Source organism: Nyctereutes procyonoides, unplaced genomic scaffold (genome assembly GCF_905146905.1).
Source record: "Nyctereutes procyonoides isolate TBG_1078 unplaced genomic scaffold, NYPRO_anot_genome, whole genome shotgun sequence".
NCBI lineage: Eukaryota > Metazoa > Chordata > Mammalia > Carnivora > Canidae > Nyctereutes > Nyctereutes procyonoides.
Window position 1 is genome coordinate 9606569 of NW_026575139.1, and position 60948 is coordinate 9667516.

A 60948-nucleotide genomic window follows, 5' to 3' on the forward strand; every position below is an offset into this window, starting at 1 on the left:
TGTTTTCCTTTTTCGTGCATTATTTATTTCGCCTCCGCCCGCAGCCCTGCTGCCCCAGCGGGCGCCCCGGGGCAGCGCCTCTCGCGGGCCGGCGCGGCCGGAGAGGGGAGCTCGGGCACCCCCGCGCCCCGGGCAGCCGCGCGGCGCCACCGGGAAGGGCGGGGATCCGGGGAGGCTCGCGCCGCCCGCTCCAGGCGGCTCTGAGGAGACTTTCCCCGCCCCCCCGGCCCCCCCTCCGGCTCGGCCGCCCCCCCCCCGCCCCGGCCCCGGGCGCGGCCGGGAGCCTCCGCGAGCCGCCGCGCCCTGCGCCCTGCTCCTGCGCCCCGTGCGGGCGCACAGCTCCCGGCCCCCGCTCGGCAGCCCGCGAGGCCCCAGCCGCGCGCAAACTTTTGCTCCGGTGCCCGGCGCTCCTCCCCGGCGTGTGAAGCCCCCGGGCGCCCGCGCAGCCGCCAGGGTGAGGACCGAGGCCCCGCCTAGAGGGCGGGGGACCGGGGAGGCGGCTGGCTTTAAATGGGGGCCGTCCGGCGGCTCGGGAGCAGTCCGCCGCGGGGGGAGCGTGGACCTCCCTTCCCCGCGCCGAGGAGCGGCGGGGCCGCCGCCAGGCAAGGTGGCGTGAGGCCCTGGAGCGGCGCGGGCGGGGACGGAGACGGGGGGAGGCTCGCGCCCCGGAGCGGGAGGCCGGGGAGAGCGCGCGAGGGCAACCGGGGTGCGCACGGAGGTGCCCATGTTGCAGTGTGCGCAGTGAGGGCCGGCGGGGCAGAGAGGGTGCACGCAGCGTGTGGTTTCCCGGTGCCGTGCATGCAGGGTCCGCGAGCGCGCGGGCGGGAGCCGGTGGGTGTGCAGGCAGGGTGAGAGGTGCCCGCCCCGGGTTTGAAGTGTGCTCACCGTAGGAGTGAGTTGTGCATGACTGGGGAGGTTTCTGGGAGAAATGCACCGGGCTCGGTGAAGAGTGCCTGGCTGTTTCTGGAGGTGTGCACGGAACCAAAATGTGCACGCAGGATTCTGGGGGTGTGCACGGGGCCGAGGTATACACATAAGGTTCTGGGGGGTGTGCACCAGGGTTGAGTGTTCTGGGATGCATGGCTTCTGTGAATGTGCCCGAAGGGTCAGCCAATGTGCAAGCTGGGTTGAAGGGGCCGCTGGATTTACGAGGGTGCCCCAGGGTGCGGGGCGTGCCGGCCCACGTCCGACTGCTGCGTGCGCGGGTGCTCGCGCCGGCGATGGTGCCCGCGCGGCGCCCGCCTCACCCGGGCTTTGCTCCCCTGACAGTTCGCCCCGGGAGCGCTGGTGCCACGGGCCGAGATGCTTCTCCGGGACTTGGTGCTGCGCCGTGGCTGCTGCTGGCCTTCACTGCTGCTGCACTGCGCGCTCCACCCGCTCTGGGGCTTCGTGCAGGTGAGCGGCGGCGGCGGGGCGGTGTGGGCTGACTTCACGGCTGGAGGATCTCCTCCCGGGCAGGACCTGGGGGAGGGGTGGCCTTCACTCCCACGACCCTGGCTTCCCGCAGCCGCCCCTCTGATTGCTCCTGGGGAGAGTTTACAAAAGAAAAGGTGCATGCCCTCCCACTCTCCCTACGCACCCCCCTCCCCCAATACTCGGGCCCTGAAAAGATGCGGGGAAAACTCCAAGGTAAAGCTCAGCCCTGGCCTGCTAGGCCTACAGGACAGGGCCTTGGAACAGTGCCGTCTTGATAATAACATTCTGTTGCAGAAATGGGGGGAAAGAAACCTTGGAGCTTTTACAAACTTAAAAAGAAAATGATCCCAAGAAGGATAACATTCTTTATTTGCCACCAGCATCACTAGTAAACTCCCACTTGGCGTTCTCAGACTGGACTTACCATACCTAGGGCTGTGCTTCCTGCAGGCAGTGGAGTTGGGGACGTGGACAGATGGTGCATGGTGGCTACTCGTGGGGATGTAGAAAGAAATCGTCCGTCTGTAAGGACTGCCTGGGGCTGGAGCCCGGGAGACCCCTGGGCACAGGCCAGGTGGCCACCAATTGGGGTTACTTCTGTTAGGGTCAGAGAGGGTCAGACAGCATGGCCCCTGGCACCTCCCAGAATGTCCATGATCAGTGATGCCATGGAGTGGTGAAGTGGACTTTGGTGTCAGCTTTGCATCTTGAGCCCCAGCTCTACCCCTCACCGGCTCAGGGCTTCAGGCAATGCCTCTCTGGGCCCTGGTATCTCGGTCCTCACAGTGCTGTCGTTAAGCCCCCCAAGGGAGTAAAGATTGCTTAGTGTAGCGCCTGGACCATTATGAATACTAGTGGTGGCTGTGGCTGCCATTATCTATGGAGTAATCGTCACGCTGCTCTTCCATCTGGGTGGCCAGGTACTCTCCTGATCACTGCACAGTCTGTTGGACATTTTTGAATTTTCAGCGGTTCCGCAGGCACTGGAGGACATTTTTACTGTTTTGAGCATTGAAATCCCCAACTCTGGGGTTTTTTGCGGCTTTGCGTTCTTCTGGTGGCATTTGTCAAGGGGGTAGGCATTGGGGATCTTTCGCATGGTTGCCCTGAGTAGGGAGTGATACACCAAAGAAGGGGTGGTAGGATGAGACCACTTGCCGGTCTGCTGAATCCTTGAGCTGCCCCAGACGATGGGGCCCCGCTGGGAACCAGCTGTCCGTCCTGCGTCCTGCTCTGATGTTCCTCTGATGTTCCGATGGTGACTGGGGTGACCATCTGGGAGCACCGGGAGCTCTCATGCTGGAAGCAGGATGTCGGTTGAGTGGGTGGGTCAGCCAGGAGCCCCCACTCCCAGCTCCAGCCCCAGCTTCATCCTCAGCTCTCATCCCTGGCTTGCCTCTGTCTCTCTCACGATTGTTTTCCTTCCGTAATTTGTTAATGTTGAACGTACAGTTTTGTTTAATGTGTGAAACGGCAGTTATTAAACTCAGCTGTGCCTCCTCAGGATTCCAGATTTTGTCACTTCTAAACACTTGGGCGGCTTGGGACCAGCTTTCCTTGTGCAAGTTTTTGTTGAACCTCAAATGTTAAGTTCACTTCATTTTTCGTATATGTGCTGCTGAAGCGAGCACAAGTTCACTTCATTTTTATATTCATCTGTTTACAGTTTTCCCTAACACTCTTAGGGAGCAGCGTGATGCTGTTGTCAGCCTCCAAGGCTGAAATTCTGTGGTATGGACTAGCAGGATTCAAACAGCAGACCCCCTACCTCCCCACCTTCACCACCAAAAGAAATAATGTCATGAAAGCAGCTCAGTTTTTTAACAATGTCCTTCAACCAGGCAGTGCTTACCCAAGTGTGTGTGTGTGTGTGTGTGTGTGTGTGTGTGTGTGCGTGCGTGTGCGTGTATGTGTTTCAGATGCTGTTACTCAATACAAATCAATTTTCGTAAAAATCAATTAGAAAAGGAGTCCTCCAGACAAGTAAAATGGGCAAAATGTTGGCAGGAGGCTCTGGAAAAATTAATCTACAAATGATAAGAGACTGAGAAAGCCAAGGGCAGAGGGGCTCTCGAATGGATGGATCTGGTTTTTTAAGCAAAAGAGCTGAATCCAGTGGAACCAACGTGAGTAGAGAAAGCTACAAGTGCATGAAGCCATGTATTTCCCTCTAAGCAGAGAGACTGAAATCTGTCACATCCTAGGAATTTCTTGAATATAGAGAAAGAACTCAGAGCTCTCTGTGCTTTCATAAGCATTTTGCCAGAAGACTCCCCCAAGTTGTAAACATTTGCAAGAGTGAGACCAACATTTTCAAAGAGCTGTAATTAATAGCATAATTGGTGAAGCAAGAGACCTGTGGTCAGGTGCCCCCTGCCTCCCTCCCCCCCTCCCCCAGCAAAGCACCAGGTTCCTACCTTGGAATCAGCCTGGAGCCCCTGGCTGCTGCCCAGAGGATAAGAAACGTAATCATTAAAGTCAGATGACATTTAAATTGCCGCAAGGTTGGTGGGGGCATTCCTTAGCCTTTCCCCTTTCTTCTTTAATATGTCTAGAATTGAGATTCTAAGCTTTTGTGATTTGGGGTTCTTGTAAGTTCACTTCCAGATGATTCCTTTTTTTGCAAGCAAAGAGGATGACAGGCTGGCAAATTTATTAGGTGTGACAGGAGTGTGTCTCATCAAGTTACTGTGGTGCTGGCCTGTCTCCATAAAAGATACCAGGAGCCATCATCTTTGTGGACTTTCTCTAGGGAGACAAGCTCTGACCCCGGCCTATAGGTCTCTGTGCTGAAGAGGAGCCACAAGCAATGCTGAACTCCTCCTATGATCAGTCACTACAGCTTGGGTTATCTTGTCAGTGGCATTTATTGGTCACCTGCTGTTTGCCAGGCCCTGTGTTAAGTGCAGAGGACCTAGTGGTCCCTGCCTTCATGGCAGTGACAGTCTGATGCTGGAGAGATAATTAAGTAATTATAGGTAAGAGAACTCAACAGGAGCAGATGGCTTGGGGATGAGATCTTGTGGAAGAGTCCGAGAAGCCTCACAGATGTAGTGCTTTGGCTGAAGCATAGACAAGGACAAGACAGGAGTATGGTCAGCATAAATGAAGTGTCCACAGGAGAGAATGGGGCATTGGAAGAACCCTGGGGGCGGAAAGTCCCAGATAAGGCCACTGTTGTAAACCACTAACATAGTGCCTTACATCCTGGACTTGATCCTGAGGCCTGTGGGAGCCATGGAAGGTTTTAAGCAAGAAATGACTCAGTCTCAGGCTGGCATTTTCGAAATCTCGGTCTAGGCCCAGGGAAAAGACGGACTGGGGGAGGTGGGAGTGAGGCAAGGGGCAAAGACTCTAGGGAGGGGAAGGTTGCCAGATCTAGCAGGTAAAAATATAGGGCATCCAGTTAAATTTGACTCTCAAACAGCAGCTCATGCTTTAGTGTAAGTATAGCCCATCCAATATTTGGGATATACTTACACTAAAATTTGTTGTTCAGTCTAAAATTTAACAAGGTGTCCTATATTTTATCTCGTGGTTCTGTGTGAGAGGCTGCTGCTGCCCAGTGGGAGAAAGGATGGCATCCTGGTTTAGGATGGTGGTGGTGGGAATGGGGAGAAATTGATGATAGATGCGGGGAGGTAACATCCCCTGAACCAGAAAGTTGGGTGGACTGGCCAGGAGTGAGTGGGAACTGATGGCCATGGAGCAGCAGGGCCACCAGGCCATGGTGGCAAGTACCAAATCCAGGTGACTGTGAGACTTACCTGTGCCTCAGCCCCCTCTCCATGATTGCAGCATTGACAAGATCCTGGCGCCAGGGAGATGCTACAGAGCAGGGGCAGGAAGGCAGGGGACAGCAGGACTAGACCAAAAGTGGTCACGGGAAGTAATGATGCCACCTTTGCTTCTGTGGGCCTTCGGCAAGTCATCGACCTCTCTGAGCCTCTGCTCCTTCTTAGCCACGTCCAGCCAAGAGCTGGTGGCTTCAGGGAAAGTTCCTTCTCCTTGTGGGACTCCCCAAGATGCAAACCAAGCAAGCCAGGTGTTGAGACAAGCTTTCAATGCTGAGGTCTCCCCTCTACTGGTCTAAATACAACACCACCCATCCACAGGACCCCCAAGTGGACCCAGAGTTGGGGAGCAGAATAGATCCTGTGTTTCTCCACGGATGGGCAGACCATCCCCCAACACATCTTTTCATTATGTACCAACTGAATGCAGGGCCCTGTGAAATCTTGGTACATGACTTAGCCTCGCGGGGCCTGGCCTCCCTCTGCCCCCCTGTAAGCCTCCATGATACCACTTGCCTCTCTCAGTTATCCTTGCCAGGAAACCAGAACCCGGTTCCCATGGCTGACGCCTAGCAGGGCTCAGGAAGGCACACCTGCTAGGACTAAGGAAACACAGGCCTACCCACCTGCCTGCCCCAAGAGGCTCCCTGGCTCAGTGTGGGGAACAGACATTACGAAACAGTGAGCAGAGCGCCACCCAGAGATTACAAGGTGAAGCAGCAGCCCTGGGCAGGTGGATCTAATGGGAAGGATGGGAGTGGGGAACATGGGGTTCGGGAAGTTGGCAAGTAGATAAAGGTCAGTGTAACCTACTGTCAGTTAAGAGCGGCTCAGTGGCCACAGGCTTGCGCTGGACCAAACTCTGGTGAACAGCCCCAAGTGGGGCCTGCCCCTCAGAGAGAAGTTCAGACACCCCAAACTGGACACTTTTGTGGGGGCCATTGGCTAAGCAGTTGTGTTTGCTCCCATTTCACTGGGGCCATCTTCCGAGAGACCAAGGAACCATCGATTGGTTTAAATGCCATGTGCTCCTTTGTTGCCATGCCTCCCCCTTCAGCCTTGAAACTTGGCCCCGGCTTCCCTGCAGCTAATTTTGTCACATTAAACTCTTGTACACATCTGCGCCCTTGTACCCTCTCACAAAAATGGGTCATCGTGTTGGGCCAGGTTAAGCAGATGTGTTCCTCATGAACTCTCGCATAAATTGCCCCTCGGAGAGTGGAGGACTCCTTGTTTTGGTGGTGGCATTGCACGATGTTTGCATACTGGTAGAGTCCAGCAGAGAAGAGACTTAGAGGCCGGCATTGGCAGAATGGAGCCTTCGAGCAACCCCCAAGGTCTCAGAAGGTCGGAACCAAGAGGAGGGAGGTTGGATGAGCACGGGAGAGCTGACAGGTGCATTGGTGAGAAGCCAGTGGGGGTGCCTCTGCCATGTAGGGAGTTAGGCATCCCCGGGAACTAACTAGAAGAGGCTCACCATCCAAGGATCTGCTCTTCCCAATGGGAGATGAGATCACCTTTGGAGTTTGAAACACAGTCAAAGGCCCTCTAAGAACACTAAAAGGTGGTGAGCAGCAGCTTCTTGGTCTCCTAGATATTAAGATTGGGCTGTAAATCAGCCCACCTCCAGCTGCCATCACCCAGTGGTCATCACCCAGCCTATTTGCATCGGAGCCCCAGGGGCAATCTCTGCCAGCCCAGGACACTTGAGGTGGAAGGGCTGCCTTGACCTCCAAAGGCAGTCTATGGAATGCCCTTCCCGGCAGGCCACAGGTAGCTGGTTGCGGAGAAACTGGCATTCTGGGTTTCTACTCCCCGGAGATGAGCCAGAGAAGTTACTAGGGACTTCACTGAGGTTGGTGATGCCCACCAACTCTTTCCTTCATGCCTTTAAATCCGCTTGGTCCCTGGGACAGGCACACAACCCTAGGCTCATGGGTTAGGGCGCTCTGCCCTCGGGAGGGGTGCTGGTGGTTCATCTAAACCAGCAGTGCTCACACTGGCTATACAGCAGAAGTCTAACCTGGGAAAATGAAACAAAATAGCCATGCCCAGCTCCACCTGCAGAAATTCTGATTTAATTGGTCTTGGGAAAGGATCAAGCATGAGTATTTTTTAAAGTTGCCTGGGAGATTCTCATGTGTGGTCAGGGTTGGGAACTGCTGGTCAAGCATAGCCCCAGCCTTATTTACAGGTGAAGGACTAAAGACTGGTGTCGAAAAAAAACATCAGATCGGGAGTCAAGAGGCATGGATTCTGGGCCAGGTTTTAATATTCATTCATTCACCAAATATTTATTGGATGCCAGGCATTCTCTTAGTGAGAGAAAAAAAAAAAAGGCGGGGCCCCTCCCTCCATAGAGCTTCTTATCCAATGGTGAAGACAGGTAGGAAAGAGATAATCACCCAAATGTCGATTTTTGCCCCACAGAGTACACACCGGTGCCAGGAGAGCCTATAAAGGGAGATCTGAGCTGCTCAGAGATGCTTCCCTGAGGAGCTTGTAGCCAGTAATGGAAGAAGTCAGAGAAGGGTGTGAGGAGAATGTTGTGGGATACTGGAGAAGCATATGCAAAGGAGGGGGTGCTGTGGCCGGGGTCCAGGGCCTGGAAGGAGGGCATTGAGGGCAGAGCAGAAGCTGAGAGCATGGCCTCCGGGTGGCTCAGTCAGCTAAGCGTCTGCCTTTGGCTCAGGACATGATCTCAGGGTTCTGGGATCCAGTCCTGAATCAAGCTCCCCGCTCAGCAGGGAGCCTGCTTCTCCCTCTCCCTCTGCGCCCAACTTGTGCGCGCTCTCTCTCTCTCTCAAATAAATAAATAAATAAATAAATAAATAAATAAATAAATAAAATCTTAAAAAAAAAAAAAAGAAGCTAAGAGCATGGGTGAGGTGGGGCTGGAAACGTTGCCAGGGGCCTCTCAAGCACGGCCTCATGGCTACGTGAGCTCCGGAGCTGTGGACAAGCGCCCAGGGATTATTGGGAGGATGTGGACAGTGCGGTCGGGTGTGTTTCCCACGAGACCACTTGGGCCACCTTTGCTCACTTAGCCTGGCTGGGCAAGCTTCCTCCCTCAGGATGGGGGTGCCTTGGCCCTGTGTGGACACAGGAAGGCTTTCGGGAGCTGTGGGTGGAGAGGAGGGGCATGCTTGGCCTTGCGCTGTAGCCATGAGGCCTGCAGGAATGGCTGGTTCAGGTTACAGAGGAGTCAGAATAGGCATCCTGTCACCGCCTGGGCGTGGGAACCTCGGGCAGCCACTCCTCTTGCCCAGTCTCCCTCTTAAAAGCCAAGTCACTTGCCGCCGTCTCATAGCAGGTCCCTGGCAGAGCTGGGGATAAGACGTGGGTCTCTAAACCTGCTAGGCCAGCCTCACACACCATTATTCTCCTTTGAACCCCCCCAACTCCTGCCTTCCTCCCGCAAGGGTCTGGGGGGCAGGACCCACAGTTGCAGCCTGGCTGGGTGTGGAGGGGTGGGCGGGCCTGTTTCTGCTCCAGTGGCCTCACTGTCCTCTCTTGGGCACCTGCGCCCATTTCTGCAGGTGACGCACGGTGAGCCGCAGAAGTCCTGCTCCAAGGTGGCTGACAGCTGTCCACACATCTGCCAGTGCCGACCCCCTCCCTTGCTGCCCCCGCCGCCGCCACCCCCACCGCCTCCCAGACTCCTCTCGGCCCCAGGTAAGGAAAGGCTCGCTCCGTCTCTGGGGTTTGCTCTGTCGCCGGGGTTCTTTTTGTGTTTTCCGGGCCCGGGAAGGACCTGGGAGCAGAGCAGAGGACAGCCTCGCTTCCTTTGTATTTTTCCACTGGCCGAGCAGGAGGGAAGCCAAGGCCCAACTTTCCCTGCAGACTGCAAAACGCCTTTCCCACAGAATGTTCCTGCGAGATGGAGGAGGATGTTTCTCCATCGGTTAATCAGATAAAAGTCAATCTCCATTTGATGAGTGACTCGGCCTGGATGGTTCTGAAGGCCAGAGCTTGGAAGGGGAGGGGGAGCAGCCAGCGGACTGGTCTTAAAGACCCCACACGTGCACATGCTTTCACTTCTCTATTTTAACTCACGCGTGAGGAAGGCGGTTGGTAACGACCTGACCCAACTTGGAGGCTCTGCGAGTGAACTCATGCAGATGCCTCACATCCATTTGCAGCGAGTTCTGCTCGAAACCTCCCTCTCACTGGTCTGCCTTGATTTCATCTATGAGCAATTTGATTGCCTGGTCATTCGAACAAAGGAGGGTTTCTTTGGCCAGAAATGGCCTCCTCCTGACTCCTGACTCGGAGGGGTTAAGTTGCCGCATGCTGACAATTGCGAGTTGAGAAGGTCTCTCTGAACAAGAGATCCTGTATCTTGGATGGGTCCCTCCGGGTTCAGCCTGTACGCTGCCTGTGGTAGTGCATGGATCTATCTCATTAAACACGTCTCCTTTGAATTATTTTGGGCATATTTTAAATAACGCTGACAATGCTCATTCTCTGGTAGACTGTGTCTTCAGCCTCTCGGGGTCCAGACAGTGATGCAATGTTCTGAAGGATCTTTGCCATTCAGATGCATTTCTGCACTTTGTCTGTAGGGCCCTTACCTGTCTCCATTTGTCGCTGACACCTGTGGCCCTGTGCTTCTCCGAGTGTGGCCCTCAGTGTCACATGAGCCATTTCTTTTAAAGTGTGGCTTAGGAATTGGCATGATAAGTTCAAAGATGATCCAAAGGCAAGTTAAAGTCAAGAAGCTTGGCCTACCTGGCCCTCTGCTCCTGGCCTCTGCAGGACCCTGTAGATGCTCACCTCCTCCTCTCTCCTGAGGGAATCCCCGGGCCATGCTATGGGGCCCAGCCCCAGGCACCTGCCTCTAGAGATCACTCCCTTCCTTTAGAAATCTTCCCCTTCCCTCTGTTTGGCCTCTGGGCTTGTGCTGTCTGCAGGTGTGCTTGCATCTGATGGGCCCATATCCCCCCAGTGGGAGTCCCTTCTACAACCTGTGCTAACTGGGCTTCTGCACCAGACGCGGAGGGGAAAGACCATTCTGGTCTTCTGGGATCTTTCTGTCTCGAAGGGAAGGCCTTAGTGTCCGCAACTGGCAAAAAAGTGGCCTGAGAGAGCACAGGTGGTCTCAAGACCTTTGAGTACTTGGGCCACAGAAAACAGTACCATTCATCTGGCCCAGAAGGAATAAGTAGGATTATTTTAGGTTGATAAGAAGGGTATGAGAAAAGGACATCAGGCAGAAGGAACGGCATGGGCGGAGGCTCGGAGGTATGACTTTGTGAGACTCATCATGGGAGTCACAAGCCCCTTGGTGGGTTTTAAGGAGTGATCCAGGGGCGGACTGTGAGGGGCCTCGTGTGCCGAGCTATCACCTTTCATCCTGTGAATCACTGTTTGCCAAACGTGATTCACCCATATCCAAACACGTCCTGTTCTTTGCCTTGGTTTTTCCTTAAATAGACTCACCTTTGTGTTTATACAAATTCATTTCCAAAGAAAACTTTATAGAACTTCCGTCAGTGAAGAACGGGTATCATTTGCATAGTAGAAGGTGACCATAAAAACAAATGCAGCAAACACCAAACAATGTCTCAGAGCTCTAGCTTGTTGTAGAGGGTTCCAGGCTCAAGGCTTCCCCTCTTTTTGTTAAAAGGGATAGAAGCCAGTGGTAGACCGTTGTCAGAGCCCTCGTGGGACCACGTGGAGATTTTCTCTATAAAGAAATCAGAAGGCTTGTGAGAGAACCCACGGGGGCCCAAGTTTCTTGTTCTGTCTCAGTGTGTTAGTGTGCAGAGTCCATGTGCCATCTGCAATCAGCTCACTTGACTGCAGGGACAAGCACCCCACGCTTTAGGAATCTGCTACGGATAGCTGCAAGCCCGCAGAGGCGTTAAGCGGGGGAACTGGCATGATTCTGTGTTGTCTTCTTCAGAAAGATCAACTTCCCTGACAATGTGGAGAATGGGCTTGGGCTGAGCTGCCAGACTGTGGAGCTGAGCGGGGAACTCAGTGTCAGACCACCCACGAGGGCCTGGCGCCAGGCTGGGTGCTACAGAGAAGGGGAAGCGGGCAGGGAGTGCCTCTGGTGAGGGGACAGAGGCCTCCTGTTGGGCTTTGGGACTGAGGGCTTCTGGGGCTTGACCCTATGGCAGGGCTTCTTCAGTTACACGGAGCAGAAACGCCTCTTGAAGTGGCTGAAGCCATGCTAAAACCAGGGCGAGAGATGTTAGTTCCTTGGCTCATGTGTCAGGATTTCCCAGCAGCAGACCTCGTATGATGGTGATACTGGATTTCTGTCTCTGCCTCTCTGTCTTCTGGTTTCTCCTGGGTTGCTTCTTCTCCCAGGCTGGTGCGGTCCCTGGGGCTCCAGGCTCCGGGACTCCATCACCCTTACTGTCAGTAATCTTCCCACAAAGGGAGCTTCCCTTTCTGGATCTCTCAGCCAAAGTCCTGGGGCTGACTTTCACTGGACCAGCTTGGGTCACACGTCTGTCCTTGATCAGTGGTGGTGGCGGCCTACGGGAGGGAAGAAGCCGATTTGTCAGACCTGGGCCACATGACCCCCCTTGGCCTTGGCCGACATGGAGGGAGGTCAGAGGAGGAGAGGTGGCTCTCCAAGGGAAGAGCCAGGTGGAGCAGCGATAGCTCAAGGATGAGGACGTGGACAGTGGGCAGGGATAGGACAGAGGATGCCGCCCTCAGCTGTGACCTACCTGCAGACATGGGAGGCAGATTAGACCATTGGCAGAGAAAAGATTTTGTATATCCTTTCCATCCTGCTTGAGCTCAGCCTCACCCCTGCACACGAGCAGTACCCAATAAATGTCAGAAAGAGATAGAGCCACATCCACAACCTCAGAGTGTTCTACAGTCCCCAAAGAAGTAGCCCCCACCCCCCACCTCAGCGGGCGCTGGGCTTTGGTGCAGTGAAGCCCCCCTGTGGTCATTTCATTCAGAAGGTGTGCACAGAGCTGGGCAGGTGCCGTGCACTGTGCCAAGGGCTAGGAATCAGCAGTGAGCAAGAGAGGGGCAGCCCCTGCCCTCATGAACTTCAGTTTGCAGAGGGAGTTCGCAAGAGTGTCCTTTCCTGCCATCTTTCCGGAGATGCTGTTTCTAGGTGCGTGTCAGCCTTTTGCCCATTTGTTCCATGGATGTGCTTTGCACCCCTTCTGCTCACAAGGGCCTCTCCTTTGCTGGCCAGTGTGTGCCCAGCGTTTGCCTCGGGCACGCTGGAGGCACAAAAAGGTGCACAGGGACGTGTCCTCCCCAGCGGGGGCTGGAGGGGAGGACCTGGGAAGGCGTGAAAGAACTCTCCAGTAGATGCTGGACGGGCTGGAGCAGAGGGAGGCTGGCCGGCTAGTGGAAGAGAGGGAGCGGCTGAAGCAAAGCTTCAAGGATCAAGCGGAAGTCTCTCTGCTGAAGGAGTGTCCGTCTGCCGGAGTGTGGGCTTATAGACTCACCTCTGGGTGTGTACAAATTTATTTCCAAAGAAAACTTTATAGAACTACTGTCAGTCAAGAACCGGTATCATTTGCCTAGTAGACGGTGACCATAAAAACAAATGCAGCAAACACCAATGTTTCGAAGTTCTAGCCTGTTGTGGAAGGTTCCAGGCTCAAGGCTTTCCCTCTTGGGTCTAGGCTAGAGGAAGAAAAGAGAAGAGAGAAAGCTCTGTGCATCCTTATGCAGACCTGTATGGCCTCCCATAAAAGTGACCCTTAGAAATTGTTGGGTGTTCTCCACTTGGCCAGGCGGGCAGGCCTCCCTCCGCCTCCAAACAGCACGCTGCTGCTTCTGGTACCCAACTTGTCGTGTTTTGCCCAGGACTGTCCTGGTTTGAGTGCTGAGCGTCCTGCAGCCTCACCAGGACAGTGGGTCTCCTTTTGGGCACTCTTCTGGCAAAGGCGAGGGTGGTTTTGGGGTGTTGATTTATTTGGTTTTGGTGTGTTTGTTTTGTTTTGTTGTATCATGAGACTTTCAGGGACACTGGCACCCCAGTTTCCAGCTGGAACTCATGGCTCACAGGGACAGCTCCGCGATGTGTTCCTGGGGGGTGGGGGTGGGTCCGGGCCGTTCCTCCCGGCCCCCCTGGGAAGTGTACAGCCGTGCCTGAGTCCCATCTGCCCCTGGGAGGGAGCACGGAAGAGCATCTCCACTCTCCGCTCTTTGTTTCTCAAGCTCTGCCCACAACCCTTGGCACTTAAAATGAAGTGTCCTCTGCACTTTGTAAACCTGTGCAAGCTGTGGGTCGTTGGGAGACACATGACCAGGGGTTCTCAAATGTGAGCGCAGTCACAATCCCGTGGAGGGCTTGTTTCAACACAGGTTGCTGGACCCGATCCCCTGAATTCTTGCTTCAGTAGGTCTGGGTGGAGCCTGACGTTTTGCATTTCTCACATATTCTCAACTGCTGCTGCTGGCGAGGGGTACACACTTTGAGAACCAGTGTCCTAGCGAATGACAGTCAGGTCAGGGGACTCTAGAGGCAGACCCGGCCCTTCCACTCCTAGCTCTGTGACGCTGGGCACATCACATTCCCTTTTAGGGCCTCAGTTCTCTCATCTGTATAGTGGGGCTTGTGGTACCCACTGGAGAAGGGATTGCTGGGAAGACTGGAGATGACACAGGCTGCATGTGGCAGAAACGACATGTTTGCAAAACCCTGTAGCACCCCAGTGCCTCCCAGCTGGGCTCTCCTGCCCTCCTGAGCTGGTGGCAAATCTTGCTCACTAGCTAAGTGATTTGGGCAAGGTATCCTTAACTGCTTGGGAACCTCAATTTCTGCATCTGTAAAAATGGGGCTAATGATAACACCGGCTGCATGTATGAGGGATCCGGGGGGATTCAGTGCCACAGAGTTAACACAGTGCAGAACCCAGAGCCCAAGCCACACACAATAAATGGCCGCTAATAAATAATATTCACAATCCACAATAACAGTAGTGATAATAAAAGGTCCCTGGCCTCTAGTTTGGGAGTGACTTAAACACGGTGCTGGCCCCTGTCTGCTGACAAAGGAGCATCAGGTTAGAAACTTGAGGATCAAGTTGGCTTTTTAAGGATTTGTAGGCTCTCCTAGGTTTTTAGCAGAAACGGGAGGTTTCCAGAGAGTACCCCATCACCACCCCGGGGCCCTTCTGGGGTCTCCCTCGCCAGGCTTACAGTCAAACCGGGGTCCCCCAGGCCCAGGTATTTCTGGCAGGTGTGGGCAGGGGTGAATCCTGGCAAAGGCAAAGCAAAGGCACCCTCAAAGGCCCCAGGAGAAAGCCCACGACAGCCTGCAGCGCTCAGGACCTGGGCTCACTTGATAAATGTCAGAGATGCCCACTCGTCCCCGCGTGTGACTCAGACACGGCTCCTTCTCCGTGGAAGGAGACATGTACCAGCCCTCCAGGAAAAGCACGCACACCCCTCCATGAGACCTGCTTCTGAGGCTGATTGGTCCCAAAATAGCTGTAGGAGAACAGAGGCGTGAGCCTGCATTTCCATAGTGCCTGTCTTTACAGTCAAGTCACTGATAGAGATTTTATTTTTGCATTTGTTTTATTCTTAGAAAAGCCAGGAAAGGGGTTAAGTGACTTCCCAAAGGTCACACAGCAGTGGTGGAGCTCGCGTGGGGTCACCTGGCTCCCCATCCCATGTACCAAGGGCCAAGTTTTAACACAGAAACAAATGGGGCTGTGGAAGTTCTAGAATGCTTTTTTTTTTTTTTTCACTCACCCAGAATGCTGGAAGGAAAATGATATTAGCTCCCAGTACTGAGGTGGAAGTTTTGCTTTCCTCAGCTCATTTAATCCTTAAACACACCTCTGTAGTAAGTGGTATGATCTGCAATTTCTATGGGGAGCCTGGGGCTCAGAGAGGGTGAGTTACTTGGCCCAGGCTACCCAGCTGGTAAGAAGGGGGGGTCATTCCTGCTTCCTGCTGCATCCTTTGCCTGCCTCTGCCCCTCCACTGCGGACAGACAGCGTCAGGACTCTCCCCTCCTTTCCCTGAATGGCCTGTGCTCCTTCCCATCTCAGAGCCTTCACACTTATGAGCCCTTCTGGGTGCCAGGCTCCCCCTCAAAATAGTTGACTTTAACTCATGCATCGAATATCCTCCAGGAAAACCCTCCCTGACTCCCACAGAGGTCACACCATTCCTAGTTCTATCTACGGGTAAGGAATGAATCACTGCAAAAGTTAGTGGTTGGCACAACAGTGCACGCATGGGTGCACTCGTGGGTGTGGGCTTGACAGGTTCCATCAGGAGGCTCTCCCTTGCAGTCTTTCCCGCCGTTGCAATCAGTTGGCTGGGCCAGGATCCACCTTGAAGTCTTCCCTGCTCGCCTCTGATGGTTGTTGGTTGCTGGCTGTTGGTTGGGTCCCCAGCCGACTGTGTCCACCAAGCACAGGAGATGACTCCCTGTGGCTTGGGCTTCCCCGCAGTGTAAGCATGGTGGCTGCGTGCCAAGCCCAAGAAGCAGGTGGAACATAGCTGAGGGCATCATGTAACACCGCTTCTACTGCATTTGTTCCTTGGAATCAAGTGACCAAAGCTGCTCACATTTAGGGAGTGGGGCCCAGCTCCCACCTCTTGATAGAGGAGTGTCAGAGAATTTGCCTACATTTTAAAAGCACACCACCCCCGAGCTTCACGCACACACTCTTTGCACTATCTTTACTATCTTTTTCCCTTATAGCAATCATCCAACCCTTCAAATATCAAATCTGATCATTAGCAATTCATTAATTAACTGATTGACTAATGCCTGGATCCTTTGCTAGATATAGCAAAGTCCCTTATTCCGTGCCTGGCATATCACAGGTCCTCAGTAGCTTCTAATCCGTGTCTTTTGCAAATAATTTTGACTATCTGCTATGGGCAGGCCCTGTGCTAGGTTCTGGGAATGCAGTGGTGAACTTGACAGAAGGACCCCTGCAATCATGGAGTTTACATTTTACTGCGTGTGTGCTCCAGCGGGGCAGGGGGCGCTGGGAGAGAAAATAAATCAAAAACATCAAAGATAGAAACGCGTTACTACAGAGGTCGTTAGAATCCTGTGATCTCGGTGATCACTTAGATTGCGTGGTCTGGGGACAGGAGGTGATATTGCAGTGAAAGCTGATAGAAGTGAAGTAGTCAGGGCAGGAGAACCCAGGCGAGGAGGATTCTCAGGCAAGGGAATGCAAGTCCCTCATGCAGGGCGGCACTTGGGGTGTGTGAAGAGCCAGGGTGGCTTCTGGCTGCTGGGTAAAGGAAGGCAGGAGGAGGCGAGGCCCAGAGGGAGGCAGCACCCAGACCATGCAGAATCCCTGAGGCTAGGGAGGGGGTTGGTTTGATCTCAAGTGCACCTAGAAGCCTCTGGACAGTTTGGAGCAGAGGTGTGGTGTGGCTTCATTTACACATTACAGGACCAGTTCCCGGGTCAAGAGGCTGTCACTTCAGTCCAGGCCACAGATGGTGGTAGAGGAGCCAATGGTGTGGCCTGGTTGGGGACAAGGGAGAGGTGATGGTGTCAGACTCCTGTCCGATTTAAGATGGTTTTGGAGGCAGAGTGATGGGTCGGGAGGCAGGGATGCCACTGGGTTTTGGGGGATAAAGGAGCAGAGAATCCATGAGATGTCACCCACACTGCTCTCCTCCTTGGTCCTCAGGATGCTGGTGATCTCACCAGTGGGGTGGTCAGGCCGCCTCCGATGGCGCCGTGAGGGGGGTCTGCAGACGCTCTGATGTCCAGCAGTTTGAGCAGCTGCTGTTTTAAGGACACAACCTCTGGGGCTTTAGAAATCCAAAGTTTAGCAACACTTCATTGCATCACCGAAGCCAACTAGATTTTCTTCCAGATTGTGAGGAGTTTGGGACCAGCAGAGGAGGAGGCCCTTACAGGCCTCTAAAGCTGAGGATGAGTGCAGGGGGTAAGGCCGACGCCGGGACTGGCCTTCTCCGCAGGGCATCGGGCTCCTTAGGGAAGTGCGTGACTGCCATGGCACTGTCCTGGCGAAGGTGAGACCCGAGGAGGGACTCTAGGCATCAAACAGGAGCCGTGTCGCTTTGCCCGTTCCCCGCTTCATAGGCTGCATTGGTGTAGCTGGTCTTCACTGTCACTATGGTTTGGACCTTGGGGTAGTAGACGTTCATCATTTGTAGGACACAGTTTCCATCCTGTCATCTTTGAGCTCCTTGCAGGAGAACCTGAGGTCTGGGCCCGGCTCTGGCCCTTGGCAGCTGTGCACCGGTCACTGCACCTGTCTGAACTTCCGATTGCTCGTCTGCCAAAGGTGAAGGATGATGCTGTCCTCTGAAGGGGGTGTGTGGGAGTAGAAAGAGTACGTGAGGGCTTGCCTAGCACGTGGTACACTCCCCACTCTCAGTACCCAGGGTCTCTCGTCCACGTAATCCTGGCTCGAGCAAATTCTTATCCAAATTGGCCTCAGCTCCCCCATCCACAAAATGGGCTGGCTCTGCCTTGCCTTGTACTCCGTACCGAGCACAGTGCGTGCGTGAGCGTAACTTTTGTCTCTGGACTTGAACGCTTTAGCAGTTGTTGACTCTTTCTTTTAAGTGATTTTATTTATTTTTTTAAGTACTGAATTTTCTTTTCCCAATTGAATAAATGGAATTGTTTGTCTGCCATTTATTTGCTTGTATCTGGCAAATAAAAGATTACACATTTATGTAGACTCTAATTTGCTCAACCAACCTTTATTTGTTGATTTACTGAGCAAACATGTGCCAAGAGGTTGTGCTTTGGCAGGTTCCGGGGCTGCAGAGATGAATGGTACACAGCCCCAGGCCTCTACGTGGATGCCTGAGCTCTGGCTGCTGGGAAGTGTTGGCATCACCTGCGACTTTTAAAGATGACCCATACTCAGGCCTACCCTGCAGGAAGATGATTCTTGCCGAATCAAGGTTGAGACGCTCGGGTGTCACTAGAGGCGCGAGGCAGGAAGGGGTCTGTGCCGCAAGAAGATGAACAGTTGTGTGCACTTGAGGCCAAAAGGCCACTGAGACTTGCACACCAGTGAGTGACATCCCGGTGCCACCACGAGCACAGGGAAGTACCCAGAGTCAGGACCCTGACCCTCCAAGAATCCAGAATCTGGGGAGGCGTCTGGACTCAGCCCAGAGTTGGAGACGGGGAAACATGCATGTTGGCCAGAGCACACATCCAGCCCTGACGTCTACTTCCTGGGTGCTCTAAATCCATATAGTATAAAGTTCACCTTTTTGGAGTATACAGTTCAGTGCTGGTTCTAGTACCTTCACAATGTCACACAACTGTCACTCCCTGACCTAATCGCAGAGCATTTTTCATCATCCCAAAAGGAAACCCCATACGTCCTAAAATACCCTCGTGGTCCCTATTTGGGACATTTCACATAAACCTGGGTGTTCTTAGGCAGTGCGAGCCTCAGTTTCCACCTAGCGGGGATGAAGCCTCTTCCCTCAGTGTGGCTATGTGGAGGAATCCGGACATCGCGTGCAGGCTCAGCCTGCTGCCCAGGGCAGGTGCTCGGAGAAGGTGGCTCCCATAGCGGAAAGGGACGGTGCAGGGTGGGGGACACGATCCTGGCTGAAAGGCCCCTGCCTATTGCATTGGGATCAAGAGCTGGTTCTGGCACCCCATAACTCTGGACCTCATTTCCCTCCTGGAGCTGTAGAGTGGGTTAGACAGGCTTGTGCTTAGAACAGTGCCCGCCCAGGGTGATCAGCCTGTCAATGTTAGCAATTTCACATTATTGCCGAATTCATACAGGATGCCCTGCTTGTGCCTGGGACGAAGCAGCTGGTCTGTCCTATTAAGTTTCTGATCTGATCCCTAAGGACTAGGACTACTGATTGATCTTTGTCCCCAGAGACAGCTTGGAGACACGCAGAAGGTGCATGCTGAGTGTTTGAATAAATGCATGACTTACAGGGAAGACAGGCTATAAGCTCTCCACGAGCAAGGGGGCGAGGAAGGTCTAATAGTTTTGAGCCTGCCATTTCCCAGGGGGCATCTGGGCCCATGACTGTTTGGGCTCCAGAAATGGATACTGAGATAAGACTTCAGGTACAGGTGGCTATTTGGGAGTTGACCTCAGAAAACACCAACAAGAAGTGGGTGTGGGAGACAGGGCAAGGCATGACGTCAAGCCAGTAATGCCTGTGGGGAGCTCTGGGAAATGGTGGAGGACAGCACCCAAGAGTCACCCAACCTGCAGGCCAAAGGGGCTGGGGTCACAGTGCTGGTCCCAGGGGGAGTGGGGCATCCACTTCCCCAGCAGTTGGCAGCCGAGCCAGTGAGCCCTGACAGGACACCAGCTATAGGCCACGGGCGCTGTCCCCTTATTCTACTGGGATTGCCGTGAGTGACCTCACACACCTGGTCAGACCCAGATGGATCGACACCTTCCGAGAGTCCCCACCCCTCTTTCCCACTCAAGGAAGCACATCAGCTCTCATGCGAGTGTTCTCCTATCATTGGGATTCCTGGTTTATATATTTAAAGAGCCGTAAACCATTCACAGACATTTACTCATTCAAAAATATGTGTGGATCTCTCCACTGGGGTCAGAGGCCAAGGACTTCACAGTGGGTAGGGCGGGGACAACCCACAGGGAAGGCTCACGGGGGAAGGTCGGGGTTCTGGTTTTTCTCATGTGGAGTTTGGGATGCGTGTGGACAGCTGGGGGAGGCAGGACACAGGAACAGCGGACTAAACAGCACCAGGAGTCCCCAGACAGTCAGCTGAGTGGAGAGTGTCTGACCCAGGGCAGGTGCCCTGCAGGAGGCGATGGGGAGCTGAGGGGGAAAGATTCTCTGGGTGAGGGCTGGGAGTGGAAGTGGGGAGGGGAGGGCATGCTCCTGGCAGGAAGTACGGCAGGGGCTAAGGGCTGGAGGCCACAGAGTTAAGGGCTGGAGGCCACAGAGCGTCTGTCCTTCCCAGGACTGCAAGTGCACGAGCGGCACGAGAGCTGAGCCAGAGGAGCATGGGCGAGGCACAGCATGCACGAGTCCTGGACTTGAACCCCAGGCAGGGCAGAGCGTTGGAGGGTCTGCGTGGAGAGCTACCAGCTACGTTGTGATCAGACAGCCCTGGTTAGGGGCTACGTGGCAGGAGGTGGAAGGCAGACAGCAGGAGAGGGTGGTGGACCAGGGAAGAGAATGGTGGTCTGGGCCAGGTGGTGGGTGTGAGCAAGGGGGTCGTGGGCTAGAGAACCTTCTGGACTCAGTGACCAACGCCTGTCAGGGGAGAGCACCAAGGAGGACTCCCAGACAACTGTGTCTGATCTGATCAGATGCTCTTGTGGAAACAGGACACACAGGGAGAGTGCCACAAGCGCTCAGAAGTTCCAGGTTTTGTCACATGGTGTTGGACGTGACATGCGATGAGGGGGTGGTCAGCTGGTGGGTCTGGAGTTGAGGGCAGAGGCCTGAGCTGGATGTAAGCCGGGGGTGGGGTGGGTAGTCGGCAGTGATAGCGATGATGCCGAAGCCACCAGAGATCACCCAGGGAGAGGGTGGGGAGGACAGAACCCCAGGTTCCAGAGGAAGAGGATCCTGAGAAAGAGGGAAAGAGGACAACCAGAGACCTGACCTGGGAGGAGGGAGGCAGCTAAGGGCTGGCGAGAGTTCAGAGGGTTAGTAACCAGGCACTGTCCACCCTCCTGATCCACTCACCTGTGCCTCCAGAGTGGAGAGTGAAGGAGGATAGGTACTTAGAGCTGGGACGGGTGGGTGGCTCCCGCTTAGGGACCGTGGGAAGGCAGGCGGGGATATACACTGGTATCCTCGAGGGGGGCTCCAGGAGGGAGGCAGAGCTCACTGTGGGCCTGGAAGGCGGGGAGAGGTACAGCTGGCCTCCCAGGGTGGGGAAGCCCTGAGGAACGAAGGGGAGCTGGCTGCACGTGGCTGGGAGCAACCAAGGGCCCCCGGGGAGCGTGCATTGCACAGGCGTGTGTGCCACTGGAGGGTCAGAGGCAGAGTTCCCAGGACGCTGAGAGTGCAGCTGGGGGAGCCGTGGCAGGGCAGGCAGCCCTTGGTTCATTCAAACATCTCTGGAGCATCCCTCCGTTCTAGGAGTTTGGGATACACTGTGGAACAAAGGGATGCAGAGTGGACATCTCGGCAGGGGGGACATCAGAGAGAAGTGAGCGGGATGCTCCTGGGAGCTGTATCGTGTGCTAGGAACAGCAGGTGCTGGGGGCGTGGGGAGTGAAGTGGAGCAAGTGGGGTGGGCCGGGCGGCAGCCTGAAGGCAGCGCGGCGTTGGAGCAAAGGCTCGTGGTCGGTGAGGGAGCAAAGCTGGCTGGCACCTGGGAGACTGTTCCAGGTGGAGAGCAGAGCTGGGCTGGGGTCAGGGACATGCCGGGGGAGGTTGAGGAGCAGCCAGGGCCCGTGTGGCTGGAGCAGAATAAAAGGAAGCGGGTAGGAAATGGGGAGCAGCAGGGTGGATCCTGTGAGTGTGACACCATGAGCGTGTCATCTGCACTTGGTGTGAAGTGTGGGGCCAAGCAGGGTATAGAGGAGGGGGCATCAGGGGACTTGTTCCTAATGGGATCGCTCTGGCTGTCGTGTATACCAGCCCCTGGGGGTCATCGCAGAAGCAGGGAGACCGGTTGGGAGCCGATTGTGGCGAGCCAGGTGAGAGGCGATGGCCCCTGGAGCAGATGGCACCAACTGGGTGGTGAAACCGGCCAGACTCCAGGTGGGAGCCCAGGGCACGTCTGAATAAGCCAGGTTCCGAAGGGCAGTGTCGTGGGGTGCCAGGACGAGGAGCAGAGAGGGATGGTGGGACCCTGTGGTGGTTCCGAAACCAGCAGCAATGGTGGTGTCTTCCCTGGAGCGGCCCCAGGGATGGTGGGGCTGGGGTTGTCCCGGAGCTAGGACAGAGCCATTTGGTTCATGTCCCAGACCCTCTGTGACAACTCTGATTCCCACAGGGTTCTGATGAGGTGGCCTCGCAAGTGGCCTGGTGTTGTTCTAATTAAAAGGAGAAATGAGCTCTGCATCTGATGGGTTGGGGAGGGAAATCCGCCACCCGGTCCTTCCAGGTGGGAAGCCCAGAGTCCTTCGTCGCTGTCCTGAGTGCTGGGATCTGGCTGTGCAGCCTGGATCTGCTCCACATCTGCCCCCAGGCCCCCCAGTACTGGTGTTCCCAAAGCTGGCCTAGGGTAGAGGCCCATCGTGGAGGGACCGTCACGGGAGGATTTTTTCTGTGGCTACTGGAAGAGAGTCAAAGTCCGTAAGACACATAGGGAAGGTTTCTCTAAAGTAAGTCAATGCTGAAAAATGAACATAACAATAAAGAGGCTACATATGCTCAGAAGCAAGCAGCCATTCTTGGTTTCGGCTAAAAAAAAAAATTCACAACACAGGGGCACCTGGGTGGCTCAGTCGGTTCAGCGTTCAACTCTTGATCTCAGCTCAGGTCTTGATCTCAGGGTCGTGAGTTCAAGCCTGCATCAGGCTTCATGCTGGGTGTGGAGCCTACTAAAAAAAAAAAAAAGAAAGAAAGAAAAAAGAAAAAGTTCACAACACAAAACTCTTCTAACTTTGTTAGTTAAGAAGCAAATGAAGCTAAAATCAGGATGCCCAGAGGGAGGCCATTGCAGGTGTTCAAGAGGATCAACCTCTCACTCATGCACTCTTCATTCAGCAAACACCTACTGAACATTTCTTCTGGGCCAGATACTGTGGCAGGAGCTGGGATGTGAGCTGAACCAGTGGTTCTAGGCAGAAGTGGGGCCACAGGAGGGCTCCGCCTTGGACGGAGTGACCTTTCAGGCTGCCTGATACTTGAAGGAGGAGCCTTGTGCAGAAGGGGAACAGCATTCCGTGGAGAAGGTACAGCATGTACAAAGGCCCTGTGGTGGGACAGCTATGCTGGGCACAGCAATCAAGAAGCAGCATGAGGAGGGTAGTACCAAAATCATGCAGGGCCTTATAAATCATATCTGTACTGTGGAAAGTTGATATGATATATATCCCTAAAGCCACAGGAAACCATTGAAACCGTTTGAGTCATGGATTTTTTTTTTTAAGACAGTCATTGGGGCAGCCCCGGTGGCGCAGCAGTTTAGCGCCGCCTGCAGCCGGGGATGGGATCCTGGAGACCCGGGATCGAGTCCCACGTTGGGCTCCCTGCATGGAGCCTGCTTCTCCCTCTGCCTGTGTCTCTCCCCCCCACCCCCCGTGTCTCTATGAATAAATAAATAAAATCTTTAAAAAAAAAATAAGACAGTCGTTGCTGGCCAAGAGGAGGATGGGTTGGAGGAGCAAGAGGATTGTGGGGAAGACTAGTTAGGAAGCTACAGCAGTTGTCCAGGTGATAGAAGATAGGGGCCTGGGCTGGGACAGTGGAGAGCCAGCAGGGATGGAGGAGGATAGAGAAGGAAAGGAAGGAGTAGGTCCGAAGATGATGAGTTGATGCCAACCAATGTCTGCCAAGAGCTTTGTGGCCCTGGGATCATCTGCTGAGCAAGGACGCTGATTTACCCAGCTAGCGTGGACTGAGCACCTCCTCCGTCCTGGGCTCTGTCTGGCTCGTGTAACCCAGAGATGAGTAAGAACTCCTCCAGGCCCTGGCTGAGCTCACCCGCCAGGGGAGGGGGAATGAGACGTTCTCATCCAGCACAGAGTGCATTGGAGGCAAAGTGCTGCAAGAGCATAGAGACAGCGAGCCCTGAGCCATCAGGGATGACTGCTTGGAGGAGGTGGCATTGAACTGTCTCAGAGAGCAGTTGGGATTTTGAAGAGCAAATGCAGGGAAGGATATAAAGGTGGATGAAAGAGGTGCTCCAGGGGAAAAGAATGGCCTGAGCAAAGGTGGGGCGTCGAGAAGGTCCAAGGCCTTTTGGGAAACTATTATTATCCCTTTTAGGAGTATAGGGTACCAGGGAGGGTAATGGGAGTGGAGGGGTCTCCGGGTGGGTGGCCCAAGGAGTTTGGATGTGAGTCTAGAATAGCTGAAGGTGAGCAGCTGAGTTAAGCAACCTAGGTGGGTTTTGAAGACTATAAACCCTACAGAGATGGGAAGGAGGCTGGTTCCACTGCACATTTGTGTGTCTCTTTGGGTCCTGGCTGTGGCAACCATCTCTAAGATGGCGCCAGGACATTGGCCTTGTTTTGTTTCCCTTCACAGATCAATTTATGGGGACTGATATAGGTTGCCTCTCTGTCCCATTTCTCTCTCTAAATATGGTTAGGTTGCAAATGGGAATGGGGTCTGTCCTCCAGCATGGGCCTTCCTGCAGTCTATCAAGACTGGCTGTGACCTGGCAGTGGCATCTCTGCTGCCCTTTGCCCTTCAGCCTCTGGAGAAGGAATTCAGTAGAAGCTCAAGGTGTCTTGGACCAGCCTGTGTGGGAAGCTGCCAGTGTGTTCATGCTGGGGCCTCCGCCCACCTCAGGGCAGGGTGATGACACCTAGCCCTTCTTGGTTGCTGTTCTTCCGGAAGGGTTCCCCTCCCTGCTGTGTGGACGTTGAGATTATGAATGGGGCTGCAGTTGGCGTGTTGGGCTGCTGGGGGTCAGAGCGGCTGCTTCCCTTCTTACTCCATCCACTTCCACCAGCAGAATGACTGAGTTTAGGAGGTTCTAAAGTCTGTGCTGGAAATGCAAAGCTACCTTGAATACACTGAGAGTGTTTTAACTCCTCCCCTTCCTCCCCTTCTGATGCCTTCTGTCATACTTCAGATTCACACTTTTCCAAAGTCAGATGAATCTCCTGCATCCAACACACATGCACACCACACACGCTGGCAGGGAAACAAAAGGAAGGGATGAGGGGGGTGCTGCACTCAAGAAGACTTCAGGTCGCAGAGCTGTCATCATGGTGGGCTTGTTGCACCAGTCTGGTCAAGATGGCGTCAGTCTGGTCCACACACTCTTTCCCTCTCTCACCTTGAGCTGACTTTTATCCTACCCGTGGTTCCAAATCAGGGTTAAAACAGTCCCTAGAGTACATTTGGAAATGTGGGGGTATTCATTTTTTGTTGCTGTAGTGACTGGGGTGGTGAGTGCTACCTACACTTTGTGGGCAAGGGCCGGGATGATGAATGTCCCGCAAGGGACCATTTTACACAGTGAAGTCCCTCCCCTTTATACAGATTGCAATCCTGCTGAGAATCTGCTTAGCCATTAAGCCTTGTTTCGAACCAGCCAGCTTGCAAACCCTGACCTGATATCTGGAGGAGAACAGATTCTTTCCATTTTTGGAAAACTCAGGGACCCACTTGGCTACTGTGGAAGACAGTTACTGTCTCTCTGGATGATTCTGTTTGACTCTCATATGATGTCGTTGGACTAGTCCACATTAATTTTTATTTATTTTTTTAAAGATTTTATTTGTTTATTCATGAGAGACACAGAGAAAGAGAGAGAGAGAGGCAGAGACACAGGCAGAGGGAGAAACAGGCTCCATGCAGGGAACCTGACATGGGACTCGATCCTGGGTCTCCAGGATCATGCCCTGGGCTGAAGGCGGCACTAAACCGCTGTGCCACCAGGGCTGCCCCCCACATTAATTTTTAAAGCATTTATGAAACACCTTGCCAACAACCAAGAAGCGAAATATCTAAGACCTGGGCCAGTCCTCAGAGGGCTTGTGCTTTGCCTCGCTGAATGGCGAGTCGTCTTTGAGGACCCACTAACTTGTAGGCCCCTGGGAGTCAGAAAATGGGTCCACTCCATCCCTGCATCCACCCCATTGGAGCCTACCATGCGGTAGTCTCACAGAATACTCAATAAATTTGGGTGTGTTAAACTGACCCAAGGTCTCCAGTCATGGCTGTTGACATTCAGGTTGGCTGGAGGACAGGGCTTTTTGTGTCTGTCACCAGGGCTCTTGTTCTACTCAATGCTTTTGAATGTTGGTACATGAAATTCAACTTTCACACGTAGTCTTATGAGATCAGGTACTTTGTTGGGCTACATCTCTACAGACTTCATGTTTTTCTTGATTTTCCTTAGTCATCCTGTCTTAGATCGGGTGCCCTGGAAGCAGAGCCTGAGGCAGGGATTCAGGTGTGTGTTATCACAGAAGGACTGCTTTCAGGAGGAAGTGGCAGGGAAGTGAGGGAAGCAGGCAGCAAAGGGGAAGGAGCCCAGTAAGGGTATGACTTCCGCTGGAAGCTAGCTTCAGGAGAACCCATAGGGAGTGCTGGATTGCGAACAGCTCCAATGAGGAAGCCTTGAGGTGTGGGGCAGCTGTTGATGCCTCCATATCAGTGAATCCTTGACCACTGACTGCGCCAGTGGCCTGCAGGGTTGGGGGGCCAACAAGCAACTACTGCACACCCCTCTTAGATGTGAGGAGAGCCTCCATCCAGCTCGATCCTGCACCAGGTGCTCTAAATTTCTTGGCTCTGCTGCGGCATCATCCATCACTATAAAGACCTACCAAATTTCATCTTCCTCCTTTTGAGATGTCAACTTCTCCCCCATCTCGTTCCTTTTATTCCTTCCTTGACCCATTGCTGCTGAACTCATGCTCCTCCCAAGCCACAGCCCAATGCCCCTGAAGTGCCCTGGAGAGCCAGAAAGGCACCCTGTGGAGGGGGAGGTTGGGTCTGCGGCGTGGCTGGTTTGCAGAGCCCAGCTGCTCCCTGCCCCTGCCCCTGCCCCCACCACCTCCGGGCTGGAACCCTGCATTCCGGCAGAAATACACAAAGGATTTCAGTCTCATCTCTGAGAACATTCTGGGCCTTATAACCAGCAAAGCAGTTTATCTCCTTACTCAACCCTAAGATGCTTTCTGCCGGGCCACTTAAAGCCTTGTGGGATTAGCTGGCTCTGACGTGTGCACCCAGCCGGCTCCTCTTTCCGGGACACCCAGCAGGAGTGAGAGCCCAGGCGCTGGCGGCTGATGTTTATCAAGTGCTGGGGCCTCCGAGGTCTAGCCACTAAGTGAGACAACTAATTCCTTTTCTTGCTTGCTTTTTTTTTTTTTTTTTTGCCTCTCTCTCTCTCTCTCTCTCTAACACACATCCCACAACTTATCCATCCTCCCTTTGGAAGTTATCCCACAGAGTGCTGGCCCCTGGCAGTTGTGTCACTGCCTGGAAAGTTTCTAGATTCTTCCCTACAAGGGTTTGAACTGGCCAAAATGGGGAGTGAAGTTTAGCAAAGACTGTGGTGAAAAGATGGGATTCTATTCTACATTTGGTAAGAAACTGGTGAAGGGGATCGAGCAGAAATATAATATGATCTGACTTACATTGTACAGAGAACCTTCTGGCAGTGGTGGTGCCGATGGTGCTGAGTGTGGGTTGGGGGCAGGGAGAGCACAGCCAGCATGCTCTTGCCAGGGGTGGGAGTGAAGGTGGTGGACAAAGGGACAGGGCCACGACCAAATCTGAAGGCCTAACGGACGAGACACGTTTGCTTGGACAGAGGGGTCCATGTGAGAGGTTGTCCCGAAGGACCCCTCATCTCTGAGTCAAGCCACGGGGTAAATGGGTGACTGGGAGGGAAAAGCAAGGAGTTCCGTTCGGGGCAGCCTGCGGACCGTCCAGGTGGAGACATTGAGTCACAGTTGAATCTACAAATCAGCAGCTCGGGGGAGGTGCTGGAGCTGACGCTCTAAATATGGGAGCTGTTGGCATCTGGCTGGTCTTTGAAGCCAGGGGACTGGAGAGATCTTCTGGAAAAAGAGTATAGACAGAGGTGGGGGCCCGGGGACTGCAGCTGCAGGACCTTTGCCCCCACCACCTTCCGGGAAGAAGCTAAGGTAGGCCAGGTCAAGGCCAACCACAATCTCAGGACCTAAGAACACTGCATGCGCTCTTCTTCCCATTTTTCTAGATGACAGCTTCCTTTTCCTCCTTTATTCCCCAAGAGATAGATTAAAGCTGATCCCTTACCCAGGTCACTGCCCCCAGCCCGCCCGAGACGTAGGGGAACGGCAGCCAGAGTGGATACCGCACCAGTGGGCCGGGACCGCAACCAGGGTTTGAAAAGAAAAAGAAAGAAACAATATTTAACCATCAAAGATACTCCACATTTTGAAAATCCTGACTTCTGTATTCTCTTTTAAAAAATCAGCATCTTGAAATGCTGTTGAGGGGGAAGGCTGAGCCAACTCAGAGGGGAGTTCCTCAAGGTGACAGGGAGAGTCTGGGGCAGTGTGGGGTCAGGGAGGGGAGGAGCGAGGAGGGTGGCCTTTGGGGGCAGGGGGGGAGGACAGGATGCCTGGAGACGGTTTCTGTTCTCTGGTTTGCTTGGTGGTCCTGTCCTTGCGTTGCCCCCAGGATACCTTCAGCAAATGCCTGGTTCTCATCACTACAGATTGGCTGTGGGGCAGGGGGGCGGGCGGGTAGGAGGGATGCTGAGTTGGTCCAAGGATACATTTGGTTCCAGGACCCCATCACCTCTGGTTTACCTCACCTCCATTCAACAGAAGTACTAGAAAAGCCCCATGCCCACCAGAAGCTTGGAGCTTGTGTTTGAGAAATCGGAATGCTTCAGAGTCTAGAAAAGCAGTGTCACATACATACTACGGATTAACACTGCCAGCAGCCCAGCACCCAGTGATGTTTCTGCAGCGACATGTGTGGGGGTCACATTGAGACCATCATCTCACATCAAGACCATAGAAAGCCTCCCTTCCTTGCAGCTCAGGTTTTGCTACCAAACTACTTTGGGCAACAGCAGACTACCTTTGGGGTTTAGAAGTGACAAATAAAAGGTTGAGCTCCTTGCATTTGAAAAACAGCGTCTCCTGAACTGGCTAGATAAATCATGGAACAGCCATACAGTGGCATTCCATTCAGCTCTTAAAAAAAAAAAAAAGAAAAAGAAAAAGAAAAGAAAGAAAAGGGGGGAAAAAAGCAGCTCAATTCATACCGGTGTGAAAGCTTTGCCAAAATATACTAAGTGGAATATATATTCTAGGTCAGTAATGACAGCCTCCCTGGTGTGGGGGTGTGTGTGGAGGGGTGGGGTGCTGGTCTTAGTCTAGGAGGGTTGCTATAACAAAATATCGTAGACTGGGGGGCTTCTAAACAACAGCAATTTAATTGTCACAGATCTGGAGGCCAGGAAGTCCACGATCAAGGCACAGGCAGGTTTGGTGTCTGGTGAGGGTGCCCCTCCTGGGTCATAGACGGTATCTTATTATGGCATCCTCCTACGGCAGAAGGGGCGAGATCGCTCGGAGGTCTCTTTGAGGTCACTAATCCCGTTTGTGGGAGCTCCACCCTCATGAACTCATCACCTCTCAAAGACCCCACATCCTCATCACCATAAGGGTTAGGTTTTGGGGATCCCTGGGTGGCGCAGCGGTTTGGTGCCTGCCTTTGGCCCAGGGCGCGATCCTGGAGACCTGGGATCGAATCCCACGTCAGGCTCCCGGTGTATGGAGCCTGCTTCTCCCTCTGCCTGTGTCTCTGCCTCTCTCTCTCTCTCTGTGACTATCATAAAAAAAAAAAAAAAAAAAAAAAGGGTTAGGTTTTAACATATGAATTTAGGGGTGGGGGGGCATTAGAGGGGCTCTCACTTGGAATATATAAAAAAAACACTCTCAAAGGATACATCAGCAATTGGTTAGGGTAGTGCTGGCCTCTCGGGAGGGGAACTGGGTACCTGAGCTAACCCCTGGGCCTCCTTTCCCTTCACTGACCAGTTTCTGGATGTCTTGAGAACCCTCGGGGTTATCGATCATATTTTACAGTTCAGAAGATTCCTCAGAATTGGGGAATGACTGCATCAGAAGAGCTTTTGAGGCTTCACCCTGTCTGTATGAGGCGGTCCTCACCCCCAAGGCCCCATTAATGTCCCTGTCAAAGGAAGATGATGGGACGGTGGATTATGGTGACCTGTCTGGCCAGCTGTCAGGAAAAATAAAGAGCAGGGAGCAGCAGCGGGGTTCTTAAGATGCTCCATGTCCATTGGATTTGAGAACAGTGTGTCCAGGGAGCTCGTGACTATAAGGAATCCAAGGAGGGGAGAATTCATCCTGTATGTGATACAGAAAAAATTACTCCCTAATTTCTCTCGTGTGGGGAATTTTACTCCCCTTTCTCATCACTCATGGGTCCAAAGTGGGCATGAAGCAAATTTTGTGCTCCTAGGTCTTCGCCTCAACTCTTTCATCAAGTCGTACCCTCTGCCCTCAAGAGGAGCGAGTAAAGGGCTGAAGGAGGCTGAGAGTTTGGCTAGGGACACCATCGTGGAGGTCAGAGGTCACAGCATCTGCAGGCAATGTGAGAATCTGTTCTTCCAGCTGGACCAAAAAAAAAATCTGGTCTTTATCAGATCAGTAATGGAATGTGGTAGAAAGATGGACTTTGGCATCAGATTGTCCTGGAATGCTGGGTTCTCTGTTGACTTTTCTGCTCACAGAGTCTGTCCCCACTTCTGTAAATGGGGACAGTGACACTCCCATCTCCCGATGGATCAGGAGACTTGACTCAGGTGGTATGCATGCATGCCGTGCGGCTGAACAAGCGCTCAGCAAGGGGGCTGCTGTCAAGACCATTATATTCTTACTAAGCTGCTTGAAATATTTTGAAAATATAAAGATATTCCTCCATAGAATTTTCTGAAACCTCAGGCAATGGCTTGTCTGCCAGCAGATGACAAATAGTAAATACTAGTTTAAAGGCCCAGAAGGAGCCTGGCATGGGGCACCTGGGTGGCTCAGTGGGTTAAGCTTCTGCCTTTGGCTCAGGCGCTGATTCCAGGGTCTGGGGATCAAGCCCTGTGTCAGATTCCCTGCTTAGCAGGAAGTCTGCTTCTCCCCCTCCCCCTGCCTGTGCTCTTGCTCTCTCTCTCAAATAAATAAATAAAGTCTTTAAAAGAAAGGAGGAGTCTGGCAGGCCCAGGCCAGAGGTTTGGCATTTTGCACGAACAAGGGTGACAGCGGCACAATTGTGTAGGTGGCAATCATAGCATCTTTTTACGACAGCAAGGTGTTCCAGGCTCGCATTATGGGACTTAATGCTTCATGACATTTGGTATCCCACGCTCGGATTTGGGCCGGGTCAGAGAAGCCATGCTCCAAAGTGCTTTCCATTTATCAAGGGAAAGGAGGAAAGAGGGTAGGACCATTCCTCCCGTTAGGCAGAGGTGGCTTCCAGTGGCCTTTGAGAAGGACCCCTATGGCTGGGCCCTCCCCCTGGGAAAGATGATGAAGTTCTGCGGGTCAGGGAGGAACAGCCTCTGGCGTATGGTCCCTTCTTCCACCAGAGCAAACAAGACAAAAGAGCAGCGCCTCTTCCCAGCTTGCAAGTTGCTGTGTCGCCCTTGCCAGCCACCCAGGCCAAAGGCCACCATTTCCTGGAAGAGATGATGGCCTGCCCCCTGCCCCTCCGCAGAGTAAATGGGCTCCTTGTTCTCAGATCTAGAATGAACTGGCCTGTGGGTGGCAAAGGCACATTGTCTCCTGTGTTGGCAGAGAGAATTATGGATGCCTTGGAAAATAAGGCGTTCGACTCTTTTGGACTCTGTTACGGGCAGTTCCGCTGTGGAGTCTCTGAGTAGCGGGAGGTCATCGTGGAGGCAACTGGCTCTGGATCCCAGGTTCCAGCTGGAAAGCCATCAAGTTCGACTCCTCGCATCGCTGCCTGGGCTCGGCGAGGTGCACCCTGGGAGGCTGAGTCAGGTCTGCGCTGCCGGCCATGGCCCCGTGGGAGGCATCCGGCTCTGCACCAAGAGTAGGAGCAGGAAGAGCCCTGGACACCTGCCAGGCCCCCAGTTTTCAACTGGGAGCTTTTGTTCCCTGGGGAACATTTGGGCGTCGCAGTAGGGATTGGGGAGCTACTGGCATCTAGTGGGTAGAAGCCAGGAATGCTGCTAAACCCCCCACGGTGCCCAGGGTGCCTGCCCACCCAGGAACCATCCAGCCCAGGAGGTCAGGAGTGCCTCTGGGCCGAGGCCGGCACTCGGGTTGGGCAGATGGCCATTTGAGGTCCAGACTGATGAAGCGCTTGCAAAAGTCCAAAGGGTTTCTGGGGACAGTGCCAGATGCCAGGTTGGGTGGCTCCTTGGAGTGAGCCGCTTGTGCAGAAAGACAAGGAAAAATTCCCGGGCAGGAGCTTGCTGTCAGTCGGGACCTTCAGGCCCGTCCCTTGGACAGGCCAGTGTCCCAGAAGTTGTCCAGGGATAGTGTGATCGTGGGGTGTCTGGGCTGCAGACTGGGCCTGTTTCACCGCAGCGCCGCACCACTCATCACAGAGGGGCGACCAGGCCCGGCCTCCTGCTCTGTTAGCACCTCAAGAAGTGTCCTCTACTCCCCAAGCTTTGGGACTATTAAACGAGTGAGCCTGCGTGCCAAGCATGGCCTTAGAATCTGCCCCCACACGCTTGGGGACCCTCCCAGCAGTGGCTTCGGAAGCTCCGACTGTCACTTTCTTAGCAGCTCCGCAACTTTGCCTCTTTGGCCCTTAGGAATCCTCAGCATTCTTACCTATGAAGTCGTATTAATAATCCCTGCTTAGCAGCCTATTTCTGCAGGAGAAGATATGAGAATAAAAGAATATAACAAGAGGGGCGCCTGGGTGGTGCAGTTGGTTGAGTGTCTGACACTTGGTCTTGGCTCAGGTCATGATCTTAGGGTCGTGAGATCGAGCCCTGTATCAGGCTCCGCACTCCGTGCTCGGTGCAGAACCTGCTTGAGAATCTCCCTCTCCTCCCTCCCCTCAACTAAATAAATCTTAAAGAGGATGTGAGAAGGAAGTGCTTTGGAAACAGCTGTGTCAGCACTTATGTGATTCTTCCTTCCCTTTCAGAGGGGCACGAAACTACTCTTGCTGCCCTTTTGGAAAGGGAAGGAGAGCATCTCACCTCTCATCACCCTGGACCAGCGCCATCCAAGAAACTTCCTGAGATCATGGAAATGATCTATGTCTGTGCTGTCCGGTGTGGTAGCCATTAGCCATGTGTGGCTATTGGATTTTTTAAAATTAATTTTGTTTTAATTCCTTTAAGTTTAAGTAGTCACATGTTATATATATATATTATATCAGAGTGCAGCCATTGGCATGGGTGGTTTTTTTTTTTTTTCCCTCTTTAATACTGTGGTTTTATCCCAAAGCCACAGACATTTCAGACATTTCCTTTTTTTTTTTTTTTTAACAAAGAGCAACTAAACAGTACTGGGTTTTCTCAGCTGTGTCACCGGCCCTTTGTAACACCTGGACCAAGATCATTCTTAGCTCATGCCAACAGGGACCTTTAAACAAGACTTAGGCTTTGTCTAGAGAACTAGCAAAGGGTGATTCTGGGAAGGAATCTGGAACATAGAAAGCTCACATGAATCTCATTGGGATGTGATGTCATCTGTCTGATGCTTGGGAAGGCAGGCCAGGACCTTTCGCATTTGGTGACCTGATGTCTGGGGTCACTGACATGGCACCTGTCCTCAGAGCCAGAGACAAGAATTCTTAAAGGAACTGTACCCAGGGGAGACTGGAAGGCAACAAAAGAGGTGGGACTGGGAAGAGGAGAAAGCCAAGTGAGCATCCAGGAGGCCTGGGCTCCATCCTGTGGGGGGATTCTGGAGGATTCCTTATGTCCTACTGGTCCCAGCTGGCAGCAGGGGGCTAGACTATCCAGCCTCGCTGCTGTCGGTCACTGGTCAAGGACTCTCCTAGGTGTAGGGGAATAAATTTCCAGGCTCCCCACTGCATGTGTATCCACTCCAGCAGCCTGAGGGCAGTCTTCCCACGAAGGGCTCTAGGTGCCTGAGAAGGTCGTAATGTAGCTTCATATCCCCTGTACCCCAGCACAGGTGGAAAGGACCCCACCTTCTAGTGCTCACCTCCATAGCCAAGACAGAGGCGGGTGGCTGCAGAAGCTGTTGTTTGAGTGCCAAACAAACAAAAAGACCCCAAGATGTACCGAGGGGGATCGGGAGGAGGGAGGAGGGGCCAGTGGCTCTCCCGTGTGCTTGAAACTGCAGGATGAGGGATGGGATGGAACTGCCTGTCCTTCCTCACAGCTAAGCCAAGGGTAAGCTTGTCATCAGATTGGGAGCCAGAAAGAGCCTTGGAGGCTGCCGCCAAAGTGGCGGGCTGTACCTGTCTTAGAAACCAGCCTGTTCCATTGTTGGACAGTTAAAGGGTGTAGACAGTTCTTAGGGATGTTAGTCCTAAATCTGCCCAAATGTTGTTGCTTCTGCTGTTGGGAGAACCACTGAACACATTGTTGTGGTGACCGCCAGGATGATACTTGACACGTTATCATGGCTGAGCCCCTCCATGGCTGAACCCCAATCTTCCAGGGAATGGTTGAGGAGCTTGTATCGTTTCAGTGCTCCATCCAGGGTCGCTTAGCACATGTGATACGCGCAAGGCAATATCCAAACTCCGGTCAGTCCTCTGTGCTTTCGCTGTGTCATCACACTGTCATTGTTAAAATTCTCAGGCCGGACAGAGCCTGAGCCCCATGCCTAGAGACCTGCCATCAAGGTCTTGGTGTGACATTTGGAGTGAAGCACCCTTCCAAGAAATAATATAGGAGTGGAATGGTTACTAGCAAAATGAAAATTGGGGGTATAATTTCAGGATGCTCTCGGATCACTCTCCTAATTTTGTCAAACAGTCTCAGGTTAAGACCACCCCAAGTTAGGTAGGGATAGACAAACCTTTTTTTTTTTTTTTAAGATTTTATTTATTTCTTCATGAGCCACACAAAAAAAGAGGAAGGGACACAGGCAGAGGGAGAAGCAGGCTCCCTGAGAGGAGCCTGTGCAGGACTCAATCCCGGGACCCCGGGATCACAACCCTGAGCCGAAGGCAGACCCTCAACCACTGAGCCGCCCGGGTGTCCCGGCAAATTTTTTCTGTCAAAGGCCAGATGGTAAACAGTTCAGGCCTTGCAGGGCCATACTGTCTCTGTTGCAGTTATTCAGCTTGGCTGATGCAGCCAGAAAGCAGTCACGACCATATGTGAACAAGTGGGTTTTCCAATAAAACTTTATTTCCAAAAACAGGTGGTGGGCCACATTTGGCCTAGGGATCAGGGTTTGTCAACCATTGGTCCAAGGTGATCGTGAACCCCTCTTCAACATGATTACAACTGTGTAGACGGAGCAGATTCTATCAGACGAGGCATTCATGAGACCCCATCATGTATTACTCGCTGGGTGGGAGGGAAGAAAGCAATTCAACATCTGTTCAGTATCAACTAGGTAACTGGGGCTCTGCTGAGCATTTAATATATTCTCTTGGGAGCATTTTCCCACCCCAAGGTCATGAGCGTCTCACAAGTAAAGACAAGCTCATTATTCTCGATCAACCATGTTCAGGGCATTATTGCTTTTTGCTTTTTGGTTTCCCGCTGTTTGAACCTAAGGCATGTGGGCAACCGAGTGTCTCGGGGAGACCGGAATCAGCAGGGATTGGTCTGGGGGTTCCTGAATTTGTGTCCATTCTCTAGTAGACCTGAGCATCATGAGGCAGGCCCCTTTCTGTTTCGCTGACCCTCCCATCCCCAGGACCTGGCACGGGGCGTGCACGGCACAGAGTAGCAGGCTCTTAGCAGACACGAGCAAGGGAATGGATTAGCACGGGAATGAGGAGTTGTCAGGGCCACGAGGGTGGGCTCAAGTGGTCACCCAGGGCCTTCCCCCTGTGGCATCATCTCATCATTTCTGTGCCATTCTGAAGCTGCCAAGTGGGGACCTTCTGGGCAGTGGGGCATCTGCAGCCCTGGGTGGCAACAGAAGGCTCAGGGCATCCGGGGAGGGTCCCCGGGGCAAGGAACAGAGAAAGGATGGATTGCAGCTACATAAAGCGAGGAGTGCTGTTGACTAACAAGTCCTGGCCTTCAGGAGCCTCACAAAGAGGGCTGTTTGGGCGAGGAACAAGGGGAGGCGTGTTCTGCAGTGGCCACCAGAAGCATAATTAATTGCACCAGGCAGCGGCCTGCTGTTCTCAGCTCCTGCCCGGGCCTCCGCCCAGATCTTTCCCTTGCATCAGGAAAAGCCGTGGCTGCCCCCACCATGGAGACTGAAACCCAATTCATAATTTTCCTTTCCTAATCAGGCACGGGGATGATGGAGACAATTATTAATAATGTATTGGGTTGTTTTTTTTTTTAATGCCCCCCTCAGGAGCTGGGCCTGAGAACAGTGTCCTTGATGATAAGCAGCCACACCGCCACCACGCTGGGCTCCGTGCCCAGGACGCCAGGCAGAAATAAATAAATCAGAGAAGTGAGTGTCCTGTGGAGTTCGGGCAACAGGCTGGGAGTCACAGATGGAAGGGCATGGAGCCCCTCCCTAGGGCTTCAGCAGGGAGGTCCCGGACACTGGGGTCCTGGGGGGGAGCAGAGAGGCTTGGGTACCCCCTGCCTGTGGCCCCACTCCTTCCCCTGCTGACCTAGACCAACCCACATAGGACCTTTCCATAGGGTGGCCCCCTCTCCCCCACCCTGTAGGGCTCAGCCTAAATACCACCTCCTCAAAGAGGCTTCCCTGATGCCCAGGTAACAACGAGGTCCCCTTTCCATGCACAGCCTCCATCCCTCCATGGGACCCTCCTGTCTCATTTTGTCCAAGGTGTATCTTTGGGCCTGGATTTGCTTGCTTGTTTCTGGGTGAGGGTTCAGGTTGGCCCTGGAGCCAGATGTCTGGGTTCAGATCCCAGCTCTACCACCTGCCCCAGGACGTTGGGCACCTTCACGAACTGTCTGCCAGTCCTGGTCCGGCACTGCATTCACCCCCCCCAGGCACACCCTCAGCACCCTCAGCCCCAGGCCACCCTCCCTTCACACAGCCTGGGGAAAGCCAGCCTGACCCTGCAGTCCCAGGCATGGGGTGAAGGTGCGTGGGGTGAAGCGGCTGGCCCTGGACCGGACTCACTTTAGGGTCCCTTCCCACCCCACCACCCTGGACACCTGTCCCATCCTCGCTCAGCTGCTGACCCCGCTTCCTGCTTCGCCGAGACAACAGACCGTTGGAAGGAAGGAAGCGACCCCTGAGCCCACTCTGTCACCCACCCATACACTCCTCTCTCACCTTTCCTACATACTGGGGCGCCCACCTGTGCATGGGGCCCATCCTCTCTCCTGGGTCACACCCAGCACCCACCCACACATCCACATGCACAAACATCCACACTTCCGTGAACTTGACCTTCCAGATGTATCCAGAATCCACCCTTTATCCACACCTCCACTGCTGAGCCCCATCTAAGCCATGATCCTGTTCATCTTAGACTATTGGCAGTGACCCTCCAGCTTCCTACACACTCCCCCACCCTGCGCCACACACACACACACACACACACACACACACACACACACACGCAGTCTACTCTAAACATAGAGCCATTCAGTCAATGTGAAGTCAGACCTGACCACCCCTTCTCCAATGACACCTCATTTCTCAGTGTAAAAGCTTAAAGTTTTCTCATCTCTCCTGTCCTTCCCTTGCCTGCTTCATCCCGGTCACAAGGGCCTCTTTGCTGCTCCTCAGACCTGCCACATTCCTGCTGACCTCAGGACCTTTGCTTTGGCTCTTCCTCCAGGCACCTGTGTGATGAACCCCCTTTGCTCACCTGTTGCCCCTTGAAGCACCGTGGCTGCCCACCCACTCTGCACCCCAGCACCCTCAGCCCCCCAAAGCTACTCTGTTTAGGGGTAAAAAAGGACATGGTGGTGTCCACGAGGAAAAGAGGCCTTCTATTTCCCTGCTTCTCCCTTAACAGCAAGGAGACAGTTCTGGAAGCTGCCAGCAGGCTTTTCCTCATGTGTCATTGGCCCGATCTGTATGATGTGCCCACGTCTGAATCAGTTAGGGTCAGAAGGACTGGAACGACCAGACCTGGCTGACACCACTGAAAACCCACCTCCTGGGCTGGACACGCCTTTCCAAAGCCTGAGCCTGTGGCGGATGGGGGGGACATGGGAACCTCTGGCCGTGGGGGTGGGGGGATTGGAAAGACGTATCACGGGGGGGATTCTAGCCCGTCCCCAAAGCCTGAGCCAGACTCCTATTAGCAGAGAAGGGGTGAAAGCCACCCCCTGGAGCTGAAGCGCACATGCTCACTGCTTTCATCGGGCACAGCGCCAAAGGAGACTTTTCTCTCTATATGTAGGGGCTTGTTCCAGAGGTTTGCATGGTGTCAAGGTCTGATCTTGCACTTGTGGCTGTGAAGGCCGGCCACACGCCCTGGCACCTTGGGTGGGAGATGAGTGAGCGGCCCCACCCCCGAGCTGGCCCCACGGGGGAGGGTGGACGGCCCTGGCACAGGCCTCCCCGTGGATGCCCTGTGCCCGTGAATGGATGGCAGTGAGCTGAGTCGGCCCCTTGTGTGCCAGGAACAATGGACTCTGTGTGGGGGTGGGGCACGGGGTTGGAGGCGGCCCCACACCCCCTCCTTCCGCAGTGGGGCCGGGGACACCGAGGCAGAGGCAGGGAACGGGCCATCAGCCATGAAGGAGCTTGTGGGAGCCCGTGTGCCTTCTGGTTCCGGGGGCCGGATGTAAGGCAGGGCGGAGATGTGAGGACGAGTCTGCTTCTCTGCGCCCCAGGCCCCTCCTTTGACCACAGGAGACAGGTTCCGTCCCCACACGAATGTGTCAGCAGAGCTCCTGGACCCCGCCCCACCTTCGTGAGCCCCATGAAGCAGCAGCGTGTTGGGCGAACAGGCTGAGGCGGGGGCCGAGAGTTGAATGGCCCCAAATGCTCTTCAGACTTTTGGTAACCCGGGGCGCACTTTGCCCAGATGGCTGGATGGTGTCTTCAAGACCCTTCCTGTGGGTGGGAGGGCCTGGTACAGAAAAGGGGCTCCCCTACACCCTAAGGGCCAGCTGTGCCAGGAGGCCATCCCTGAGAGCGGGGCCACGTGACTCCTGTGCGGTGCCCGACACACCACAGTGGTGAGTCCCTGGCAGTGTCACGAGCCCTGGGCCAGCTCCCAACGGGGGACCCCAGTATGGGGTGAACGTGTCCTCTGGTTGGGGAGCGCATTCGTGGGCATCAGCCTCTTGAGGGAAGCTGGTGGCAGCTCAGGGGGCCCTCCGCACACCTGTGCTCAGTGGTTGTGACCCATCGATGGGCCGGAGCGTGACTGCGGGGAGCTAGCAGTGCAGGGTGGCTGCAGGCTGACCGGCCTCCCGCCCGCACAGTCAAGGCCAACTCAGTGTGCTGCCATTTCAGCTCTCGAGTCAGTCGGGAAACAGCACAGGCAACCTTGGCGTGAGTCATCAAAGACTTGGAAAGTTGGGAGAGAAGTCTAATGATTCCCCTGAGGCCGAGTGAACACCCATAGTGTCACCGGCAGTGCCTGGTGCTCAGGCTGCGCTCGAGAAATGAGGAGCTGCAGGACGCGAGTGGTTGGCCACTCAGGGTGGCCACTCAGGGTCAAAAGGCCAAACCATGGATAAATCCATAGTCTCCATCACAACGGATAAAATCCTGTTAAAACAAAGGACGAGGGGGGCACGCCTGGGTGGCTCAGTAGGTTAAGCATCTGCCTTCAGCTCAGATCATGATCCCAGGGTCGTGGGATTGAGCCCTTCCTCGGGCCCCCTGCTCCAAGGGGAGTCTGCTTCTCCCTCTCCCTCTACCCCTTCCCCGGCTTGTTCTCTCTCTCCCTCTCCCTCTCTCTCTCTCTGTCCAATAAATAAATTAAAATCTTAAGAAAAAAAAAGGACAGGGCTATAACTCCCTTCTTCTAGGAACCACTGAAAAATATCTTGCAAACCCGAATTGTTTCTCCCCTGCTGGCTGCCCCTCTGATGCATTCCTGCCCCACTGCGTACCCCCCTGCCCATCAGGCACCTCCTGTGTAGAGCTGGCAGGCAAGGAGATGGAAGTGGCAGGTTCCCGATCGCACGTAAGCATGTTGAGTTGACCATGAATGCTGTCGCAAGCACACTTGGGTTCGAATCGTGATTGTTCTGCTGGCTGTGTGGTCTCAGTTTCCCCACTTACAAAAGGGGATTTCAGTGGGCTCTGCACCGCCGTGACTAGTCGCGTGCCTTGGAATCAGTGCCCAGCAGGTGATGATGGTTGCTACTCCTGGGACCCTCAAGAACCCTGCCCCTGCTGTCTCATCTGATGGTCACCAATACCTGAGAGCGATACAGGGAAGGTGCTGGTCAGCGGGAGCGCCGGGGTTGGGGGCTCCTGCCTGACCTCAGAGGCTCCCCTGGGGCACTGGAATCCCGTTGGTCTGCTCAGGCTCCTTGATACTGTTCAGATGGGCACATTCACAGCTGCTTCTTTTCTAGACACTTCCACAAGATGACCTCCTTTTCATCTCTTTCTAGCATTTGCCACTCGTGCCATTATATATTCCTTGGTAGATTTCTTTGTAGGCTGTTGGCTTCTTCCCCTCTTCTGGAAGTACCCTGGGGGGAGACCATATCTGTCATGCTCACTCCCTGGACTCCCAGTTCCAGCTCCCCCAACTTTACACAGATGTCTGGATCCTGCTGGCTTCTCCCTTCCAGGACTGCTCTTTGCAAACTCTCTCGGGCAGTGAGCTGGGGCAGCCCGAACTCCCCTTCTTCGTTTCTTGTTCTTCAGAGATCAGCGCCTTCCGTTGCCTTGATGTCTGCTATTTTGAAAACCATTGTCGTATGTGTTTGGTATATTTTGTAGATGTTTCAGGTGTGTTTTTTGCGGGGGGGACAAATCTGTCCCTGTTACTGTATCTTGGCTGGAAGAAGTCTCTAATATGAGGGTTTTGTTTTTTTTTTAAGCTGTATTTGTTTATTTATTTATTTTTATTTTTTATTTTTTATTTTTATTTATTTATTTTTTGCTGTATTTGTTTTAAAGAGAGAATGCAAGCTAGGGAAGAGACAGAGGAAGAGAGAGAGTCTCAAGCAGACTCTGAGCTGAGCATAGAGCCGGACTCGGTTCTGGATCCCACAACCCTGAGATCACGACCTGAGGCGAAACCAGGGGTTGGACGCCCAACCAACTGAGCCACCCCCCAAATATAAGTTTATTTATTTATTTTTTTCCCAAATATAAGTTTAAATGATACATTTCTTGATTAGAAAGAAAGCAGCTCCTTTGATAAAGCAAAACTGAGCCCAGGTGGTTCTACGCCGAGCTCTGTGGTTGTCACTTTTATCATCTTTACGGACGTCAGGAGTGTTTAATGAATACAGTAGACAGAGCTTTATCGAGTAGAGACAGGGAGAGAGGGGGCTGCAACCCCTAGAGGTCAGGACAGCTCCTGCCTTTCTGTCAGTGTTTGCAGAATCTTGGCCACAAGCAAAGGGCTGTGCCAGAGGGGGCGGAGCCCCGGCAGTCTCATGTCTGGACTTCACACCTGGCTTGTCTCAGCCTTCCCTGCCTGACCATCTGCCTCTCATGGACATCACCCTCTTCCTTGATCCTTCCCACCAAATGGCCTCCTCCCCTCAAGCCACAAATGACCTGCACCTCGCACGTTAGCAAATCTGCATGTCTCATCTCCTCTTGGAGTCTGCTGGCCCCTTGAGCAAAGGTGACCAGGTCTCAGCCAGCCCTGTGATGATCTGTGGGCAGCTGGCACCAGACCTGGTAAGGGCACGGTTTCTAGCGAATCCATCTTTGCACTCCCAGCTCCTAGCATGATGCTAGAGCATGGCAGGTGCTCAGCAAATGGCTGGTGGATGAATGAATGAATGAATGAATGAGCACCTTCATGATGCTATCTTCTCAAATGTGCACCATCAGGCTGCTCACGTGCTAAGCTTATCACATCTGCAAAGGAGTCCTGGCCACACCAGTAGGAAGGAAGTTCAGGCAGGAGCAGACCTGGCCTGCAGCCCAAAGCTTGGTGTCCCGATCGCTAGCCCCTGGGAAAAGTTGCTTCTTGATCCTGGGTGTCCGTGTGTGACCTTTTGCTGAAATGATACTTCTCAGGCTTCCTCCAGCTCCAACAGTTCCTGATGCTTCTTAATGTAAAAAGAATGACTGGAGCTAGGAGACATAAGAATGCATTGTTTGAACACAAGAGCCGTTTTCTTGGCAAAATCCAAGATTTATGCCCCCAGACTAGATTCACAAAATACCTCCCTTTTTGCTCATGCATTAGCTTCTTGCCTGGAGTAGCTTCAGCTTCCTCACATGCATGTGCTGGGCAGCACACTGCTGAATAATATCAGGGGCCCGACGCAGAGGGCCCGACCCTCTCACACCAGTCCCCCTGCTTTCTATGTCGATTGTGTTTGGGACGAGTAAGCAAGAAGGAGATCCCCACCTCATTACCAATGAACGTAAAGAACCTCAAAAGAGACACTCTGAAATTTGGTGTCAGATACCAAAGGCGGTTTCGGATCAACCCTTCTGTTTCCCGTTGATGGTATTTCTCAACAAGGGCCTCGGTGGCTTTTTTTGGAGGGACAGTTCAATCTTGTAGGAATATCCAGGCCCCTGTTGTTTTCTGGAGCTCCTGGGCTCACTTACTGTGACAACCAAAGACAGCCCCCTTCCCCTTATTTCCAGGGACCCTCTGGAGGGGGGCTGCCTGCAGCTGATGTGAGCCCCGGCCCCCTGTGGGACAGGTGTGAGGGTCCCCTTGGGCTGCAGGCGTGGCCCTTGGGACTTGGCCCAGAGATGTTACAGCCTGAGGTACAATTGACAGAAGCCAAAATTGCTTCCTTTGCGGCAAAAACAAGGAGGGAAGCCCTTTGGGGTTGGGATCCCCCTGTATCTGGTTGCATTCCTGACTATCATGCACTGACCACTGGAGGGAAAATGGGGCCTGAATCTGTGCTAGGTCACCCCAGGAAGACTCAGCCAAGCTAAATTTGGGACATTTGGGGCACCCCAAAATGTGGAACTGGGGTAGGAGAGCCAGGCTTCTTGGAGGTTTGCGTTTGATGTTTCACAAAAAAATAATAATAATAATAAAACACTGAAGAAATTCATCATGGGAAAAATGAGAATCCTCTTGGATCTCCTTTCCCTTATTTTAGAGTTTATTCCTATCTTGAATTTCATATTCTGTATCTTTTCAGTGTTGGAGTTCCTAATGGCCTGACTCGGCCCTGGCTGAGAGCAGCCATGTGGCTCCGTGACATCCCTGTCCTGGTGTCTCTCAGGAAGCATTTCTGAACCAGCTTGGTTGTGTGGTGATCTGAGCCCCAGATCTGGGGACCTCACATTTGTTAAAGGGGCTTTAGCATCTGCTCCCTGAAAAGAGCACTTAGTGGCTTGCTGGGTCTCCCCACCCAGCTGCAACAACACCACAATATGATAACAATTTGGTAACTTAAAACTACTCTGCTCTGCTTACTCCTCTTTAATTGTTCCCGGCAGGCATATACAAGAGAAGAGGCACTTGGGGAAACAAACGGGCAGCCTCTAATAAAGTTACTCACACACACACCATAGGACCCAGCGAGCCCAGATGTTTATCCAGGAAAAACATGAAGACAGGTCTAGGGGAGCCCTGGGTGGCTCAGCAGTTGAGCTTCTGCCTTCGGCCCAGGGCGTGATCCTGGGGTCCCGTGATTGAGCCCCACATCGGGTTCCCTGCATGGAGCCTGCTTCTCCCTCTGCCTGTGTCTCTGCCTCTCTCCCTCTCTCTCTCTCTCTGTCTCTCATGAATAAATAAATAAAAATCTTAAAAAAAAAAAAGACAGATCTAGCCCACGTTTGCAAATGCTTCTAGCAGGTCTATTCACAAAAGTCAAAACCTGGAAACAGCCCAGGAGTCCACCCACAACAGGTGAACAGATAAACAAATTGTGGTTTCTTCATATAATGGAATACCACACTCAGCAATAAAAAAAAAAAGAAGGAACTTCTGAAATTTGTGATAACGTGGATAAATCTCAAAAACATCTTGCTAAATAAAGGGAGCAAAGATATAACATACTGCATGATTCCATGTTCGGACTTTCAGGAACAGGCAAATCTAATCTTTTATTTTATTTTATTTTATTTTTAAAGATTTATTTTTATTTATTTATGATAGACATAGAGAGAGAGAGAGAGAGAGAGAGAGACAGACAGACAGAGAGAGAGGCAGAGACACAGGCAGAGGGAGAAGCAGGCCCCATGCCAGGAGCCCAACGCGGGACTCGATCCCGGGACTCCAGGATCGCGCCCTGGGCCAAAGGCAGGCGCAAAATCCTGAGCCACCCAGGGATCCCCTAATCTTTGATTTTAGAGAGCAGAATAGTGTTTGCCTGCAGTGCAGGGATTGACACAGGGCAACTTCCTGGGGTGGTGGGAATATTCTATGTCATGACAGAGGTGTGGCTTAGGCAGGTGAACTCATTTGTCAAAGCCGATCACACTGGACACTTCAGAGGGTTAAGAGTCACCATATGCGGTTTACACCATGAGGAGTATGGCAGCAACGTCAATTCTGAGAATGACGGTAGAGACGAAAGCATCTGTGGTATCCCCGGGAAACCATTCACTTACTCCCCATGTTCTGTGGCACCCCTGAAAGTATCGATTATTAAGTGGACACAGAGTCTAGGGCATAGTTTTGATCCCTTTACATAAAGCCACAGGTCTTGAAGACTTGCCCAAAGCTAGTAGTGTCTGTATATCTGTCCATCCTGTCTGTCCCTCCCTGCCCCCCTCTCTCCTCCCCTCCCTCCCTCTTCTCCCTTCTTTCTCTCTTTTCTCCCCTCCACCCCTCCTATTTCTTTTGCAATTCGGGGCACTCCTTTCCAGCTGTGTCTGGATCTTTCAGGGCCTCTGGGATGAGGCTGTGTGATGTCTCCACGGTTCTCAGAAGAGTGAACCAGCTTTGCAGCGGGCCTCATCCACCCTGTGCTGCGGTCTGCCCCGCACAGCTGGTGCCAAGGTGGGGGTGGGGGACAGGTTCACCCCGGGGACCCCTTCCTTGGATCGAATAATGACAAAGGGGCCCTGTGGCACAGCTCAGATGCTGTGTCAGCGACAGACTCTGCCGGATTTTGGCCAATTGAGACGGCTGTAGGTACTCCCCACGTGGGCCGGATCCAAGAAGGGAGACAGGCTGCCTCTTGGCTTACCAAACTGACATTGATGGGCCTCCCTTTCTGTCCTCCCTCCTGGAGTGTGCCCTGTGCACCCTGCTCCCCACCCCCACCCTCGGAAGAAGTGGATCTAATGCCTCAACTGAGAGAATGAGATGTTCTGTTATTTTTCATGGGAAATTAAACCTGACCCTGCTGTCAGTTAGCTCATGCCAAGGGAGGATGGATGGCCCGGGCCTCAGCGTTAACCCCTGCTCAGAGCACGTGTCTGGCGGGGGGCCAGGCATGATGTCACCTGTCGCTGGGGTGGGGGTGGGGACGGCAGCCCAGGTCAGAGAGCCTCCATCCTGGGGGCCGGATGATGGTGAGGGCACTGGCGTGTCACCCGCCACAGTCCACCTCTGACGCGGCTGACACCTGCTCCTCCGGGGGAGACTCAGCCTCTTCCTGTGTCTTTCAGCCCCCAACTCTACCTCGTGCCCCGCTGAGGAAAGCTGGTGGTCGGGGCTGGTGATCATCATCGCGGTATGTTGCGCCTCCCTGGTGTTTCTCACTGTGCTTGTCATCATTTGCTATAAAGCCATCAAAAGGTGAGTGCTCACAGGGCTCTGAGCCCCGATGGGGCTCCACCTGGGCTGGGGCCACTCCGCCCACCCCCATCGTGTTTTTTGAAACCATAAAAATTGTTAAGCATTTAACAAGCAGGATGTACAGTGAATGCCCATCTTCCTTCAGCCAAGCATTGAATGAGCGCCAGTTACGTGTTGGGTCCAGGGCAGTGATGTGTGTGTGTGTGTGTGTGTGTGTGTGTGAACAGTATCCCTACCTGGAAGTCACAGCCTGCCATCAGGAGCTCACTAAGGCGCCTGGGAGTATGGATATAATCCTTGCAGGGTGCCACTGGATGGAGCCACCAGGAGGGCCCACGCTGGTTTGGAGTAGGAACTGGGGTTTGGGGTCAGATCTAAATACCAGTTCAAACCGTGTGACCAGGAAGAAAGCACTTTAACCTCTTTGGCCCTCAGTTTCCCTACTTGTAAAATGGGAGGAAAGAATGGGAATGCTCCAGGGGAGTCCTTAATTATGCCAACAGCAGACTGGCTTTCACAGACACTGCTGTCCTTTCTGCACCTACCAACTCACTTTACCTTTCCAAAGTGATCACCAGTCACCCCCCCCCCCATGCTGAGCTGGGGGCTGCAGCGGAGTGTGGCTAGCACTGGGGTCTGAGGAGGTTCAAGTAGTGTCTAGGGCCCTCAGTCTTGCCATGTTGTGGATGGCAGCCCCCTAGAGTTACAGAGCAGCAGGCCCTGACCTCCAGGCTTCCCAGCCTCCAGAAAGCACCCCCTCACCAACACCCCTCCTTCCTTGGAGGACAGAGGCAAAAGACAAAAATGTTGCGAAACCCCTAAGGGTCCTAAGCATTGTTCATCGATTTCTAATACAGTCTTTGAAAATTCCTGAAGGCCCCAACTTAGGGGATATATATTAAGAACAATTGTAACAGCTCAACTATTTCACTTTAGCCTTTAATCTGTTGTTCTTTTGGACTTCACTTTAATAATTCAAAAGCAGGAAAAGTAAAATACTGAGTTAAAAGTCCTACAACGAATGCGCGTTCAGGCATGGAAGGTGGAGGGCCAGATAAGGCAACAGCCTGGGAGTGTCCTGGTGGCTCGGCGGCAGGACATGAGGGGGACAGGGCCCGGGTACAGCAGCTCCACGCAGAGAGGCCAAGCCCTGGGGATCTACCTCCCGGCCAAGAGCCCCCTCCACCCCTTGTTCTCAGGCTCCAAGGCTGACAGTGTCCAAAAACAAGAAGAAGACCTGCAGTGTCGCCAGCTGTGGCGTGCTGGGCTTTGTTTTAGCGGAGCTGGGGCTCTTCCAGGAAGGTGTGCGGGGGCACCCCCTCACTTCCCCTCAGAGCAGCCCGAGGGGCCTCCTGGCTGCCCTCTGTCCTCTTCCATAGGCTCTGAGCTCTTGGTTCCTGGGTCTGTCAGTGGCCCAGAAACACACGGAACTCAAGCCACAAGGCTCAGTTGAACCCTTCCAGGGGTGTGGGCAGGTCCTGGATGTAAATGGGGCTCGTGAAGTCCTCCAGGACTAGTAAGGGGGGGCGATCAGCACCCCTAGGATCAGGACACAGGGAGGAAATCGTGCCACAGGAACTAGAAAACCTAGAGAGCCTGAGACTCAAAAGAGGGGTTGCTTCGCAGGAGCTGTGATTGGAACAGATGGAGATGAACCCCTAAACAAGAAAGGAAGGGGAGAAACACCCCAACATCTCTCCACCCTCCCTAGTCCTCCTGAGGGTGCATGTCATTGGCCAAACCCAAGGAACAGGGGAGCCCAAGACATGCAGAGGAAGGCGTCAGCCTCCCGGGGCACAGGGCAGGGAGAGAGGACAGGACTGAATGGGTGGGTGACCGCAGAAATAGAGACCAGCCAGCGCTGCGACAGCACCATGGTCCACACCGTCCTCCGCAAGCTTTCGGGCCTTGGAAGAAGGCCCAGCCCTCTGCTCCTCCAGACCTCATAATCCAGAAAGGGCATCCCAGCCCCCAGGGCGGACAGTCCGTGACCAGAGGGGGCTCCGTTTAGGGTCCAGCAGAGTCAGAAATAGAGGCCAGCACCCCAGAACCGGCCTGGGAGGAGGCCTGTGTGGGAGGCTCAACCCCTTGGGGGACGAATGGGCAGCAGGCCGGGCTACAGCTGGTGGGAGAGCCGATGCCCCCTCCTGTTGCCCAGGCTGACCTCTGCTGGGGGCTGTAAGAGATAGCACCATGCGAGCCAGCTGTCTGTCTGCATTTTTCTCCGGAGTCAATGGAGGATGTCTTGCTCACGGCCAATTCTTTCTGGTTAATAATTCATTTGAAACATGCCTCTTCTCTCAGGAAACAAAAGCATTTCATGTCACTGTAAAACCATTAAAAGGAAAATTCAGTGATGAACCCGGGTCTTTTTTTAACTCTCACAGCCTGGAGTCCTGGGGGAGGATTTCCGAGAGATCTTTGTGAAGGGCCCCCACACAGCCTTTGGGAGCCAGCTCACCGGGAGGATGGTTCTAGAATCAGCTGGGGTAGGAAGGTGGTTCTGGAGATCCCAGGTTGGTTTGGCATCTGGGGTGCAGGCCACAGGACCCACAGGCTTCTGCAGGAGTGGGAGGAGACAGGAGCAGGTGCAGAGCGGCACCCCGCAGAGCCCCCACAGGGCCTGACCTTGGTGGGAGATGGGGTCTCATTAGCACTTTGGACTCACAGACTCAGTGAATCGAACTGCAGCCTGAGTCAAAAAATGCATCCAGAGTCCCAACTCGTGCTAGATGACATGGTGCTTGGGGGTGAGGGGCTCCAAGGGGAGGAGCCCAAGGAGGAGCACCTCCCCCAGACCCAGGGCCACAAGAGGTTTCTAGGAAGGGGGAGGGAGTTAATCAGACCAAGGCCTGATGAGGGCTGCCGCTCATTGGGACTGACGCATGCAGTGGCCCCCAGGTCCCCTGCCAATGACCCCAAACTCTGCAGGGTCCCCAGCCCGGGAGCCCACACAGCTTGTATTTCAGTGGCCTCCTTGCCTTGAGCTTGCTGTGAGCAATTCTTTCTTTCTTTTTTTTTTAAGATTTATGTATTTACATGGGGGGAGGGTGAGAAGGGCAGGGATGGGTGTGGAGCAAAGAGGGAGAGAGTAGCAAGCAGACCCCAAGCTGAGCATGTAGCCAGGACCCTGATATCATGACCTGAGCCAAAACCAAGAGTCATACTTAACCGATTACACCCCTCAGACACTCTCAGCAGCTTCTTTATTCACAGCTGCAGGGTGATGGAGCCCCAGAGCCCTTGTGTGCTCTGCACCCTGAGCTTCCACCCAGGGCTCCTCCCCACCCCCAGGCCTGGCATGCACATGGCATCAGACAGCCTGGAGTTGTTCGAAGAACCCAGGACTGGGAGTCCAGAGCTCTGTGCCCCGTTCCCAGCTGCCCGCCCCCCCCCCCAGCTCAGCAGGTGTCGCTGCCCTCCCTGGCCTCTTTCCCTTACCTGTAGGGCATTTCACTGCTCAGAGGCATCCATGCAGACGGAAGTGCCTGCCAAAGTCTAGGCCAGGCGGTGGGGCCGTGCTTGGCACAGGGGCTCCTATCCTGGGTGCTTTGGGCACCATCTCTGCCCGCGGGGTACCCACCTCATGGGGGGAGGAGAGGGTGTTCCACCCTCCGAAGGGGAGTAGCCGAAGGGACTATCAAGCAGAAATAAGTTGTAAGCAGACACAATGAAAGAAGCCGTTGGTCCAGGATGGGATGGGGACCTCAAACAACAATGATCCGTGAGAGTCACCGAGACAAAGCTCCAGGGTGCAAGGTGCCCAGCGCCCAGGTAGGAGGGCCAGGCCTCAGACCCCTAGCTGGCCAGGGGAAGGAAGTTCCCAGGCCCCTGGACTCTTACGGGGGTACCGTCCCAGGGTGGTGTCTTCAGCTTCTCTGACAGCCACACCGTTGGTGCGGAGAACACCTGTGCTGCAGAGAGAGGACGCATCCCCATCCCCTTCGGGCCCCTGCCTCGAGTCGCCCCCACACCCCCGGCCCACAAAGCACACCTTTCCTCCTCCAGCCGTCCGCGGCCCAGGCCTTCACCTTCTGCCATCGATTTGCCAATTAAGCCGCTTGACGGCCGCCTCATTCTGATTTAAGGGTATTGGCTGACAGATGGAAGAGGCTGCAGAACGGTGTGGCCACCAGTGTGGCTGGTCCCGCACACCATTAACTGCAGACAGTGAGCAAGCGTGCTGCTCCCTGGGGGTGGGCTCAGGTGCACGTGTGTGTATGTGCGCGCGTGTGCCCGAGGGTGCCAGAGCACACACATCATCACTGAGCCCTAGGGCTCCCCAGTTTGCTCTACAGATACTTACTGAGCACCTACTGTGTGCTGGGGATGAGACTAGATGCCAGGGATGTAGAGATACACGAGGTGAGCTCCTGCCCCCTCACGAGGGGGGAAGTGGATTAAATACACACACACACACACACACACACACACAGGCAAGTTAATAAATGAGGTGCTTGGAACACCTGGGTGGCTCAGTGGTTGAGCATCTGCCTTTGGCTCAGGGCATGATCTCAGGGTCCTGGGATCAAGCCCCATGCTGAGTGGGGAGTCTGCTTCTCCTTCTCCCCCTTCTTACCCCCCCCAGCTCATGTCTCTCTCACTCTTTCTCAAAAAAAAAAAATCTTTTAAAGAAAAAAAAAAGGGGGCGACCCGGGTGGCTCAGCAGTTTAGCGCTGACTTCAGTCCAGGGCGTGATCCTGGAGACCCGGGATCGAGTCCCACGTCAGGCTCCCTGCATGGAGCCTGCTTCTCCCTCTGCCTGTATCTCTGCCTCTCTCTCTCTGTGTCTCTCATGAATAAATAAATAAAATCTTTTTGAAGAAAGAAAAAGAGAAAGAAAGAAAGAAAGAAAGAAAGAAAGAAAGCAAGCTGTTAAATAAATAAATAAATAAATAAATGCTTTTAAAAAGTGTGAGTGCTGTGAAGGAGGGGGAGGACCAGGGTGCTGGAAGAGAGAAGAAGAGGTCAGGGGTGCTCCTCCCACCCCAAGGCTCAGGAGTGCTCTGCCTTCCTGATGCAGCTTTAGATCAGAGAGAAAGCTTAGGGTTTTGTACACCCACCACTGCCTTTTTTAATGGTTATTGAGGTAATACATGCACATAGCTTGAAATGTCAAATGTGCCACAAGCCTAGTGAGAAAAGCAGAAGCCCCCTGAAGGCCCCCCGCCCCCCCAGTCACACCCTTGAGAGACAGCCACTTCGGGTGTCAGCTGTCCCCATCCTCCCTCCACGCCCTAAGCGATGACTGTGCCGTTATGAGAATTCTCTTTCCATTTTGCACATTACCTGTTGACGTGCCAAGATCGGACAGAGCGGCCACCCGGTCCCCACCCCTGCCTACAGGTGTCCCCCGGGGGGGGGGGCGCTGACTCGCGTCCACCTTAGCGGGACCGCGTCCTGTCTGCTGCGGAGCCCCCTCGTGTAGGTGACGGGCGTGCTCCCCTGGAGTCAGCGGTGCCTCTGGATGCGGCAGGTGGCTCTGTCCCCGTCCCCGGGAACTTGCACACTCAGCCCTCCCGCCCTCCCTCGCCCCTCTTCCGTTTCTCTCTCCAGCCTGATGCTGCGGTGGGGATTTTTTCCAAGATCTCTCTTGAATCACAGACTCCACAGCAGTCAGCCAGGGAAGTTAATGTTCTTCTCAGAACTGACATTCTCTTTGGAGCTTCGGGCGAGGGGCGGTGGCCAAGAAGGGTCGGTTCTTACTGAGTGTGGCCGGTAGAGAAGACCGGGTGGCCTGGGGCCATGGAAGGCCACCGAGGGGTGGAAATGAGTTTCCTGTGGGGTCGGAGCCAAAATGAGCCTCCAAGGTCGTGGGAGGAAACTGAGTCCTGGCTGGGGAGGAGAGCAGCTCAGGTCACAGAGGTTCCCAGCCCTCCTGGGTGCTCTGGAGCTCGCAGGGAGCTGCCTCTGGCTGAGCACTGCTAGCTGAGCCCTTCCTGCTCCTCACTCAAGCCCCAGACCAAGCGCCGCCTCTCTGACGGGCTTCCTGGGCTGGTCTGGATCCTTCTTCCCCGCCCAAGCCCTGGAGCTGTCACTTTGCCTGATTCCCGACTCTGCTTTCTGCTCTAGGCAGGTTGATGTTGGTGTCTACAGGTGCATGTGCCCCCGCGTGTGTGTCAGGGACTGTGTGCACACTTGCACGCACATGCGAAGGGGGGGTGGCCATCTCGCCTTCCTCGTCCCTCTCCCTGACTGTGTCCAGCACGTAGTCACTAGTCTATGACTTTCTGTGGCTTGAATGGAGGCTTGTTTACGTAGACTTGCCAGATTCTACTTTTTATTTATTTATTCATCTATTTATTTGATTAAAAAGTGACAGCACGTACCTGCGCAGAGAGGGGAGGGGCAGAGGGAGAGAGAGAGAGGGAGACTCTCAAGCAGACTCTGAGCTGAGCCCAGAGCCCGACACGGGTCTCGATCCCACGACCCTGAGATCATGACTTGAGCCGAAATCAGGAATTGGATGCTTAGCTGACTGAGCCACCAGGCGCCCCCAGATCCTACCTTTTAAATTAGCAAACTCAAATAAATAAATAAATAAATAAATAAATAAATAAATAAATAAATAAATAAAAATTTTAAAAAATAAATTAGCAAACTCTACTGAGAATTTTGGTAAACTCGGTGTTTTCTCTCACTCCGGGTGAGTGAAGTAAAATCTGCTTTTCGGGTGGCATGTGCCCGGTTCTCAATGCCTGGCCTGTCCCAGTTGGGGTGTCCTCCACCCTCTGCCCTCCCCCCGAGCCCTGGGCTCCTCCGCCTTCTTGCTGGGCTCAAGCTGGAGTGCATACGTGCTCAGTGACTCAGCGGCCCCCCACCTGTGCCCCGAGTGACCCGGCCTCCTTCCCGCCTGGGTGACACCCTCGGGCCCCGCCATCTGCTGCCGCCTCCTCCCGCCCAGGGCGCAGGCCACCAGCCCAGCCCTCGCCCCCTGCCTCCCGCCGACCTGCACAGTCGGGATCAGAGCTGGGCGGGAGGAGGACAAGACCGCTGGGGCCCGGGGGCTGAGGACGGGAGTGGAGCCCCGCACCCAGCCGCCTCTCGCTGAGCTTCCAGGAGCAAGACAGTCACCTTGAATGCACCTGGGATCCCTGGGGTCTTGAGACTGGAGCTATCTCTGCACCAAAACTTCCTGGGCCAGGTGGGGCCTGATGCAGACACTTGAGACACAGCCACTCCCATCTGTCACTTTTCCCTGCTGTCCCCCTCCGTTCCTGTAACAACACCCCCCCCCCCCCAGGCGCCAAATCCAACCTCTCCGGCTGCAAGTGGAAAGCACCGTGTCTAACTGTACCGGGAGCCAGGTCAAAGCTGGGGTGCTCCGAGGAGGGACCGCCTTTGGCCGGGCCCTGAGCACCGACACATGGCCGTGGCTGCTCCCGGACCATCTTCCTTCCTTCGGGACCTCGGCTGGATTCAGGGAGCAGATTCTTGTGCTTGGCTGTAGGATCAAGCCTCAGTCTTCCAACTTCAGCACCGGTGCCCTTTTCCCCGGGGCGCAGGCAGTCCAGGGCTTGCTTTTCCTCAGTGGTGGGGTCAACACACAGGCTTCTTTTGAGTCCCACATGCCACAGTATCTCTCATGATTATCCCCCGCCACAATCCTCCCTCTGAGAAGAGATTGGGCCCAGAAGGGGCAAGGGCTCTGTGTTTCCCCATCTGCTTTGGGCTGAGATGCTTATTTGGGCCCATTTATCCCCCTTGCCCTGCCCCCGACAAGGGACCCACCTGCTGTAGTGGGAGATGGAATCCCATCCTGGTGGTAGGAGGCAGGCAGGGGTGAGCGGCTTTGTCTGCCTGGCATGCCTCGTGCAGTGGAGCCACTTGGCACCGCAGGCCAGTCATTGACAGGCCCATTGTGGGCATGCTCAGTCCCAATGGCTGGGAGACCCAGACAGGTCCCTGCTTTTGGGGGGGGGCCCTTTTGTCACCAGGAAGCTCCATCCCTCACTGAACTCATCTCTGTAGACAGGCTGGGTAGAGGATGTGGGGCAGGGCCAGGGCTTAGACAGGAATCCCTGATTTAAGGAGGCCTCCGATGGCTCCCCGCTGCACTCGGAATGAGATCCAAACGCCTGGGCCTGCTGGCTGGGTCCAGGGGCGAGCAGAAGCCCATGAGACTCACGGACACCAGCCTTCGGCTTGCTCAGCCAGAGATGCCTGAACAAGGACACCCTAGGGAGGTGGTCCAACAGTGGGCTCAGCTGGAGCGCGAGGATGCTCGTCAGCTGCATCCCTGGCTCACCTTCCCCCAGGTGAGGGAGGAAGTGGCGCCGGGTTAGAAAGGACTCTGCTGCTCCTCACGGTCAGCGACACCCTTGGTGGCTCACACGGGCTTTTCCTGGCTTCTGACCCAGGTTTGGAGACCTCTGCAGGCCACAGAGGCAGCTCATTGTGGGTGGATGTGTGTGTGTGTGTGTGTGTGTGTCTGTGTGAGTGGGGTGTATTTGTATGAGTGTGTGTTCTGGGGTGCAGGTGGAGGGGAGGATGAATGCTTTTGGAAGGGGGAGTCCGAGGCCTCTGAACTTTGCTGAAAACAGACCCTTCCGTGGGGCACAGGAGGCAAGAAGCGAGCCAGCAGCCCTCCCTTCTCAGGCTCCTCAGAGCTGTCCCTACCTCCAGCTCCCACAGCAGAGCAACAGGCTAAGGGGGGGACTGGTCAGATCATTGTCAGTGGGACCCTAGAGGGGTGCCTGGGGCCTGCCCCCCCCAGGCCTGCCATGCGGGCAGAAGCCGCTCCTGCAGAGGCTGTGGCTGGTGCACGTGCCCCCGGAGCTGCAGGCCCAGGGCTCCATCAAAGAACGCGGAGGGCCCACTGCTGACCAGCCCTGGGCCAGGGCGCAGGGGTCCCCGGTGGAGAAGCCACCACCTGCAGGCAGGAACCCCAGACGCGGCCAAGGAAAAGCTCACTTCCCTTTCTCTTGGTTTTAGGAACCAGGCCTTGTAGGGACTCGTCTGTGGCCATCCCTTCCTGCACCAGGGTGCAGATGCCTTTCTTTGCTCTAGCGGGATGGCCCAGGCTGGCTCAGAGCGCCGCGGAGCCACGCTGGGTCCCAGCGAGCCTCTCTGGCATTTCCGGAGCCCCACGGGTACACACAGTAGGTAGGACGTCTGTGCAGACGGCAGTGGAGCGTGCCCGGGCCCGCGCCTTGCTGCCACCCTTCCGGCAGCAGTACCGGGAGCTAACAGACACTTACGGAGCACTTCCTCTATGCCAGGTGCTCGTCTGAGTGCTGACCTGCATTAACGTCTCTCCTCTCATCAAGCCTATGGGGCAGACACCCTTATGGTACCCATTTGACATGTCAGGAGACTGAGGCATAGACGGGTTAAGTGGCTTGCCCAAGATCACACAGCTCGACGTGGTGGGGCCTGGGTTTACTGAACCGTGACCTCGCAGCCCTTGGGCAGCGTCCCCCTGAAGTGCCCTGCTAGTGGAAGGACAGCACAGGGAGGGGCGAGGTGGAGCCATCTCCCGCTGTAGATAAAACCCCAGATTCCACTGGGCCTCCGGGAATCCCAGGAGGGCTTGGGGAGTGGGCTGGGGCAGCAGCCCAGAGAGTAGAGTGGTCGGGGCCTCAGCTCTGGTGGAGGAGGCGAGCAGACCAAGTCCATTTCCCAGGAGAACCTTCAGGACAGCGTCCCCCTCTCCCCTTGCCGTGCCCAGGCTCTAGGAATGCTCCCGGTGGTCCGGGGGTGGGGGAGGCTGTGCCAGCCACAGGTGCCACTCTGCTGGGTGGAGCCCCTGCCCACACCCCCTCCGTCCTGTCCTGCTTGGGAAGCTGGCTAGGACCATTGGCAAGGCCCTGGGGCTGTCCCTTTGCCTTGTCCTCAGTGTCCCTCCAGCCAGGCTTGCTTCCTGCCAGGCCCTCTGTGCCAGCATTTCCCTCCAAGGCCCCGGGGACTGCAGAAGGCTCTCCTAGCCAGCAGCCTGGCCGTGGAAATGTCGCCTCTTCTCCTGGCAGAAGAAATCCCGCTGATATCCTCCCCTCACCCTAAAGAGGTGGAAACTCTGTGCCCTCCATGCTTTGCCCATTTCCATGGGGTTCCAGGCCCCTTTTTTCATCTCTCCAGTATCCCTTCTGGAAGGCTCTTCAGCGTTATCTCCCCTGACCCAGACCTGCTCCGGTTGATTTTTCAGACCGGGCCCAAAACTGAACATTTATTAGGGAGAAAGCTGTGTGGGTTTGGGCTCCGAGGTTTTTCCCATTCGTGGTTCCTGGACTCCCGTTTCTGATGCCCACCCTCCCCCTCGAATTTTGATGACAAATGTAGGATTCTGGCTGGAGCCCATCAGCGTGGGCTCTCCCTATAAGAAAACGCACCCCCTCCCCAATTTCCCAGACCCTGCAAACTCAGAGTCGGAGATGAAACCCACCCAGCAAAGTCAGAACTGCTCGAAGCCCCTGGGAAGAGGTAGGTGGGCAGAGGGGAGCGAGGAAGGAGACCCAGGGACAAAGGCCGGTTTCCACGAGCCTATAACAAACAAGGCAACTGTCTGACCCCTACCAACCCGGGGCCTCTGGGAAGTGTCCGTGAGTATCTCCATAAATAGGGTTTGGGGAATGTGCTGGGTTAAAGCAAAACGAGGCCTCTTGGAGGCCTCTCCAGAACTTTTGGAACTCTCCAGGAGGAGGGTGGTGGGAGGTGATAGGATCCAGACCCCGAGCCAGGGGACAACCCTTGCTGGGGGATGCTGACTTCATGAAAAGCTGTCTGGGCAAGGATATGGTAGGAGCAGGTGGCAGTCCAGGCCCAGACACCAACCAGCTCAGGGACCTTGGGCAAGTCACCGCTCTCCCTAAGCCTCAGTTTCTCCATGAGATGAATCCCTTAACCCCAGGCCTAGCTTCTCCAGAGGACCATTGGGAGAGGGGACAAGAAAATCTGTAACGGAGAGTGCTTTGCACAAAGTGTGATGCACTGCAGGAGGAAGTGCTGGTTTGCATCTCACATTTCTGGAAGCCACCATGGCTGAGCCTGACACCCCGAGTGAGCACACTTGGGTTTCTCTCTGTTTCGTGAGCTAATTCTGCTGCAAGAAAAAAGGGAAGAGTTAATAGCTGTGATCTCAGGGTGTCGCCTCCGAATGGGCCTGAGAATCCCACCCGTGAAACTGCTAACAACCACCCTGCAGACCCTGCCTCCCCTAAACTAATTCACCTAAGACTCTATCCCATAGACACCAGACTCTCAAGTCTGGAATGAGCTTCAAGTGGCCCAACATCAAGTGTTCGAAAACCACTAGGGTGCACTCCTTTAGTTTGAAACTTTACTACCACCACCTCTGCCACCATCAACCCAACACCACCACCACCGTGACTAATGCCAGCATCGGCTGCACCATTACCATAACCACCGCCATCAAGCCAACCACCACCATCAACACAACCACAGCCACCACTATTGTCACCACTGTCATTACCATAGCCACCACCGTCACCACCTCCACCCACATTACTATTCCCACCACCTCAAACCCCATCACTGCCACCAGCATCACCTCCTCCGCCATCTTCTTCATCATGTTTTCCACTTAACCTCTGATCACACAGAGGGAGCTGCAAAATCCAATCTCTGGCACCTCTCTGCTTTTCACCCCCAAATATTCATCCTCACATCTGCGTGCTCATAATCAAAGAGAGCAAAGCCTGACTACATGTCCTACTAGGGTGACCATACGTTCTCCATTCTCATTTGTCCAGAAGAGTCCCAATCCATTCCTGTTATCCCTGCTTCATTATTAAAAGCTCCCCTGTTCCGCTCTCAACCGTGCCCTGGTGTGTATGACACTTTACGTGGTCACCCTCATTGAGACCACCTCCAGCATCCTATTGGCCCCCACGAGGCCCAGCAGCCCAAGGATGCTAACCCGGAACAGAGCCCGGTGGGCTCACCGGAAGGACACAATACCCCCACCCCAGTCACTGGTCATTAATGGATGTCCCTGCCTCCCCTCCCAGGAAACCACTGAGAAAAGAAGAGAACGGCACCAGTGTTGCTGAGTATCCCATGACCTCCTCGCCGAGCAACAAAGGGGCCGACGTGAACAGCGCCGTGGTGTGAGTCTGCAGACTCTGGACCTGCTGGTCAGAGGGGCACATTGGTGGCTTTAGTGAACACGGGAGAGCAGGTGACAGGAGCTGAGACCGGGCTTGTCTGGGACTTCTGAAGAAGACACCATCCGCTCCCCAGCCTTGCCCCAGGTTGCCCGTCTCTTTCCTGGCTTGTATTTGATTTACCATCTCCCAGCCGCGCTCTGACGAAGCCAGGGAATCTGTCTGTCTGCTGGGCTGGGGAGGCCTCCCACTTTAGCCAAGAGAAAGGTGATCCGGGGATCCCTCCCCAGCTGGAAAACCTCTCCTCCTCCCCAGCAAGCCCGTCCGCTTCTCCATTCACCTTGCATCCCCACGGAAGACATCGGCACAGCCATGAGATGTCCCCTTCCAAAGGTGCTTCCCACCCATCTGTCTGTCACCCCCTCTGTGACTGTCTCCCACCCATTCCCACCACACCCCGACCCCTGGCTCTTGACTCCTGACCCCCTGCCACGGAAGGCTGTGAGCCCAGCCTGCAAAGCCCCCTCCTGACTGAGCACGCAGAGGGGCTCTTACACCCAGACCTAGTGTCTGACCTTCCAGGGGCCAAACAACTCTCCGAACACCAGGCCGAGGCGCCAGGAAGGACAGAGGCCCCTCTGCCTGTCCTCAGACTCATTCCCACACCTGATCCTCATCGGAGCTGATGCCTCCGTGTGAGCCAGGCCCTGCCTTCCCCCGGCAGAGGCCACCCTTGTGCCAAGCCCACCGTGGGCACTCTGGGCTAGGCTGACCCGGCCTGGCACTGGGTCACCCCTACGACCCCCTGAGGCCCTGGCCGGGTACTCAACCCCCCTCTCTAGTGCCCTCAGCCTCCCCTCACCCACCAGGCACTGGTGTTCTCTCGAATGTCTCTTCCCGAGGTCCTGTGTTCTAAAAGTGCCGAAACCTCCAGAAGGCTTGGTGGACAAAGGGAAGGAAGGAGGATGGAAGGCGAGGCCTCTCCAGGCCTGGGAATCCCAGGTGGCCCCTGGCCCCGTGGGCATGTCATTAGCCCCGTGGAGACCGTGGCCTGTGGCTTGGCCTCCCCCGGTGGATTGGGAGGACATTCCCCACCCAAGGGTTCCCTCACGTCCCATCCAGTTGCTCAGAAGGAACCAGACACATTTAACGGCTCTACCCTCCCGGCGTGGGGACTTAGCTAGGCGGACCCTGCCCACCGCCCAGGCCACCAGTGTAGTTCCCAGGAGGGCCTTTGGGCCATGGTGAGACTTGCCCATCCAGGTAAGCCTGACAGCACACGAGTCCCCATGTGAGCCCGGACCTTGGAAATCCATTGTCCTGGAGCCCTTGCGCCCCTGGAGTTGCCTGTGTTCCGTTGTGTTTCAGAGAGCAGAGGGGAGAAGGTGAGTTGCTGTGACTCCAACCCAGGTCCTCTCCCCAAGGTCAGCAGGAGGCTGAGGATAGGCCCAGGCCCACATCCTAGCAGAAAGGGTCTTTCTTTCCAGTTCTCCTTCTGTGCGAGGACCTGTTTGGGGTTTGAGTTTGGATTTTGCTTTCCTTGCCTACCTTAGCGTGGCACCGTGTCACCGTGACCTTGGCCATTGCCCCAAGCCGGTGAGTGCTCTGTGGTCCTCTCCGTCCATGCCTTCCACTTCCCAGAGGGATGCAGAGCCAGTGACAAGAGGCTAGAGGGTGCAGGTCTGCAGCAAGGCGCCTTCCCTCACGCTGAGTCCCCAGCCGTTTCTTGAACAGATACCCAAGCAGGACCCCTGCCCTGTGCACAGGCCACCCCAGGCTCAGAAATGAGGGGGAAAAGGGAGAACCTGGGCTAAGGAGTCATGGAGCAGTGGGCAGCCAGCCTGGAGAGACATCCAGGGAAGCAGGGCACAGGCCAACTTTGCACAATCCCACTGGCCCCACCTTCCCTGACCCAGGCTTCAACCTAGGAGGTTTTACAATTGGCCAAATCCTTCAGGCCCTGGCAAAGCTCCCCATGAGGAACCTTGACGACCACCCACCACGCTCTGGGGCCAGCATCCCCTTCCCTGGGGCCACAGCCAAGGCTCTGGGAAAAGCAAACATTTGTGCGTAAGTTCCCCCAAATTGGGTGTGTAAAACCTCTTGCTCAGTTAGTGAAACCAAGAGAAGAACCCAGTTTAAAAAAAGAAAAAGTACCCACATGAGAATTCAACCCACCAATCCTAGAACTGGCCATTTGGAAACTCTCCCACGTGCTGCAAGAGAACTTCACCGGATTTTTGGCTTCAGTGACAAAAAGTGACCCTAAAAAAAAACCCCACAGCCTGGCATTTGAGCTCAGAACTTTTATTTAAGGAATGTATCTGCAGTCCCTAGACACAGACCAATCCTCAGACTTGCCCAGACTTTGAAGCTGAGAACGAAATGCACATTTCTTCTCTGCGTTTTCTCAAATAGATATTTTTTAACTGTCTCCTAGTTGAGCCCAGCTTAGAATGGCATATAGGATCTCCCAGAGTTTTTAGGTGTTCCTTAGAAGCTTCTAAAGCAAGTTTTGGAAGACTAATAGCTGTAAAAAATATAGACCTATATATTATATATAGTCATATATATATATATTTAAAGAGATATCTATATCTATACAAAGTTCCCGTACTCTCTGGCTCTGTACAAAGTCCGACCTGGACACCCCGGGTCGCGGGCGCTGTCTAATGCATGAATGTAAATACCCCGAGGCCTGCCTTCCCGACGGTGCGCCAAGTGCACGCAGGAAGAGGCCTCTTGTCTCTAGGAGTCCTGACTCCAGGGACGGATGTCAAGTCTGTGTCGTCTTGTCCACCAGCGAGCCGCTGCTGTGGACGGAGCAGGACCGCCAGCACTGGGGGGCCATGGATGCTACTCACAAGGACGAAAGTACCATGCCTTTTTTATTTTCAATAAAAATGTACTTATAAAGATGATGGTTGGTTGTCTTCTGGGGTGGGGGCTGGTCCTGGGCGGTGGGGGGCATGGGAAGGAGAGAGGGTGCTGAGTGTGGGGGGTGCTCTTGCCCCGAGGCCCTGCTACAAACCCAGAGCCGGGCTAGGTGACTCGCCTGCCTTATTTCCGTTCAGTTTTCTCCTACTACCGCATGGCCGGCATCTATGGGGACTCTAAGGTACCAATCCTGCCCCCCTCCCCCGACCCATCCATCTTGATCCTTGACTCCGTTGAGAGGAGGGTGACCAACTGTCCCAGTTTGCCAGGGCTGGGAGGTTTACCTAAAACGTGGCTCTTCCAGGGCTAAAACCAGAGAAGCGCCAGGCAAA

General features: G+C 54.4%; 1 protein-coding gene across 2 annotated transcripts; it reads left to right on the forward strand.

The window, feature by feature from the left end:
- The first annotated feature begins 557 nt into the window (after positions 1-557).
- Positions 558-60544, forward strand: PRIMA1 (proline rich membrane anchor 1). 2 transcript variants are annotated; one of them, XR_008661680.1, is made up of 6 exons: positions 558-607; positions 1270-1395; positions 8750-8885; positions 45488-45617; positions 57584-59275; positions 59637-60544. XR_008661680.1 is itself a non-coding variant. In XM_055304233.1 (5 exons), the coding sequence occupies exons 2-5, from the start codon at positions 1303-1305 to the stop codon at positions 57684-57686; spliced, it is 462 nt and encodes a 153-aa protein (XP_055160208.1). In that variant the 5' UTR covers positions 558-607; positions 1270-1302; the 3' UTR covers positions 57687-60544. The 2 variants fall into 2 exon arrangements, 1 of the variants encoding a protein (XP_055160208.1); XM_055304233.1 differs by having other exon boundaries at positions 57584-60544.
- The last annotated feature ends 404 nt before the right edge of the window (positions 60545-60948 follow it).

Bases quoted from the DNA above. Each gene is read 5' to 3' on its own strand.
- PRIMA1 (XM_055304233.1), top strand. From the start codon at position 1,303: ATGCTTCTCCGGGACTTGGTGCTGCGCCGTGGCTGCTGCTGGCCTTCA. The intron at 1,396-8,749 runs GTGAGCGGCGGC...CCATTTCTGCAG, and splicing joins CGCTCTGGGGCTTCGTGCAG to GTGACGCACGGTGAGCCGCA. The intron at 45,618-57,583 runs GTGAGTGCTCAC...CTCCCCTCCCAG, and splicing joins TGCTATAAAGCCATCAAAAG to GAAACCACTGAGAAAAGAAG.